Source organism: Durio zibethinus, chromosome 16 (genome assembly GCF_047325235.1).
Source record: "Durio zibethinus cultivar Kanyao isolate XHJ-2024 chromosome 16, ASM4732523v1, whole genome shotgun sequence".
In the NCBI taxonomy this organism is placed as follows: domain Eukaryota; kingdom Viridiplantae; phylum Streptophyta; class Magnoliopsida; order Malvales; family Malvaceae; genus Durio; species Durio zibethinus.
The window spans coordinates 23,189,856-23,250,945 of NC_143177.1; the positions used below are offsets into that span (position 1 = coordinate 23,189,856).

The following is a 61,090-nucleotide window of genomic DNA, read 5'->3' on the forward strand; positions in this document are numbered from 1 at the left end:
TTTAATAAAATTTAAATTCAAGTATCATTCAAACTAAATGACATAAATAATTTAATAATTTCAATAATATTTTAAAAGAAAAAAATAAGCAAAAATTTTTATCCCAATTTTTTAACTTTTACTTATTAAAAAATTAATTAATTTAATCAGTTCAATTATTAATTTTAAAAATCAAAAATCAATCGAATTAATCAATTTAATCGATTTAAAAGATCAATTATAATCAAAACCAAATAAACTGAATTGATTTAACCGAATTTATTCAGTATCGATCGATTTAATCGATTTAAACCGATTTTTACTCACCCTTAAATGAATTAGTTATTTTTCTCATTCTTTCAATCACATGTTTATGGGTAAAATAATTATATTATCTTTATATATATATCTAAATTTTTATTATTTTATGTATTTTTTTCACATTTCATTTCATTAATATTTTTAAAAATAATGAGTAATACTCAAAAAATTTAAATAATGTTTTTTACCACAAATTTAAACACATTTTTTCTGGCGAGTAATGCTAAACTAAACCTTCTTACTTCTGCTCTTTTTCGTGTAGCTTGCCTGTATTTGACTCCTTCAATTTGTTAATTACAATGCAAGGAATCACAGTTCTTTTTAACTAGGTTAATGGAGATTGAAATTGGACTCAAAGCTTTCAAAAACATGTTGGGCAACCAATCCATGGTACAAAACGATAAGTATTGGTTCTTATGCCAGTGCAAAATAAAGAAAATTTTTACTATTTATACAAATATTAGCAATGAAAAATATCAATCTGGCAAACTTTCAACAACAAACAGTCATTTTGCCTTTTTTTTTAATAAAAAATGCCATAATCCGAGATAAAAAAAGAGTTGCGTTACGAGTCATTCCCTCTGCTTGAAGAATTAACTTCTCTCTATCTTCTTTCAGTGTCTCATTCTGTTAATGAAATTATAGAAAAAAAGAATTATGCCATAAAAAATCATTTTTAATTTTCTCTTATTTTCTTTCTTCTAGATTTAATTTTCTCATCATCCAAACAGGTGCAATATCTTAAGTACTTAAACTTGAAATCTAAGAAATTTGCCTCAAGATCTTTCAGTTCCAAATAAGCTCTCCAGCAACTATAAGAATCGTCTCCTTCAAGAGTCGAACAATAATCTGAAAATTACAAAATCATCAAATTCAATAAATAATCTGAAAAAGAAAGAAAAAGTTATACAATTAAAGTTACGTACCAGCGAGCTCGTTCTCGGATTTCTCAATCAAGGGAGGCTCTTTGACGGCACGCTCGAATTTTGTTCTGCTATAAGGCTCGAGCTTTGGTATGTAGGTGTCGCTGCGCCAAGAACAGCGAATCGTCGAATCGAGTCTCGTTTTCGACGACGGTGATAATCCCGTAAGGTGGATATCCTTAGCCTCGACCAGGATAGGAAAAGACTACGTACGGAATCGGATTGACATAATCATCGTAACCAAACGGGCGCCAAATCACGGATCTTGTTTACTTGTTTCGCTGAGGAAGATGATTATGCGGCGATGCGGTTAAATACGGGACGGAGCCCGATAAGATCTAATGATATTTTATTAGCATAAATGGGTTTAAGATAATTTGTGTTGACTGTTTGAATAATTGGATGGCACACTTGACCGTTCGATTTGTTGTTTTGGATTTGATATTAAAATGAGAGTCGTTGGATTGCATGCTTCGGTTTTGCTCTTTTTCGGCTTTTTGGATTTCTTTTTTTGTAGATAAGTTGTTTTTTTTAATAATTTAATATTCAACAAGAAAAATTAAAAATATGATATTTTTGTTTTAATTTTTTAGAAAATATTTTTGCTCATAAATTTGGCTTACATTTTGAAAATGTAATTTATAAAAAATATGTTTGTTCAATGAATTTTTAATATTGAAAAAGTAATTTATAAATAAAAGCATTTTAAAAATGTTTATTATAAGTTATTTAATGAATTATATATAGTACAATTAGTTTTGAATAATAGTTTTTAAAATTTATGTATGAATTTTTATCTTATACATAGATATTTAAACTCTACAAACACATTTAAATTCATAACACATCTTAATTTGAATGTAAATAAAAAATTAACAAGTATAATAACATTAACACGAATGACATTATATATTTAAATTTTTTGTAAAATTTTAAAATTATGTAATTTATATATAATAAGGAATTTGTATTTAAATATTTATATTACAATAACGGACTATTTAACATTGTATAACGTACTTGTATTAATTTTTAAACTTTACAAATAAAATTAGAATATTTTTACATATTTTATAATTTATTAATTATTTTATTATTATTTAAATATATTTTAATAAAATATGTGACGAATTTTTAATCTTGTGATAAAATTTAAAACGAATTTATCAGCAATTGGATAAATTTCCTGCTAGTAATATACAACAATTTTTACATTTGCTATGCCCTCGCCATAATGCACTCCATATCCACTTAGGATTTAGGACAAATTAGCCATAGCATTTCCCATGTGGTAGCCAGAAATACGAAAATATTTGGAAATCAAAGCACAGAAAAAGGAAAAACCTGTCAAATTTCTTACGTGGCACGATCTTAGAGGGGCTGCAAGATCGTAACGTCCCACAGCACATTTCATTTTTCCACGCATTATGTTGCCGTCTGTCTATTAAGACCAAAATTATTAAAAAAAAAAAAAGCAAAAGAAAAATAATTTCAGATACTCTCGTTTTTCCCCTCTGTTATTTCTTGATTTTTGTTTACTAATTCGAAATGAAAGTATGAAACACCGCTGAAGCTAAGCTGATCGAAGAATATATATATAGAAAAAAAAATATTTAAGTAATTCTCTGTTTCGTTTCCGGCGATTGTTTTTCTTCGATGTTATGAAAGAATTCAAAATTTTGAAATTCTAGGAATTGAATTCCCGAATCGGAGGGAGAAAAAATCAGAAGAAAAAAAGGTGGAAAATGAAGCCGATGGAGACGATACAGGATCTGATCGACGAGGCGAAAGTACGGACGGTTTGGTGGGCCATGGCTATCTTTTCCGTCACTTACTTCTTGTCTCGTAAGTTAATTATAATGAAGATTCCAAAAATAATTATTTGCTATATGATCGTTTTTCTTTTAGATATTTAATTTTGGTTAATTCTTTGATTTTACTTCATTTGGATGCTTGGAATTGTTTTTTCTTGGAAGTTTAGACAATTCCCGTTTAATTGGAGCAGATTAACCATTGGATTTGAAATTTGTATCGATTGATTAATTTAGGGGTTTTTGCTTTTGTTAATTGATGCAGATACAAGTACATCAATGTGGATGAATTTACCTATTGCAATCCTTATGGTTTCTTTTCTGCGAATTATAACTAATGAGGTTGAGTTCAAATGGAAAGTTAAATCAATTCGTCCGCTAACTTATTTATCTCATTTGGAGAAGAAACAGTTGTCTGTGAATGATTCCCGTCTTTCTAGCTCACCGCCTCTGCCCAAGTGGAAACGGAAAACTGATTCTCCTAAGGTGGAGGCTGCTCTCAATGAGATTATTGATAAAATACTCAGGGATTTTGTTGTCGATTTGTGGTATTCGGAGATTACTCCAGATAGGGAGGCCCCTGAGTTGATTCGCACGGTGATTTTGGATGCTATTGGTGAAATATCTGGAAGGGTGAAAGAGATAAACCTTGTTGATTTGCTAACAAGGTAGGTTTTTGGTTTGAGAAGGTTTGTCAACTGTAAAAGTATTTGATGTTTTTAAAGCTCAAGGATTTCAAATGGTTGTCTAATGTTTCAGGGATATAGTTGATTTGATAGGAGATCACTTGGATCTTTTTAGAAGAAGCCAAGCTGCAATAGGTATTGATGTTATGGTAACATTGTCATCTGAGGAGAGGGATGAAAGATTGAAACACCATCTTATGGTTTCTGAAGAGCTTCATCCTGCATTGGTTTCACCAGAGAGTGAGTACAAGGTGTGAGTGGAGTGTTCTGATGAAAACACATTTTGCATTTTATGGTTTACTTTTGTTTAATAACTTTAATTCCTTGTACTCTTTTTTTTTTTTCAGGTTATTCAGCGGCTTATTGGTGGAGTTTTAGCAGTAGTATTGAGACCACGAGAAGCTCAATGTCCTTTGGTTCGAACAATCGCTCGTGAGATTGTAACTTGCTTGGTAGTGCAACCTCTTTTGAATTTGGCAAGCCCTGGGTAAGTTTTTGAGCGATTATTTCTTGTTTGTTTAATTTTAAGATAGCAAAAAACCTAATTAGTACATTGAAAATTACAGTTTCGTTTAGTTGAGTTAGCCTAAACTTATAGGTTAAGAATTTTGGTGCTTGATTTGGAAATGCATTCTTATTTAGTGTTTATTTGGTTCTTAAAAAGAGTGGAATGAGTAGAATACAGGCCATGCTACATGGAATGACATTTGTACGGAGTGGTTTCTTGATTAGAATCCTTCTCTTGAGCAATGTGGGTAAAAAATAGGTGGAGCATGTTTAAAAGGTTATTCATGATGAACATACAAGTACTTCATTTTTCCTGGGTGTACGCTTTTGTCCTTGCCTTATTCTACCTTTTTTCGCCCTATGTTTTGTTGTCAGGTATATCAATGAAGTGATTGAATATGTTCTACTTGTCATTAAAGATGAAATGAATAAGGTGGTGGCAGGTTTTGATCAGTCTTCAGTGGGAGTACATGGTGATGATTCTACCACATGCAAAATTTCATCCTTAAATAGTCAAGGAGCTGATTTGACTTTGGCTAGAATGGACGATCTGAAAGAAACATATTCAGATTGTAACAGATATGAGGACGAATCAATGCAGCCTCGACCAGCTGATTGGGCTCGAATATTAGAGGCAGCAACCCAGAGAAGAACTGAAGTTCTTGCTCCTGAAAATCTTGAAAACATGTGGACAAAAGGAAGAAACTACAAAAAGAAGGAGAACAAATATGTAAAAGCAGGATTTCAAGAATCTATTCCAAAGGGTTCTGCGACAAAGAGTGCTGTATTGATGGGGATATCTGGAAGTGAAATCTCTACCAACAAGATTGGAACTTCTACAGGAAGGGAAGAGAAAAATGTGATGCGGTTAATGCCTGGTTTAAGTCTTGACACTCAATTATTTGATGGAAACACGACAGGCACAAAGTTAGCTTCAGAGTTTAACAAGTCATCATCATTTGAAGGAGATCAGCTTGTTAACAAATTTAATGTTGCAAGTGAGCAAGCTGCTGATGGAAATAAAAGTAGGCTTAAGAGATCCAGTAGTACCTCTGATTTGAAAGTTGAACCTGATATAAAGAAGGCACTTACAGGAGATGTTCGAGGGCCTATTATGTTAGAGTTCTACAGCCCTGATTTTGGCATGCATAGTGAAGACTATAGCAGTAAGATTGCCTCAAATACAGTACTTCGCAATGAGGGGCCACATATTCCCAAGCTTAGGTGCCGGGTGAGCATTCCTGTCAATATTGCTGCAAGTTGTGCCAATTGAAATATGAACTACCAGCTGAATGCATATGTGACATGGGATATAGATTAAAACAGCTTCTTGAGCTTGGTGGCGTTGAATTGTTGTCATAGACATTTTCTATGATCTGTAATTGGATTTGATTTCCCTGTCTTCTACAGGTTATTGGAGCATACTTTGAGAAACTTGGATCAAAATCGTTTGCAGTTTATTCAATTGCTGTGACAGATGTGGAAAACAGAACTTGGTTTGTCAAGAGAAGGTTCTATCTCATCCATTTTTTTTTTTTTAAAAAAGCCATTTGTTTTAGGGCCTTTACTTAGTTGGATGTCCCTCTGATATTTTATAGTCTTAAAAGTTCAAACCACTATGAATTTTGAAAGCTCTGAAATTTTGATTTATTTTCTTCTTTTTCCTTAATCTGCAGATACAGTAATTTTGAACGGTTGCATCGGCATCTTAAAGAAATTCCTAATTATACTTTACATTTGCCTCCCAAAAGGATATTTTCATCAAGCACTGAGGACGCTTTTGTTCATCAACGCTGCATTCAGCTCGACAAATATCTGCAAGTAATTTACTTCCTAGTCTTTCTTTTTTGTAGGATGTTACATTTTTAAAACTTGTTGCTCCAACTAAGCTACCTTTTTGCAGGATCTATTGTCTATAGCCAATGTGGCAGAACAACATGAAGTGTGGGATTTTTTAAGTGTTTCCTCAAAGGTGTGTATCTTCTTGACATTGGCTGCTACTTTATTTTTGATGGGTAAGATGAATGACATCTGATTCTTCTTGTGATTGTCTTTTGCTTTTGAAGAATTACTCTTTTGGAAAATCTTCATCAGTGATGAGAACCCTTGCAGGTATGTTGTTTCTGTTCTTGGTTATTATGCCATGCTTGCTGTTTATGCATTTGGGCTCCAGCTGTCAGCTGCTGCCAACATAAGATTATGTTGCACATTTTGGTTGTACTACTTCAACACATCAAAATCTTCATGAAAAATAAAAAGGGTCTAGAAATGCTCCAAGTGGACATATACATGTTTAGGAATGCAATCATGTGCATTACCTTTCCATCCGTCATTACAGTTGTCTGGTAGATGAGGTTTAGCTTTATGACTGGTTCACCTTTTACACCTATATCAGCTTTGAGAGATTTACAGATCTTGTTACTTGCTTAAAATTCTTTGATCTCCTGATTTCTTATAAATCCTTCATCATCCTTTTTTAGTTACATTGTTTTCAGTACATTTGATTACGCTGACCTTTTTCTTTTGCTATGATCTTATTTTGTGGAATGCCTCACAGTTGGATTATTTCCATCCTTTTTCTCTGGCTTATTTTGTCAATTTGGAAAGAGGTCTGTCATGTCAACTTAGTTGTCTTATGGCCTGTTATCCTAGAGCTATAAATGGTGAAGGATCATATCCTGTGTCCAATTTGCTTAGAATCACAGGATCTTTTGGTTATTGGTTTTATTGTAACACTGTGGTTTAGGAATTGGTTTTAACTTGGCTTATTTCTTGCATATAATGACCATTTTTATTTCAGATTACTTCCTCACGTTTTCCAATTCTCTTGTTTATGAAAAGTCAATGTGGATGATGCTGTGGATGATATTGTACGCCAATTTAAAGGAGTATCAGATGGCTTAATGCGCAAAGTTGTTGGTTCATCTTCTCCCCCTAGTGAAGCCTCTTCTTCAGTCACTGGCAGGACCTTGTCATGGAATGCAGATGAGATGGCTAAAGACATTTCAAGGCAAAGTAACTTAGAAATTCTAAACAGTGCTTCTGATAATGAAGAAGGTGACAAAGATGGTGGCGATGGTCATGAGGATGATAGATCTGGTTCACAAGGTCATGGTTGGCATTCAGACAATGAATTGAACTCAAAGAGTTTGCTACCACGGGTGATAGAGTGTGGTGGACAGTCTGGTAATTTAGTTTCTGAGAAAAATAATTTGGCTGTGAAATCTGAATTGGTTGGCCAGGGTGGATTTCCTGCAGTAAAAGTTTCAGCAACCTCCAGCCATTTGGAGGATCCAGTTGGAATGCCTCCTGAGGTATTATGCTTCTAGCTCTGTATTCTAGTTCCTTTTGCTAATAAGATTTTAGTGTATTTTAGAAGGCATTGTTCGTCTTTCAACCAATACTTACTCTATGTTTTATTGTGAGCACACTCTTCTAAAGTGACAACTTTGCAAATATGTCAATAAAATTTGGGATTGCATTCTTAAGAATCTCAACCAAAAGTGAGCATCATTATTAGGAAATCAGTTTTCTTGGTTGGTTGCACGTATTCTCTAGCCGTTGCAGCCTTTTTCTTTGGTATCTGTCTGGCTGTGACCATCCCTATTATTAATGATCTTTTGATTGAATACTTTCAGTTTAGTTAGCTTACTCCATTTTAGGAAGAGCATTCTTTTTCTATTTTTGGAATTTTTTAATGTTTAGTAATTGATATTTGTGCAGTGGACACCACCTAATGTGAGCGTACCTTTGCTGAATCTAGTTGATAAGGTGTTTCAGCTTAAGAGAAGAGGCTGGCTAAGGTGAACTGATTTTGCCTTATTTCCATAATTGTGAATTAATTAATTGCTAAAATGTTGTATTCTACCATTCAGTAATTATAATTTGGAAAGATTCTCCTAAAATAATATTGTACCTTGTACTTTGGTGTTACTAACATTTGTTTACCTGTTGTTTTGATTAATTAGTAAATTATGTAGTCGCTTTAATCTATGTTGATTATTAAAGGGCATATTTGGTCATATATTCAAGTAGTTTAATTGCTGCTTCGTAGCATTGAGTGGTTGATATGGTGAGTTGATTACCTATTTTGGGACTAGCAAAAATTATCTCTGTTGTTCAATCTTTTATGACAGGTAGTTTTGTGGCTAGTGGCTACTGTGTTCAAAGTTCTGAAAAAGGTTGCATGAAGAAATACTAACCTAGCATGGGTTTAGAGGAATTAGAATATGGCATGGTTGTCTGAGTGATCAATTACTGCTTCAAGCCTTTTTCTTGTTTCCTTTTAGCTGGCAACTGTCTGGTTTTTCAGACTGTTTGATCCTGTTAAACTTTAATGGCATGTTATGGTGTTCTAAAATGACTTATTTCCAGAATAATTTGGCATAAACATGTGCATGTTTTTATTTATGCAGAAGACAGGTCTTTTGGATATCTAAGCAAATATTACAGCTAGTGATGGAGGATGCCATTGATGACTGGCTTTTGGGGCAGATTTATTGGCTTCGGAGGGAGGACACTGTTGCCCAAGGGATTCGATGGGTTCAAGATGTAAGGGCTGAACACATTAGAAACATTGTAATTTAACTTGGATTGTTAACTGGCACTGCATCTGGTGCTGTAAAAGTATGAGTTTTGTCATCAAGGGCTGCTGCTACTGGCATATAAACTTTTAGATGGCTTTTTGTTTCATAAAGAAATGAATTGGATTGGGCTAAAGATCAGTCTTTAACCTGAAATTAGTCTCTGAATGAGAGCTGTGACAGGTTGAGGCTCAGCTGTCAGCTATAGCCCAATCTTGAGATCAATGAGCCACTTTCAGTAGTTACCTAGTCAAAAGATTCTTGAAGAGCCATGCACAAGTGCTCTGTTTCTTCTAATTGTTTCCTCTTTTTTCTCCCAGATTCTGTGGCCAGGTGGTACATTCTTTACAAAAATAGGGAACATTCAGAGCAAATTTGATAATACTCATCCTAACCAGACAACTTCTCAGAACTTCAGCCAATTTTGTGGGAGTAATACCACTAAACCTGGGTCCTTTGAGCAACAACTTGAGGCTACTCGTAGAGCAAGTGACATAAAAAAAATGCTTTTTGGTAAGTATGTTGTGTTAATGATATCTTGTAATTATCAGATCAGATTGAAGATCTGCCATGACTTTTGTATCTGTGATTTACATGCTTGTAATTCATTTGATCATTGCTTCAATGATTACATTTCTAATTAAAATTTCTGAAGTCCTTTTTTTTGTTTATCAAGACAGTTTATGTTGTGAAATCATTGAACAAGTTTATTATTAAAATAGTTCATGATCAATTTATTTGTGTATGTGTGTGTGTATATATATATATATATATATATATATGTATTTTCCATGGAGCTAGGACTTCATTAATGGTGAAATTCACTAAAAGATTGACCTTTTTATCAGACGGAGCTCCAACAACCTTAGTTAGCTTGATCGGGCATAAGCAATACAGACGGTGTGCAAGAGACATTTATTATTTCACTCAGGTTTTGTTTTATTCTTCTGTCGCATGTACTATGAGTCTATAGCATTGATATTTTTCTCTTTCTTTCTTTTTGTTTTCAATAGTTTTAACTTTCTGATTGTATTTATGTATCATTATCCATTGCAGTCTACTATATGTGTGAAGCAACTTGCTTTTGCTATTTTAGAACTTCTACTCATATCAGTTTTCCCTGAACTGCGGGGTCTTGTGACGGATCTTCATGCCAAGAAACATACCAAAGTTGTCTAGGAAGTTGTGATTTCTGGTTCTGCTAAGAAAGCGGATTTGTTTCAATGATCTTTGAAAAAGGAAATTGCTTGGAGGTATCTGAAGCCAATGTAAGTCATCAAGTATCATTTATCTTGGTGACTTTGCCTGTGATATTCGCTATATGGAATCTTTTATTTGGGATTTAGGAAATAGGTTGTCTTCTTTTCACATTCTAAATGTACAGGAATGTAGATTTACGGTCCATTTGGGAGTCCGATTAGAGTGTTCCTATCACACTACGGGTTCGTTTTATGGCTGGACTCAATCGGGCTTTCAAATGGACCCTTAGTTTGTATAGAAATCAATTCTTGTTTATCCTTTTGCTTACTCTAATAGCAGCCAGCCATTCGGTAGGAATTTTGTGTTGATTTATATTGGGACATTAAGAAACAGAGTCAGTGAGATTCGTTATTCATTCTTAATCATGACGAGCGGTTTTGGAATTTTAAGTCTTTTCTAATTCTCTTAAGGTGAAAGTTTGTTTTTTATTGTTTAAACTTTGAACGCTCAGGATATGTGCTATTTGGGGAATGCTTTGATTGGTTCATACAAAATTTAAAGGGAAATTTTTTTGAAGGAATTTGAGAGAGCATTAATATACTAATAAATATTATTTTTAATGTAATTTTAATTTAAAATTTAAAATATTAGTATAAAATGTTTTTAATAGTAAACTTAATTTTCAATGAATTTAAATGGACTTAGTAAGTCAGTTCATTAGAGCCCAAACATAAGTTCTGAAAATCCACGTACTTGATTTTAGAAAAAAAAACTTAAGGCTTCTGATCTGAACCCCAATAAAAGGGAAAATCTATTGCCGGTTTTCATTTCATTTTCCCGCGTTCTACAATTTATTGGGATTTTTTAAAAAAAACTTTCACTTCATCCAGCGTTACGTGTAGCTCCCTTATAGGTGTTGCGCTTGCGCCACTCGAATAAATGTCTCTTCGTTTCTCGTTCCCATTCCACCAGGTCACCACCATTATAGGCATCTCTCAGGTCAGAGGCGACAGTGAAGAGCAATGGGACAGAAGAGAAGGAGGATCGCAGAGAAAGGAAAAGGAGAAGAGTACGAGAAGTGGAGAGAGCAAAGGATCAAAGAGAACAAGGGGAGAATGCAGAAGCTTGGCATTTTGGACCTCTCCCTAAAACTCAAGCCCAAGCCTCCTCCCCAAAAGATCCCAAGAAACCTTCCTTCTTCTGACGACAAAGCCCACAATTCTCTTCCCGTTTCCCAGCCCACCAGACGCTCTTCTAGGTGCCTCTTCTTCTTTTTCTGTTTTCCTGTTTTAAGTTTTTTTTTTTTTTTTTTTTTTAAATTAAATTAAATTAAATTATTTGTTGTTTTAAATGGAATTCAGGTTGAAGACATTGGCTCCCGTCAGCTATGTAGAAAACCGTAAACCCAAGTTTCCAGAAAACGATGAGGTTGAGATTCACTTAGAAGAAGGTCCGAAACCGGAGATATATACCGAAGAACACGAAATGCTTTTGGGTGATTGTGAAATGAGTTGGACTCTGCTTGTGGATGGCTATGGAAATGATGGGAAACGCATATATGATCCTGTCAAAGGAGAAACATGTCATCAATGCAGGTAATCCAATTCATATTTTTTTTCCATTTTCACCCCCTTTCCTCTATTTGTAAAAATGCCCTGTTCCATTTTTGCAGACAGAAAACTCTCGGCCACCGTACACATTGCAGCAAATGTAAGTTGGTCCAAGGCCAACTTTGTGGAGATTGCTTATACACGAGGTAATTGTTTTATTTTTCTACCATTTTACTAGTACTGTTTATTTCCTCAAAATATAATCAAATTTGGGTCTGTTTTTACAGGTATGGGGAGAATGTGATTGAAGCGAACCAAAATCACAATTGGATTTGTCCTGTTTGTCGTGGGATATGCAATTGCAGTCTTTGCCGCCAAGAAAAGGGGTGGAGACCAACTGGTGCTATCTACAGAAAGGTTGTATATAACACATTGAAACTTTGTTCCTTTGTTTAGATTATGTGCTCTGTCGTCTGAAGTTTAGTATTCTGAAGGGCTAATAAAGCCAAAAAAAAGATGTCATATGGAGGAATGTGTGTAGTTTTCTTACCAACTTGTGAATTGTGATAATGTTTCAGGTTAAAAGACTGGGTTTTAAGTCTGTTGCCCATTACCTCATCCAAACTTATCGTGGTCAAGTGAACATGGAAAGTTTGGTTTCTGCAGAACCCTCAGCAGGAGCAGGATCGCCACATTCTTTGCTGAATGAAGCTAAAGCTATTGAAAAGGACCTGATGGATCCACAAGGACTTTACGTGAGGCATGTGAAGATGGCCAGAGCAAGACGAGGAAAAGGAAGTGCAGGGCTTAGATTGCAATAATGATATTGATAGTGTTGATACTGATGACAGGTAAAACTAGAGGGAAGCATGATGAACAGAATAGAATTTTTATCAGGCTAGAGTATGAATCGCTGTGAAGATTGGGAGCTTTCTTTCTTTTGAGAGTAGTGGTTTCTTTTATGAGAAAAGGTTTTAGGAGGTTTGCCCATTTTGCTGATAACAATTTTGTGTATGCACGTTTCCTTTGTACCTTGTGGTTTCAAGAAAAGTTTTTCGACTACAATGTGATGGCCATGGTATTACAGTTTATCAGTCCTAAAGATTGTCAGCAATCCCATTTTCTGTTAGATTGCATAACCATATGACTTTTTTGGAAAGGTGGAACTCCTATTAATCCTGAACTTTTCAACCTTAAGCAGTGTCTTCATCTTTAGATAGTTGTTGGCTTAGCTTCAAGCAGCAAAACAAATTAAAGATCTGAAACTTGTTTAAAGAAAATTTTGTTTTGTCTTATCTACTATTACAGGTAACAAACTATAGCTGAATAAATTAATTTGATTTCAAGAATGGGTGATAAAATTTACTTGCTAGATGTCTGTAAACAAACAGGAACTTGATCCGTTTGGTACTGAATTTTTTCCAGCATAATTGATGTCATCTACTTCCATTGTAAGAGTTTTTCACTTTTTTGGTAGCATGAAACCTCCAATATTCTTTGAAACCATTCTGTGCATGATTCACAACAGTCAAATCAGTATCACTTTCTCGTCCAAAGCAACCTATATATATTGAATTGAACAGATAATTAACTAGGCCTATAGCTTTCAAGTTCTACATACAAGTATAAATTAAGGCCGCACACATCATGCATACTCTGCTGTGGAGTAAACCAATAGATAGGCTTAGAAAAGGTTGGTATTGGGGTGGGGGGGGGGGGGGGGGGGGGGGAACAGACCAAGCAATAGAATCAGGCAGATCTGAGCATAGGCCATGTAGAGTACTGGCAGAGGTTGTTCACTTCATACCATGAAGTAAGTGCGTCAAGGTTCTTGTCTGTACCAGAAAATGCTAACTGTAATTTGGGGTTGGTATTGCATAGTCTTGTTTGTTGAGGCAAAAAGCGGACTCCCCAGGACATGAATCACAACCAAAACTTTTCCAGTGTAAATTTGAAGAGTACCTTCATGGAATTCTAGAACCTTTGGAACAACAAAATACAAACTCATTGTTGTGATCCCAGCAGATCAATATTTAATGAGCTTACCAAAGTTAAACTAGTTATGGTGTTTTGGTCATCGGCAACCATTACTGGGAACGACCTGACCTGACTACCATGGATCCAACAGCTGCAAGCTGAATTTTTTTCACACATATTTTAGATTAACATTTTCATTGAAGTACATTGTAATTTTTCTCATAAGGAAACTAGATTATGATCGAGTATGAACAAGCAGCAAAAGGGTTAAAAACTGTAACTACTTCCCACTGTTCTTGCACTAGCAATTTAATAAACACAAAGGGTCGTCAAATGTCAGACCAAATCTATATAAATTAACCAAACTTACAATGAAAATAATAAAAAGTCAAATAAATTAATGATTCAAAAACTATAGAATTTATGTTCCAGCTAATGAAGGAAACAACACCAGAATTTACAAAGAACCAAAGACCAGAATCCAAAAGCATACCAGAATGTATGTATAAAACTGAATATGTTTTTCAAAGGCGCTAAAGATGGTCTTAAAACTCAAATGTAATAATTTTTTTTTTTAATATTGTGAATTAGAAAGAAAAAGAGAGATGTGTTGAAAGGGAGGAGCATATGGCAGGTCTCGCCACAGCAAGGTAGTAGCTGGAGTTGGAGGAAGTTGCTTCAGCTTAAGCACATTGCTCGACAGTTCATAAAACAGGATAATGGTACAGTGATGTGGCTGTTTCCTGAGATTTGTTACTCAGTAGCAATGGAGTGGAATGGATTGAGGCCTAGGCAGAGAAAGGTTGAGTGGCATAAGCTTATTTGGTTCCAGTACCATCGACCAAAACACTCCCTAATTGCATGGATGACTATTCTAAATCTGCTGCCACTAAGGGACAGATTGAAAGCATGGGGAATGGAGTTGGATGAACAATGCTACTTGTGCCAACGGGGAAGACAATCCAGGGATCACTTGTTTTTTGAATACGGGTTTAAAAAATTTGTAGGCCGAGGAATATTACAGAAATGCAGGATTAGAAGAGTGGGGGACTGGGATGCAGAATTACAATGGGCAGTTGTGGGATGAGGGAAAGCATTGATCTCGATCATCTCACGATTTTGCCCTACAAAAAATATCCCACAAGTTGAAGGAGTGTAAACTCTTATATCTCAAGATTAATTCTAGTACATAGTTGATGTGTGATTCATGACTCCTCTTTAAAACCATGACATCCTTCACTACTTAAATGGAGGCTCACCGTTTTCGGTGGCACATCGCTAATACTTTCAGAGTCAATTCTGATGCCAAATATCACGGTTCATACTAACTTGTGAGATAGTGTTCATTCTGATTTGTTGATCTCACGAAAGTCATCTCACAAGTTTAAAGAACGTGAACTCTTATATTTCAAAATCAATTCTATTACATAGTCGATGTGAGATTTATAATTTCTTTCTAAGATCATAACAAAAGGCCTGCATCTATTAGATATGAAGAAAAAGGAATTGCAGATTGTATTGGAAGGACGAAGAGATTATGGAGCAACTGATTGGTTGGGTCAAGGAAGCTTTCAAAAACCGACAAGATGGCCAGCATTCCATGGCTGCTGAACAGATGAACAAGGAATCATGCGCTGTTTAGAATATATTTCCTCCATTTCAAAATTTTTATAATGTATTGACTTTTATGAAATTAAAAAAAAAAAAAATTTAACATATTTAATATTAAAATTTAAATTTTTTTATAAAATTAAAATTTCATAATTTTTAATGTAAAAAAATTAAAATATAATTTTAAAATATAAAAAAAGAATTTTAGATGTTAAAAAAATAACTTATAATTTTGAAACATCCTAAAAAAAATGAACAAAAAAAAAAAAAAAAAGGGAGTAAATATTAATATACGAAATGTAATATAAATAGTAAAGGTTCATAGCTTGAATTGTAGAAAATAATTGTAAACGTGATTCAAAGTATTAGAATATTTATAGTACTGTACCAGAATTCTATTATTATTGGATAAATAAAATATTTAGAAAAAAGTTTAATAGATTGTGCTTGTTTTGGTGTAATATGGATGAGACAATTGATGGGGCCTTTGATATTCATGGGAAGAAACCTAGGACAAGCCAAACGATTCGGCAGGCCAGGTGGATCTTTGTCCCAGAAACGGTTAGCTGCTGGTTGGGCATGAAAAATGAAACAAAAGCCAAATCAAATATTAATTAATCAATTAATTCAACGTGTATAATTTCTTCTTCTTTTTTTTTTTTGGCTAATATGATTTTTTCTTAGTGAAAAATGGACAAGAAATTTAGTTGGTCTATGATTTATTTGAATATGTTTTCATTTTTTTTTACTATTTTTTATTGTTTTTAATCCCATTTGTACATATCAAGAATGCTGTCTATTTAAAATATTTAATAACCAAAAAAATATATTGATTTTTTTTTATTATGAATTTTTGACAAATAATTATGGATAATTTAAATATTTATATTGATTTACATGTAAAATTAATTTAACATATTTAATGTCACATTAATTCGATTATATTATTATTATCCTTCGTTAGTTTCTTGATTCTTTTTTATAAATCGAGTAAGTTAATTTTTTTTTTATTATTATTTTTATTTACGTATCAGAGTGGAAATGCAAAAAAAATTTTATATCTTTGTTTTTAATTTGCTTTCTTTTTTTTCTGTCTTTTCAAAAACACTCTCACAACGAAGCTCGACATCAACATTGTCTTTGCTACATTTTTAGTTTACTTTTTGCGTGGACCTAAAAAAGAAAAAAGAGGTTATTGGCAGAACTATATAAGCATAAGCTGTTCTGAAATAGTCAGAACACTAAAAAGTTAAAAAATTTGTAGAAATTGGATTCATTAATCGCTTACATATATCTTGAACAACTCAATCTATTGGGACCCGTTCCCAATCTGATGTTTCAGTTTAATTTTTCTCCTTAATGGAGTTCCTTTTTAACCCAAAGAAAATAGATTGATCCTTTTCTGCCATTATTATCTTACACATTGGGAGCCTGCCTGCAACTACAAATATTGAGCCTCGTTCATTGCGAGAGTAAGAATGTTTCAATCACCAAGACTCGGCAATGGAAATTAAGGAAGAAGAAATGGACATTACTGAGATATGGGAGACGGAACCACAAGTTCAAACTAGAAGGAATGGTAAGAGAAAATCAAGAGGAAAAAAAAAACCCCAGGCTCTTCTTCTAGGCAGCAGCGTCGAACAGGTGGTAAAAGTAAAGCAAAGCTTTGTAAAGTGGCTGAGGATTTCACCTCCAAGTTCCCTCCCGCGTTTCAAGAACAGAAACCTTCGAAGATGACTTTAACATACAGTGAAATCAACAAAGTTTCGTCAACCATCACTGTTGTGTTGTGTTGTCTGTCGTTAGAATGGTTAATTTTTAATTTTGACGATTAAAATTGTAACTTCAAATAAAAAAATCAATAAGGTTTTTTCCATGGGTGGGCATGGATTGTGACACCTCAAGAAATCAGAGTCCATATTTTATCATCCGAGAAGATGTAAGTCAAAACTAATTATAGAAGTTTGATTAACCTCTACTGTGACTGAATCCCCTTATTTGTCTCTTTAATTCTCATTAATTTTAGCTAATATGATTGGAATTTTGAACTCCAAAATGTGAAATTTATGTTCAAATGTTACAGTCATAAGGTGAAGTCAAGAATCTTATATCAATTATATATTAGAGTTGATAATAAGACATAAGGATTCACAAGTATCACGAGCCTAAGATAGAATCAAGAATCTCACATCGATTATGCACTAGAGTTAGTCATGAGATATAATGGTTCACATCAAATTTTTTTTGTAAGATATTTTTTGTGAGATAAAATCATAAAATTAAGAGGGGATCGAAGCAGACAATACTTCATAAGGGTGTGAATTATGGTCATGAAATATAATGATTCATATCACATTTTTCTTATGAAATATTTTTTATGAGATAAAATTATGAAGCCAAAAGAAGGTCGAAGCAGATAATACTTTACAGATTGATTTTTGCTTGAGTCGGATGATGAAAAATTATCACGTACGATTCCTTCGAAGGATGGATCTAAAAAAATTAACCTATCATAATAACAAAAAAACCTGACTTGAACGATCTTGTATTAATAACTAAATTAGCTAAAGGCATGGGTCATAATTATTATGGGGAACCTGCATGGCCCAATGATCTTTTATATATTTTTTTAGTAGTAATTCTTAGTACTATTATTTTAAACATAAGCTTAACGGTTCTAAAACTTTCAATGATTGGTGAACCCGTTTTTTATGAGATAAAATTATGAGGTCAAAAGAAAATCGAAACAGATAATATCTTACAAAAATATAAACCATAAAAGTTATCATGAGATCAAAAGAAGGTCAAAGCAAATAATATTTCACAAATGTGAGAATCATAACAATTAGACTAATCCAAAATACTAAATGAATCTATGTCTAGATCTTAGAGTTGCACGAATCTAAAGATCGAGTCTCGACCCATGATACAAAACCATCTCTACATGCATGATTGCAGCTATGCAACTGTCAAACATCTTTTACTTATGAAAAAATATCTTTATTTGCTTCATGCCATCTCTTAGAATAATTACATAGAATTAAGTTTCGAGTTTTTTTGTTTTTTTTCAAACAAAGTTTAATAGTTTGTTCTAATTGCCCTGTATCAAGATCATTATTGTTATGAATAAAAAGCAAACATTCCCTTTTCTTTGCCCAAATTATTGATGGCTTTACCCAAATTACATGTTATCATTGATTCCATGAAATAAATTTTCTTTTCATAATGTATGATATATATAGCAAAATATAAAATTATTGAGGAAAACCTATGCATACAAATTGATAGCTCATATTAACCACTCCTGTTGGTATTTTTTTATACAAATTATCCTCAATTTTTGGGCTTAATGATTAAAAAACTCTTAAAAAAAATTTTAATTTCAAATCAAGATTTTTTTTTTCCATGGGTTATGACCACTCTTGTTGGTATTTTTATTTCCATTAACATCACTTTTCAAAAACAAAATTAATGCCATCATTATCATAAACAGAAGCTGGGGACCAACAAATCAATTGGTCATTTTCTCAGCCTAATTATTGTTCTTTTATTTTATTTGACAAATATTAACTGGTTTATGACAAAATGTTACATATTTACATCAATGTAAATAGCATATGATGAAGAAATCAACCCAAATGATATGAAACCAATTATGAATTATCCAAATGGCTAAACAAAAGAGAAAAAAAAAAGGGTTTGATTTGGAAGAGCAGAAAAACCATGATGAACAAATTATTTGATTGGTGTTTGATGTAATTTTGTGTTAGATTTATTCAAAAGTTTTGTAAAAAAGAAAAAAGGTGGCTTCTTGCATTACTTCATTTGCTGCCATTACCCCTGACTTGATGCGTGTCCGAAGCCCTCTGACTCAATGCTCCTCCCTTCCTATCTTTGCTGACTCAACTCAACCCAGTCACCAGAATCAGTTCAACCAAACTCACCCTTGTTTTTGTTTACTGATTATGATCTCTTCAAATCCATGATAAATTTTCTTTTAACAATTTTTTTCTGTTTTAGAAAAACTTAATCTTCAACAACACATGTTTTTTTAAAGTTAGAGATATTTTGGCTTGTTTAATTTCAAAATTAAATCTTAATTCTCTCTTTCATATAAGAAAAATTAGGTATATAAAAAAAATAAAAAAATCAAGTAAAAATCATATTTCTCTTTAAAATTTTGGGTAATTGATGGGTTTTTGTTTATTTTAAACAATTTTCTTACTAAAAAATAGTACTTTTTTGTTTGATTGATTTTTCTTTTGTTAATTTGTAGTATTAGTATAATATAAATGCCCATCTTTTTCAATTTTGATATACAATTAATGTATAAATTTTATATTATAAATTTATATTTGAAATACAATTAATGTATAAATTTTATATACTGTCAGTGAATTGATCATGTTACTTTAATAATAAAGTAAATCAGATGATATTATCTCATTAATAAGTAAATTTTTTTAAAAAAATTAAATTTTTATATATTTATTTTATGGATTATTATTTATTCCTTAATGAAATGATATAATTTAATTTATCATTAATTTATAAAATTTATACACTAATAATATATCAAATACAAAATTAATAAATTATTTAATCATTATCAAAACTTTGGATATCATTGAAGTTGCATTCTACATAATTACCATTATTAAATTTTTTGTAAAATCCTAATTTTATTATATATATGTGGTAGAAGTAGATTAAAAATATGCTTTCATTACAATTTTCAAACTAAACATAAATTTTTTTATAAAAAGTATAATTTAAAAACAAAAAAATAAGTTTTAAATGATAAATTTTGAATTTTAAATTTTTTAAATATAATTTTTTAAAAATTATTATATAAATTAAATAAATTAAATCTCGAGTTTATACTTAAAAACTAGTATTAATTTTATTTTATCGAAGGATTGGCATAAAAAAAATGCTTAAAATTGAACCATGCTTTAAAATTTTTGCAAACGTCTACTAACTTCAGCTGTTGATGAGTTGGTGGGTCAGCACAAAAAAGAAAAGAAAATAAAAAATTACTACTAAGAAACAAGGGGGGAGTTGGCGGGACACACGGAGAGTACCTCAGATTAAGCTGGCGAAAAAGAACTCACTGAGTGAGTGAGTAGAGAGTGTGATCAAACTCGGTTCAATCTTTAGATCAAGTTGAGTTTTTTTTATTCTTTTTATTTTTTAAGCTTTAAAAGCAGTCTTTGACTGGAAGAAAAAACGTAGTGGGGAAGCAGAGGGAGAGGACACCCAGATCTGAAAGCTCTTTCTCTCTCTCTTTTGAGTTTTTCTTCTCTTCCTTTCTATCCCTAAGCACTCAACAAAAGTCTTATCATTTTATTCAGTGAGAGTGATGTATATAGATAAATAGATAGATAAAGAGTAGATATAGATAAATACATACATTAAACATATACCTTGAAAACTCAACTCTCCCTCAAACTCAGTATCATTATATGATCTGATCATTTTTACAAAATGCCACGCCCTTTTTTCCATAAGCTTATTCTCTCCTCTACCCTTCTAGACAAGAAACTGGTAAATCACTAAAATCCCACTTTCTTCTTCTTCTTCTTCTTCTTCTTCTGTTCATGCTTTTATTTGTTGCTTATGGGCAAAGTTTTGGCCTTGGAAAATTAGAGGATGAAGGAAATAAATTATGGGTATTTTTTTGTTATGTGTTTTTTCATTTTGGGTTTGTGGATTCTTTTCCTTTTCCTTTGTTTGTGGGTTGAAGTGTGCTTTTGAGACTTGGGATGAAATTTGAATGTTGAGACTTGCTAGAGTTTGTTTGGTTGATGGAATTGGAGGAAGACTAAGGAGATTTGAAAAGATAGTTTAAGGTTTTGGAAGTTCGTTTGATATGATTTTGAGTAAGTAATCCTAAAAGTTTGTTTGGCTAGTGGATGAACTGGGTAAAGTTGAAGGAAATGGAAGAAACACAAGATCTTAATTTTCATGTGAAGTCTTTTTTTTCAGAAAGGTGGCATATTGAAGCTGCGGAAATACTTTTGAAATCAATTAAAGTTGCATGCTATATTTTGCTTCATTTTAGTAATCCTATTGAGATATCTGAGTGTGTTAGTATTATAGTTGAAGACAGAAATCTACTTGTCCAGGTTCAATTTTGCAGGAAATACTCTGTCTTGAAACACTTGTAACCAAATGGAGTGAAATGCTTGTTGCTGAATGGTTATTACTTTTTTTGGCTCAAAATTTTCACTTATTTAAGGTGTTGTGATGATTCATTTTTATACATTTTCTTAGATAAAAAAAAAGTTGAATTGTGTAATTTTAATTAATTTTATATGTAACATTTTTATTAACCTTCCCATGATCTCCGTGCATGTGAGTGAAAGCTTATTAATTTTCACATTTGGACTGATCTGCTTCCTGTATGCATTGTTTAGTGTAACTATGACAATAAAATAAAGTTCTTTATTTCCCAGATTTTGTTGGATTGAATAGAAGACCTAGGGCTGATTCCCTCTTCTTTTTTTTTTTTGGGGGGGGGGGGGGGGGGGTGTTTTAAAAAGATGCATGTTTCTAATACATTTGATTTGTAGGAGAACCAGAAAATTAGAATTGCAACAGGACCTATTTAGAATCTTACATATTCTAGAAAGGATCCCATAAGACATGGCTTTGTTATTTACACAACTTTCAGATAAAGAAATAAACTTGTAAATGGTAATCTTGGCTTATATTACTTAAATTGGGAGTCTGTTGCCTATCATCATACTTCGCCATCTCTTTTTTTGACATTTCTCTTTGGGTTATACTGCCAGTGAGTTTCATCAAATAGGCATCAAATGATATGGCTAGTACGTAATGGTGCTTTATGAACAAGACCAGAAAGTTCATCTGTATCATTTACACCGAATTTAGATTTCAATCTGTTACCTTTTTTTTCTCTGTTTGGTCATAGGAAAAGTATATATGGATTTGGTTTTTAATTATGATTATACATGTCCTGTTTATTCGTGATGATGGATATTCTTTTCTTTGATATGATTCATACTTCTCATTAGGATGCTAGTATTACTTTAGGTAAGAGGATGGAGTAGTAGTTTCATTCAGCTAAGATGAAGTTTAATGTCACAATGTTATGAAAGTTGATCTGCAAATTATGCTCTAAAATAATTTAAATATTCATCAGATAAATATGCCTAACTTTATTTGGGGTGTCTGCAGAGGATCCCTGATAACTTTGTTCAGAAGTTCAGGGATGAACTTTCTATTGCTGCTGCTCTCACTGTTCCTGATGGTCATGTTTGGCGTGTAGGAATAAAGAAAGCTGACAACAAGGTTTGGTTTCAGGAGGGTTGGCAGGAATTTGTGGAACGCTACTATATCCGTGTTTGCTACTTTTTGGTTTTCAGATATGAAGGAAATTCCGCTTTCAGTGTTAGTATATTTAATTTGTATAACTCTGAAATAAACTATCATTCTAATGCTTTCGGTGGTACTCAATACAATCATGGAAAACAATATCCATTTGAAGAACTTGAAGATGATGAATGCATCTCTCCAGCACTGCAGAATTTATTTGGTGGGTCCAAAGTTAAAAACTGCATAAACTGGAATCGTGAAGTCAACCTTCACACAGCAAAGGTGGTGAATAATCAACCTATTCGAGGTATGGCTCTTCATTTAATGCATTTGAACTTAAAAAAATTCTGCTAATGAAGTGAAATTGCATTCTTCAGGTGCAGAGATGCCAAAACCAAAAAAGCCTGGGGGGAAAAAGCGGAAGTGTAACCCTAGTAAGTCCTTTTAACTGAGTTATTTGTTTGTTTTGCGGTATGGAAGGATTTGGAATTTGTCACCAGTTGTCCACTGAAATTTAGATGAGCAGGATTCATCTGTTGGACATGAAGATGATGTGGAAATGCACTTTAGTTTTTATGAAAGTGCTTCAGCCAGAAAGAGAACTGTGACAACTGAAGAAAGAGAAAGGGCAATTAATGCAGCCAAAGCATTTGAGCCGACTAACCCTTTCTGCAGGGTTGTCTTGCGACCATCATATCTATACAGGGGATGTATTATGGTGAGCATCGTATATGATGTGCTGTACATGTCTTTTTGGTTTCACCCTATAGCACGCCTCAGTGCACATTTTAATTTTTTCTCTTGCAGTACTTACCATCCTGCTTTGCTGAGAAACATCTAAGTGGGGTTTCAGGATCGATTAAGCTTCAGCTTCCTGATGGAAAACAGTGGCCTGTGCGATGTCTTTATAGAAGAGGCAGAGCTAAGTTCAGTCAGGGATGGTATGAATTTACATTGGAGAATAATTTGGGGGAAGGAGATGTCTGTGTCTTTGAGCTGCTCAGATCAAGGGAATTTGTGCTCAAAGTAACTGTATTTCGTGTAATGGAAAGCACAGGACTAATGCGCCAGTCTATTGATTGAAACTTGTTCTACAAAAATGCCAGCTGAGTTAAACCAGCTAGAGTATAGTGGCTGGTAATTTCAGGAATGTCAAACTCCGTTAAGTAACTCATTATTTTCTGATGACACGTATCTTGTCTGGGTCCTTCGTAAGAAATTTTTACTGCTGTGCCATTTTGATGTCCATAAGCTTTAATGGTACTTTTAGTTGCTTAGGAGAGTGGATACAAAAATTTTATGGCTTTGACTAGGTCTGTAAATAGATTGTCCAATGAAGTCGACGTTGAATTGGATTTGGAAAATGGATCTTAGACTTGGTTATGGTCCTATTTGATTGGTTTGAATTTTTCGTTCACCGCTTGGCTTGAATTCCTCTTGCTGCTTTCATGCTGTAGTCTTATATATTGCCCCTTGTTTTTCTCATAATAGCGATAGTTGTCATTGATATGCGTTTGCATGTTAAAAGATGTTTACCATACACAATGAGAGCAAACTTTCATTGCGTTTCTTTTTATACTGCCTATAATTCAACATAGGAGCAGGGGTTGATAGTGGAAAAGCCAATCAGAATAGCAATAATGATATGGGGTTTAAGTTCTCTTATAATTTTCAATTTTTGTAGAACAAGTTTCAATCCATATGATCTCTTCTCGACTCTCGTCTAACCACTCATCTGCAAAACATGCGGAAAAGACAAGAGTTAGCCTCTGCATTTCTACTTTCTATACGAATTACAGCAGAAGAGAAGGACAAGGTTTACAAAGTTCAAGTTGAATTGTTCACAAAAATCAAATCCAAAACTTGATTCAGTAATAGATACTGATTTGAATCCTTTCTTTCACAGGTTATTGAGCACCAACTTTACATAAAACATTAATTTTTTATACTTGAGCATAAGTTCATTGATCCAAGTTCATAAAATCCTATCTTTTTATAAACTGAAACCCAGAAGAAAGAAAAAAGCAAAAGAAAAAAAGTCATCAAATCTGTATTTAGTTGATGAGAATATTTTACAGAAATGGCTTGAAAATTCAATGGTTCATTCTTTTGGTGTATAATTGTCAGCTCTAAACTAGGTTCATGACTCATGGGAAGATCAATCAATAAAATCTCAAATGTGCAGAGCATCCAGTGCGATTTTTGTATGTGTTTTTTGCCTGCACCCTCTCCTCCTTATTAATAACTAGTTTTTTTTTTTTCTTTTTCTTTTCTACTTGGCCGTACTTAGCAAACTTTATCCTACGTACTAAAAATTGTTCCAGTGTACCACACAGATTAATGTGCAGTACCCAAATCCCACTAGATTTTAATGTATCTGATTGTGGCTTCAGTTGTGGTTGAACCCTACGATAGGGTAGGTTTTGGAGTAGGCAGTTCGCAACCCCCCAAAAACAAATCTTATTGCATGGAAAGTATCAAAGAAATGCAAAAATTCTTGATCAATGTCTGTCTGATGCTCAAACAAATCCCAGCTAATCCAAAGAAAGCAATGTCACAGCCAGTGGGTTCATCTTTGCCTGAGAAGAAATCCTGCATCTTCTACAATTTAGCGGCGATCTCCATTCTTCAAGACAAGAAGCTACTTCTCTTTCTTCCCACTTTCCTCTCTGTTTGTTTGGTCTCTGGGAAAGTTTACAACTTCCGCAAACTTTCTGTTCCTTTTTTATTCCCCTTTTTTTGTTGCTTTGGCAAGGTGTTGACTTGTTTGCATGAAAGGTTTTGTTGTTTTGTTTGGTTAATAAGAAATGGTAAGGCTTGTTTAGTTGGTAGGGAAGTTGAAGAGCAGAAATTTGAGGTTTTTGCATCAAAATTGAACCCATTTTGGTCTATACATTTCCAAGTTTCAAGAATGGCTTGGATAATCTAGTCTTTCCTCTATGAGACTCCAATTAAATTAAGAAAAAGAGAAAAACACTTGAAAATTGCTTGCTGGAAAAACTGATTCGAAAAGATTGAACCATTCATATTTCTACTTTCCCTTTCTTTTTTTTTTTTTTTTAAATTTCTTTGGGTGTGTGGGGTTGGGTGACTTGGGTCCTGTTGGATTCATTTGTTTTTTTTGGTATATTCTCTTTTGTGCTTTAAATTGGCATAATTTGGGTATGGACTGCAGACGCACTTTTGCTTGCTTCATTGCTGTTTGTGCCTGGGGATAAAATTATGTAATCATAAGAGAGAAGGTAGTTAAGGGTAAAAATAAAATAATATTTTTTACGTTTGTATTTTAATGTTTAAATCAAAAATTGATCATAAAAAAAACAGAGAGAATATGAAAGAAAACAAAATTATTAAATAATATCTGAATAATTTTATTTATAAATATAAATAAAAAATTTATTTGATAAATTAATGATATGATCAAACTGTCATATCATTGTATATGTTAAATGATTTAATATGTCAAATTGATTTAAAAATAAAATATATTTTTAATTATTTATCTATAATTTTTAATGAAAAAAAAATATTTTACTTTTTAGACTTAAAAATACCCCTAACAATTGTCTTATTTATATTGTATTGAACTCTTCATTTAGTTGGACTCCCGGTAATCTTTTTTAAATTTCTTTTAGCCTTGAATGTCTTGTAGTATAAAAAAATTAAAAAAAAAGTCCACAATGACTGTAGTTTTCCTCTTTGTTTTATATTTTGGCCTTGGACCCCAACATGGCATGGGATTTTTTTTTTTTTTCCTGCAGAAATCTGTTCTTTAGGTATTGTCCATCAATAATTTTTATTTCTTCAACCAATGCAAGTGGCTTGCAAGTTATGATTATTGCAATGCCCCAATGATTTATTTATCATCAATGACTGTTGCAAGCATGGTATGGCTCAAATTATATCTTTCCCACATACAAGTCCTTTCCTTTTATTTTCACTTCATAAACTATAGGACAAGTTACCATAGGCGCTTTATGTTTTTCAGCTGCAATATTCCAACCATAAAAACCATCTTGTGTTGATTCTTCAGCGGTAAAAGTGAATGATGGATCAACAATATGGTCTCTCCTTGATTCTGCAAACTTCCCCTTCTTGTCTAGTGTAATCTATGTTGAAACAGACTCTGACTCAATGATAATGACGGCCCAATTGGGAGCAAAGACAAGAACCTGACACTAGCTAGGAACAAGAAGGCTGAGGACACACCAAGAACTTTTAATTGGTCTATAGGAATTGAGCTGTGGACTTGAGGATTTATTCTTTTGGTGAACATTTGGAAGATACATATCTAATATGATCGGTAAAAAAATTCACCTGGGTTTATCTCATTTTGTGGAGGGTGAAGATCATCTAAATGAAAACTACTATAGATTTATAAATAAAGGGCTGATTCAATTAGTAAAATCGTTTTTTTTATGCAAGTGATTTTGGATTTGAATTTAATTGATAATTTTTTATTAGAGTCATTTTGAATGAGTAATTATAATAATTATTTTTTAAATTATCAGATATAATATATTTTATCTTAATTTAAAAAATTAAATAATTTATTTATCTTTAAAATTTAAAAAAGTTACTGTAGATTTGATGCACTTGTCTTCTATTTGAAAAAAATGTTTTCAAATACAATCAATCAGAAAAAATAAATCGTATTTAAATAAATAGATTATTCTAAAATTAACGAATAATTTGCAAAAAATTCTTGTTCTAGCTAATTAAGTTTATCCAAAAACACCTCTAATTAGTCGAAAATATTTTATTTATAATTTTTTATTATAATAAAAAATTATATAAAAATTAATCATTTATAAATATAAAATTGATATAATTTTAAATTATAATTAATGAATTGTATTGCTTCCCATCGGTCAAGAGTGAAGGGTTTCAGTCTCATCCATTGAGTCCAAACAAGTGGGCCTAGCATCAAAGGCCATCATCTACGTTATGGTTGCGACGCAATTGCTTGCTTGCTGCATGTTTTCTACGTTCTTAAAAGTTTCTTACACAAATTTTTCTCGGTGGGCGCATAAAGCTCGATGATGTCAAAAGCCTGTCTGACGAAGGGATCGTGTGAAAGATTAGTTTACCTTGTAGTATAATTAATTAATTAAAATTTAAAATTATATAATTGATTATAATTTTATATAGATTCTATATTTATAAATAATTTAATTTTATATAATTTTATATAGATTTTATACTTATAAATATAATTTTATATAGTATTGTTTTATGTTTGTTTCTCTTATTACTCTGTAGCAGATTTTCTTTTTCTTTTTGCTCTTTGGTTGAAGAATAAAATTTTATTTTTCTGACCAAAGAAGCCTTTAGTTATCATCAGTCTATCTAAACAACCCTTTATATCTTTTCACTAAAAATAAAGATCAAATATGTAAAAAATTTAGACTTTTACCCATCAATGAAAAAGAGATAAAATCATAAAACGAGGTTCTATAGTTGAGATTATAAAGATGAAATATTTAACTTATAAAGTTTAGGTTTGATAATTGCTGTTTGTAATTTTTTTATTGATAATTTGTAAGTTTAATATAAGTCGTTAATAAAATCTGCGGTATACTTTTGATCTTAGAATGAATGATTTTTCTTCACCAAATTTTTGTTATAAAAAAAGTTATAAAATTAATTCAAGATTTGTTTGATTATTTTTTGGTATTCACCTTTTTATTTATTTCTTGTTTTTTATATTTTTTACCTTTTTTACCAAAAAAAATAAACCAAAGCGGAATTGAAGTATAATCCGACCGAATTAATTATTGCAAACCAGTAGACAACAAGACAAGTGTTGACCTAAATAATTGAGACAGGCAAATTGAAACTAAAACAAAACATTTTCGACCAAATTGGTAACATAATCTAAGCCACACCATATAGGTGTAATTGCTCTACCTCAATCCAAATATCCTGACCCATTAACCTCATAATTTTCCTTCTCACTTCAATTCTGTAAGGAACTGCAGCTTCCAAATCTTTATCCTTATACACAACAACTTTATCATAGATTTTGAGGTTTTTGGCATAGACAAATTCGAGCCATCCCTTAGAAAAAACAGGCTTTGCATAAATCCCATCTCTGCAAATGCATCGAAAAGTCCATAATTCTCCGTTGGTGTCCTTAACTTGCAAATCAGCATATCGATGATCTCCATTGAGGAAGGGAAACAAACACAAAGTATTGGCTGGGACTGACAATCTTCTCTCGATATCAGTTTGAGCTAGTAACTTTGAGAAAAGCTTCATTCTAGAATTAAACTTACCTCGGCCTGAATATATGCACTTATTTATATATGACAAGATCAGCTACATGTTTTTGTTTTTCCTGGAAACTGTCTGATAGTCATAGAAATGTTGAGTCTGGGCATTCCAAGTTTCAACTTTTCTTTTCTTCTCAGAAACTTTCACTTGCATATGCCTATGTATTTACCAAATTTTTGTAGTTGTGGAATATTTCAGCTCAGTTTCTATATTATGTTTCCAAAATTTCCTTCACATTTTCGTGTTTCCATTGGATCTTGTTCTAGACTTTTTCTTTTTGTTCCGTGTTCCACAGGGAAAAGCTTGGCAAGATTGGGACAATTTCTAAGCAGTCGGCGCTCGTAGGGTTCAACCCTAAAAAATGTATACATATATATATATATATATATATAAAATAAATTAAATTCATCCATTCAACCAAGCATGCTATTATTTATTTTTTCTTAGCCTTTAATTTACTTTTATGCATTGTATTTTAAAAAGAATTAAAATCACATTATTATTTATCTATTTATTTTATCAGTCAATCACTACCTAAAAATTAAATCTTTAAAATTTGTTATAAGAATATTTAAATCATAATCATGTCAATTTAATAAAATTCAAATTAATTTTTTTGCTTCTTCATAAGACTCTTTTTTGAAATATTAGCTTCTTCATCAGAATTTAAATCTACAATCAAATACTAAACATATTATTTTTATAGTTTTAATCAACTACAACTTCTCTTTGTATAATCTTTTTTAATTTTACTTTTAATCTTTTTCCTTCGTTATCATACAATTTTTTTCAATACAAAAATTAGACTAAAACCACTTTATAAAAGTTTAAAAAACATCATAACTTCTAAACTCAAAGTTTTAACTTTATTCTTTTAATGGTATATTTTGTTTTTACTTATTTTGATGAAAAATATATTATTTAACAATTGATTTATTTATATTTTATTTAAAAAAAGGTCGTTCTTAATTTTCAGTTAAATTATTTATTTGATGTATTATATTCTTTTGTACATTTAATTCTAAATTGATAAAATTTATAAATAAATTTTTTAGTTTTTTTTATATACATTTATATTAATAATATAATAAGATAAATAAATGAAAAAATTAAAGTTAATATAATATTAATTGATTTCTTCAAAATTAAATATTAAAATCTGTTACTATTTATAAGATTAAGTTATTTCAGATGAAGGCAAAATAAAAAATTTCTATGTATTCTTATCAAATAAGGATCTGGATCCTCTTTGGTATAAAATCTTTCCCCTTGAGGTCATTGGAAAAGTTACATATATTTGCTCTTTTTTGGGCATAATCTATTAAGTTTCATAAGCGATAATTACATTGATCATTGGTAACATCGGCCGATTTTGAGTATTTCAGGTCATTTTGATTGGTTTCAAAGAATTAAATGGCTTTGGCCGGTGTAAATATATATGAGGAATATGTTATAGTAATTTATAATGTTGTTATTTTAAATATTTGAAACTTTCATTAAGTTCTTTTGATTATTTGAAACAATTGATATCGAAATATATCATTTTTTTAAAATAACTAAGAAAAACAAATCACACCCGAATTTCGATTATTACAAAGAATAATAATTTTCCTACAAATTATGGGCTGTAATTAATTGAAATTATAAGTCAATATGACACAAAAAAATTATCATCCATGCTTCTTTCATGCCAGAGGTTGTTGATCAAGAACAATTATTCCATGGAAGCCCAGATATCCTCACCCAGCAATCTGATTTTTCTCTTCACTTCAATTTTCAACTGCTTGCACGTAGAATCATCGTCCATGGATTTCTGGTAAAGAAAAACCATATCACCAACTCTAACATCTTTACCGCAAATAAATTTAAGCCAACCGACGGAAACAATAGCTGATTCGATGCCCTGATCACTTGGCTGAATAATGAAGCATGGAAAACTCCAAGCTTTTCCAATCTTATCAATTACATTGATATCAAAAAAATAACCTTTGAAAGGGAGGACATCGAAAGAATCAGTAGGGAGCAGTAAGCTCTCGTCGATGTCACTTTTCGTCAACAGCTTTGAGACCAACATTGTCATGCTAGCGGCAACTCTGCAATAACAAATAAAAGAAAGATCTTCTGAAATTTGCCGCTGTGCTGATCGATTCTTCGGTTGCTCTTTCTCACTTCAGCAGTTGATTGATTCTTATATATATATATAGATAAACAAGCGCGTTCCTTTGACTCTTTCATAAGCATTAATAATATTTTCCGTGCTGAGTCGAATGAAGTTTCAACGGCGGTTCCAAGAAAGAACTAGACAAACCACCATTATCAGCTTAATATTGTTAAAGTCCTATGATTTTTTTTCTTGAAACTTTACACCCCCTATTATATCCTTTAACTTCCACCCGCCTCTTCTTTCAAGAATCAGATTTTTTACACCTTCGCATGAACAAATATATATATATATAATTAATTAATTAATTAATGTCTTAATTTTAGTTCTATCTCTAAATATCTTTAAATTTATTTTTTTATCTCATATTGCAGTTTTTGTAAAATAAAATTCACTAGTAATAAATACATTAATTATACATTGCATGGTCAAAAAATAATTAGTATTACGCAATAATTTGTCTTAATATTCAACTGTTTTCTTCTCAATCTTTACATTATGTTTAACTTAATTTTTTTTATACAAGAAGTCTTGTTTGGTGTTGATATAATATCTTGTTGGACTTTCAGAACTCTTTTGCATGAATGAAGCCTTTTGATTACATTTTAATAAATTCTTATTTTTTCTGAGAGAAAAATTTGTTGTAAATATATTTAATTCACACACAAAATAATGCTCATAATCATCATCCAAATTCCCAATTATACCAACAAATTACCGGATTTAATTTTCGTTCTCTATCTCTATAATACTCTTGAGTGTGCAGAAAATTGAGATCAACAACATGAAAAGAAAGAGGAAATAATGAGATATGAGAAGGAAACACTATAGATTCATTGAGGCAAAATGGAAGATCCAACTCAATTAATTATAGTAGGAGCAAAACTGCAGGCTGGCCATTTGTTATAATTAACATTGTTTTATTATTTTCAAAGACATGTTCGGTCCCTTAATATATATTTGGCACCGAATTTAGTCCTCTTTCAAGTGGCTACTTTCTTTCAAGTGGGATTGTTTGGGTTGTGCATGTTGGGGACTTGAGGGACCCCTGTGGACTGTGGTTACTTGCTTTTCTTAAATCAAGGTAATTACACACCTTAAGATAAAAAAAAATTAGAACTCCAAAAAATTTTCAAGCAGAAATTCTTTTAAACACTTGGTGAAAAATGTTTCTTTGATCATAGGACACAACACGTTGATGAACGTAGCATTTCACCGACGGATAAGCACAACTCTTTACTTAATGAACAAATACAACATTTCACATGATAAACAATCATAATTTTTTAATTGGAAAGTTAAATTGATTTTGTCTCATAAAAAAAAAAGATTTTTGTTGTCTAAACCAAAATTGTTTGGCACCGATTATATGTAAGTGTGGATACTATGTCCAAATGAAATTGGCACGGCAATTGGCCAAAGAGAAGAAAGAAGAGGGAAGTTGTTTGATCATTGGGTTAATATGCAGTAAAATCAAGTTTGTTAAATTTCCAAAGGTGCAAAATCTCAGTTTAAAATTAACAAGAGTTTGCCGACAGTCACATGGTCTATTGGCCAACAATACGGTAATCTATGTTAGAAAAATAAATAAGAAAATAAAAATAATAAAAAAAATTTTGACTTTGAGACGTAAAGAACACTTTCTTAAAAGTAATTATATCTTTGAGATATGATAAAGCCTCAAAACTCCCCAAGTTAAAGTAATAAAAATAGTTATATTGAAAAAGTTATTTATAATGAATGAACAGATATAAACTTCTATTCAAATGGTTATAACATTTTGTATAATCATAATATTTATGAATAATAATATATTTATATTCAAATAGTTATTATCATTTGTTATATAATACTTGTTTCTATTCAAACATAAATATTTAAAATATGAATAAAATTAACAAAAAAATTAATTTTATTCATTAATAATTAAATTTTTTTATCAAATGTGGAATACACTATATTCTAAACTACTAATAATCTCCTACAAGTTTGAAATGTTAATGCTTAATTTTTAACTTTTCACATAAATAAATATTATGAATACAATAAAGCATATCTTGATTTAAACTTTTCAATTAACGTATATACCTTAGAATTCTAATGAAATTGATGGTGTTCATAAATTAAATTTCAACTCATAATGTTAGAATTGAAGATATAACACATATTGTACTTATTTATTTTCTATCAAAGGTTTATAACCACTTTAACATTATTATATCCATATGCTTATCTTATTCATAAATATTTATAAAAGGAACCCCAATTCTTTTTATTGAAGCAACAATACTTTTATATTCATATAGATAAAGTTTTCATTATATCTTCATTACTTTAGACATTTAAAATTTCATTAAAAGTATAAAAACTCATCATTCCCATACAATGGATCACACTAATTTATAAAAGTTGAATAGATTTTACTAGTACTTAACAGACACATAAGAATAATTTATTTTTACTCATTAAACTTTGTAATTAGAGATTACTAATTCAAAATTTGATTTTCATTATTGTTGTCTAATAATAAGGGTTTAAATCCATTATATTTGTAATACTACTGATAAAATATCTTAGAATTTAATTTTCTTTTATGGTAATTACCTTTATTTGAGATTAAATCTCTAACATAGTCACTTTAGACTAAGATGTTCAAAAATTTCATTTTGCATATCATTTATATTTTTTAGACATTATTACCTTATTCTTATCATTTTAAGAATTAGTCGGTATTGGTTATGGCTATAACTTTATATTCATATATTTCAATCATTCTATTTCTATATTTTTATATATTTTTAATAGAATTATACTTTTAGTGCAATTGGATAAAATCAATGAATAAACAAAATCATTTTAGTCCTTTTAAGATATGAAAAGACCTTTTTTTTATGGTTTTACTTAATAAGTATACTAAAATTATTAGTTGTATAATTTGCTCATAAAATTATACTCAAATCTTACAACACTATGATGGTATTTTTTTTTTTTATTTTGATTCTTATCACCCCCCACCATGTGCAAAATATGCATTCTTTTATTAAAGAATGTCCTATTTAATTATCAAGATATTATGTATACTTAATCAAGTTGTCATTTCTTTTATCTTTTCACTATTTAGTGGTTTTTTTTTTTTTTAAGTAGAAGGCCTCTAAATTTACCCTTTGTAAAAGATAACTAGTAAATATTTTATATCTTAATATTTTTTTTTTCATAAAAGTTTCAAAACTTTTATATTTTTAACTCAATATGAAAGTATACGTCAATAAGTATGATGTAAAACATAATCATCCTCAAAATTATTTTTTTTAGTAAACTCATACTTTTTATAATCTTCTTTTAAGACTTTCATACAAACTCATAGATGTTTATAAAATTATTTTATCATAGACACTAAAACCATATCCACCATGATTCATGTCAATAAATAGAGTAAAAATTTTATGTATAACCACACAATACTATAATTCTTTTGTCCAAATTATAAAATACATGAAAATTTTTCACCCAACAAATAAAAAGCGTTTTAACCAGTTAGAAATAATTATATAACTTCTCCAATTGAATTGAAGTTATCTTAGATAATATGTTTATTTTTTATCAAAATAATATTATATAAATCAAATAATATGAATAATGCATTATTCTCTTGTTAATAAAATGCAATCATTGGATATGATTTTATGATAAGAACATATATGCTTGTTTTTGAAAAGATTTATAAATTCATAATTTTTTTATATCTTAAAATATTCTAAAAAATTTTATCATTTTGATTTGATAACCATGGTCTTACCAAAATATAACAAGGCTATAAAAGATTCATAATTAAAGCTAGCAAGTACTTCATGTCCATTTTTTGCTCATGACCATTCAATGCCATGATAAAAAAAATTCACATATAACATATCATAAAATCATTAATCATAAATTAAATAATTTAATTCAAAATCAAAAAATTAAAAGAATAGTCAATAAATAAAACAAAATTCAATGAGACTCAAGTTTTGTAATGAATTATTAATTATCAACTCTTTTAGTACAATACAAAAACTAGAAAGATAATAATAAGAAACTTGTATTTTATTTCACCAAAAAACTATTTGGATAATTGAAACTTTTCATGCTTGTTTTAAAAGTCGATTTTGCCAACTTTGTCAATTTTTTTTCCTTGTATCTTCCACACATAAAATATTAATTGCATAATTACCTTTAAATTATTAAAAAAATAAATAAGAGAATAAAAATAATAAAAAAAATTTGGCTTTAAAGCGTGAAAAATACTTTTTTAATGACAATTATATCTTTAGAATATAACAAAGTCTCAAAACTCTCTAAGCAAAAATAATAAAAATAGTTATACTAAAAGATCTAATTATAATGAATGAATAGATAAATTTTTATTCAAATGATTATAATATTTTATATAATTATGACTTTTATAAATAATAATCTATTTATATTCAAATAATTATGACTATTAATCATATAATAATTATTTCTGTTCAAATATAGTTATTTAAAATATTAATAAAGTTAATACAAAAATTAATTTTATTTATCAATAACTAATTATTTCAATTTAATGTAGAATGCACCATATTTTAAATTAACAATAATTTATTAGTAGAGTATTAAATTATTAGTTTCAATTCAAATCCTGACTTTTTTTTTTTTGGAAATCTTGACAAGTTCAATTACTGAAAAAAATAACAGGAGTTTTACCTTGAATCATATTAACTTATTAGTTTCAGTTCAAATCCTGACAAGTTTTTTTTTTTTTGGCCAAAAAATCCCGACAAGTTCAATTACTGAAAAAAATAACAAGAGTTTTACCTTGAATCAAATTAAGGGTCGTACAACACAGAGTAAAGAATGCAAAGGAAAGCCATCATACGGCCTAACAGCAATCAGGGAATTTCAGCCAAATATCCTGTTTCAATAATCTGAATTTTCTCTTCACTTCAATTTTGAGAGTAGCTTTATCAATGTCTATCTTGTGAAAAATGAACTTATCGTTGGGTTTAAGTCAGATTCTTTCGTTGAACAAATTCAAGCCAACCCACGGAAAGAACCCTGTCGTCTGTCATCTCATCATTCTGTCGAACAGCGTAGCAAATTAAACACTCAAATACTGCAGCTCCCTTTAATTGCTCTTACATGGCTAGCTGCGCAATCTCAAATTAACTCGTATGTTTGATCAGCAAACTCACAGCATAGCCAGAAATTTATATAGAGAGAGTTCAGAATCCTTCGTCTGCAATTTCCTAACTGAAATGAAAGAACCAGATTACACCTGCTGCCATCCTCTCTAGATCCCAACCAGGGATTTAAATAGCGGTCGCGGTCACGTTTTTGGTTGCGTAGCATTTGTCGCGTTTTCGGATATAACGGAGATAATTGCGGTCACTGCGGTCATCACGGTCGTGAAATTTTTTTTTTTTGCACAATTTATTATAAAATGTAATAATTATAATTATAATTATAAAAACTCTTATTCAATGATTTTAAAAATAGTTTATGACACTCTATGTTTTTTATTTTCTAAAAAAATTATTCACGATTTTATTTAGATTATAAAAAGCATTCATATTTGATTTATCCATAAAATTTTTTTTGGCCAAGTTCATATTCAATATTAATTCTAGACAAATCAAATATTAACAAAACATAATATGTTAAATACCAAGCATTTAATTTAATAAAATTACAAACTTAAAAATATAATAATTTCAAATTCCATCAACTACAATTATTGATACATATTTCAAATTTACCACATGGTAGAATGACGAGGAGGATCAGATTCTCTATCTTTACTTTGAGAGCCAAGTTGACTCTATCTCCATCCCTGAGACCTTTGTTCTTGATACATTTGAGGTGGAGGATATATTTGAGGATGATACATTTGTGGTGGAGGGTACATTTGTGGTAACTGATACATTTGAGGTGAAGGATATATTTGAGGAGGTGGAGGATACATTTGAGGTGGATAATAACCATATGGAGGTGGATAACCATGAGGAGGTTGAAAATTATGTTGTTCTGGTTAATAGTAATGTCTTTGAGTACTAGCAGATGATTCACTATACTCAAAGTTACTAGAATTTGATCTCTCACCTGAAGATGAAGAACCTCTAGAAATTTCATAGTGGTGCTTCTTTGCTTTTCTTTTTGATCGAGTTGTACGTGCACTTTGACCCTCACTAGATTCAGCAAATGGATTTCCTCCGTATTCTGCCATATTAATAAAAAGTCCACCAGTAGCAGCAAGCCCAAATTCTCCTCCAAGTGGGCTGTAAGGTCGATTTGCATCCATATTATCACCAAAATTCACACCATCACCATCACCATCTCCATCACCATCATCATCTGGACTTAAACCACCACCATCATCACTCTGACTTGGTGTTGGACTTGAACTTGAATGAGATACATTCCTTTCTTGAGATTGACGTGATCGTTCAACATTCATTTCATTATCAGAATTATCTGCAGGTAACCAATCAGAGTTTTGACCATCTAATAGAGGATTTTCTTTCTCTTGCAGCCATTCTGTTAGTGGATCATCATCTTCAAAAATATGGTCAAGGCTAATAGGATTAAAACTATTATTTATTTCATCAATGCTCATTCTTTTTTGATGTCTCATCCTCAACCTCATGTTATAATAGGTATATACAAGTTTTTGGAGTCTTGCAAACTTCAATCTGTTTCTTACTTTGGTGTGAATATAGCTAAATGTGCTCCAATTACGTTCACAATTTGATGCAGATGTTGTTTGACTAAGCACTTTGATTGCTAGTTTTTGTAATTCAGGAACACAAGTGCCATATATCATCCACCACTCAGCTGTATAAAATTATTTAAATTAAATTTCAATGGGCTATACAATTAAATAATATAAATAAATTATAATTATTTAACTTACTATTTACCTGGATTCATTTGCTTCCAAGCTCTTTGTACTTGTGGACTACCAAAAGTTTCATGCTTGTCTCGAAATAATAACAACTACATCATTGAAAATACAATAATAAATGAATAAATAAAAAATAATTTAATTTTTAATACATAAAACAAATGTTAAAGTTATAAAATAGTATTAAATACTAACCTGATTAATCATTCTGATTTGAGTATCTATCGAAGGTTCTAATCTTTCAATAACTGCTTTTATACCTTCTAATGTTTCCTTAAATACATTTGCAGAATGTTCCACTCCAAATTGAAATTGTGGATTTAGATAGTAACCTAAACATAATTTATAACAATATTATATTAAAAGAATAAAAAATAAATATATAAGCAATTTAAGTATAAAAAATAAACATATTTTTTAAATACCATCTATATTCTTGGTTTACTTACCAGCTGAATGCAAGTCAGAGTGCATGAAACTCCATCTATTGTCAATAATCTTTTCATATTCAGCAGAATAACGACAAGTTTGTTGAATTGCTTGTTTAGCTCTATCCACAGCCTCGTAAATAAAGCCCATTGTTGGTTTTTCATCACCATCCACAAGGCGCAACACTTTTACCAAAGGCTCATAAACTTTTATTATATCACCTGCTTTTTTCCAAAAATCTTTTCCCAAAATGATTTTTTTGACTTCATAAGCAGGTCCTGATTTTTGTTGTCCCCATTTTGAATCTTTAAATTCCTATATATTCATCAATAAATTTTTAGAGTAATATATTTTAAATTAATATTTTAAAACAATAATATTATAAAAAGATGCTAGATTTAAATAATTGTACTAATTACTAAGTACTAACCTTTGAATTGAACATCTCTCTCAAATTTTGTTTTTGCCTTATTATTTCTTCTAATTGTATGAAATGAGTGGCAAATCGGGTAAGAGCAGGACGAAGTATTTGCTTCCCTTGTGTATATTTCTTCATCAAATTAACAGTTTAAATGTGATTGTATAAAAAACAAGTCACTTTCTTTGCATCATCCAAAACCTTTGCCACATTTTTTTTCCTCCCAATATCTTCAAGGCACAAGTCCAAACAATGAGCTGAACATGCTGTCCAATACAAATATTTTCTCTTCTCCATTAGTCTTTTTCCTGCGGCCTTAAGTGCTGCCTCATTATCAGTGACTATTTGAACAATGTATTTTTCTCCAATTTCTTCCACAACTTCATCTAATAATCTGTAGTAAAAGTTTGTATCTCTACTACGAACACTTGAAACATCTATAGATTTCCAAAAAATAGTCCCTTTACTACAGTAAACAAGAAAATTAATGATATGCATTTGATTCAAACTATTGGTCCAACCATCACACATCAAAGTGACACCCAATTCATTCCAATAAGCTTTTAATCCATTAACCTATTCATGAACTTGTTGATACTCAGACTCTAAATACATATCTGAGACCTCATAAGGTGTTGGAAGTCTTACATGTTGGCCAACTTCTGCTGCCACAGAAATCAAATTATGCAACCATGGGGAATTTGCTAATTGAAAAGGAAGTCGATCATATATCAAAAATTTTGATACTGATTCACCCATTTTTCTTCTTAATGTCTTTAGAAATGAATCACTTACTTTTGGTTGTCTTGAACTTTTACTTCTAACCAATTCAGAAACAGCTCCCCTTAATGAAAATTCAGACTCATTTGGAGTTCTTGTTCTTTCTTCAAAATATTCAGCAACTGAACCATGAGAGCTTCGTCTTTCTTCATATATGTTACTCCAACCACTAGTTCTTTGTCTGAATTCTTGTCTTCTGTGCCACTCATGTTGTGATTGGATACTATCTCGCACGGCTTGTCTAGTAGCAATGTCTTCATCAATAAATCCTTCATAATCATCTTCCCCTCTTAACTGTGATAAAAATTCATTTTTTCTTCTTTTGTTGTCAGCCTTTTTTGATTTACTTTCTTGAAGGAGTTTCATCATGCTTTCTCTTACTATACCTATTAATAATATAGTTTTAAAAAAAAGAAAAAATTAGTTGCACATGCTTATGTAATTTTATAATTTTTATTAAGAAATTAACAATAATATTTTCAAAGAAATTAAAAAAACATAACATACTAGTAACGTTGGGGCATGGTGCAACATTGCCAGTTTTATGAGCAATGTGTTCTTTGAAACGTGTTATTCCTCCTTTTACAACTTTACCACAAAGTTTACATGAAACATTTCCTCTTGTATTTGGCACAGGTGTTCCAAAATGCCAACCTATATCATCACTTGGCGCGCCCTCTACTCCTTTACTCGGAAACTCTTCACGTGGTGGCATACTTACTATTTTGTATAAAAACAAAATAAACTTATATTTAGAAATATTAATATTACTTATTACATCATTAAAAATTGATTTTAGGCTAAATTTTTTAATTTTTAGTTTTTAATCTTAAGAATATTATTAAATAACTTAATCTTTTAGATGCACTAATTGATATTAATTTTTTTATCACAAATAACTTCAAATAATTATATAATAAATACAATCTTCAATAATTACACAAAAATAATAAGAATTAATCTAATATTAAAAGAATTGACAATGATATAAATATCAAAACAACAAAAAAAATTATTAAATTTCATATACAAAATTATAAATTAATATCTAACACAATCAAAATATAATATTTAATTTTAATTAATTTTTATCTAACTTATATAAAATATTTATCAATAATTTTCATCTACAATCTCTATGTATATCATATTAAATTATTAATCTTTTATTTTTTTTAATTATAAATCTTCAATCCCTCTAATTAGATTTTATCTAAAAAAAATTTCAAAAATTAAAAGTTTTCAAACTTATATTTTAATAAAATTTTCAAACCTATATTTTTTATTTTTTAGTTTTTAATCTTAATAAGAATAATAGATCATAAAATGCTAAATTTGTTAAGTAACTTAATTTTTTTGATACAATAATTGATATAAAATTTTTTTTATCACAAACAACTTTTAATAATTATATAATAAACACAATCTTCAATAATTACACAAAAATAACAAGAATTAATATAATATCAAAAGAATTGACAATAATATAAATATCAAAACAACAAAAAAAAATTAAAATTCATATGCAAAATTATAAATTAATATATAACACAATCAAAATATAATATTTAATTTTAATTATTTTTCATCTAACTTATACAAAAAATTTTATCAAAATTTTCATTTAAAATATCTATATATTATATTAATTATAAATTTTCAAAACCACTAATTAAATTTTATCTAAAAATTTTTTAAAAATTAATTACAAAATTAAATAAAAAAATTCAATCCCACCTTCCATACACCCTACCACACTCAATCCCTCCCCACCCCATCAATCCCTCTCCACCTTCCCTCCCAACATCCTACCACACCCAATCCCTCCCCACCTTCCTCCCAACACCCTACCACACCCAATCCACACCCAATCCCTCCCCACCTTCCCCCCCCCCAACGCCCCACCACACCCAATCCTCCCACCCCCCTCCAATCTCTCCACGTGCCTAAATATATCAATCTGTTTGACTCTTTCTAACAACCCGAGCCGAGACCATTCTAGAAACATTTCATTTTACTATTCATCATCTTATTCGTCTTTACTTTCTCTGGCTTTCCAGAAAAAATTTTTTTTTTTTTTTCGTCTCTCATTTTCTCTCACATCCCTTTATCACTATCACTTGCTGACTTACCTAGTATCTACAGATCTCGTTCATCTTTCAAACTCTCACAAGACACAACAGATCGATCATTTTACAGAAATTTTACAAAAAAAAAAAGGTAATTTAACTTTCTTTTCTTACCTTGTTTGATCTTGATTCTTGAATGTTGATCGAAAACTTGAGGTTGATTTGAATTTGAATGCCGAAAATGCCGTTTGAATGGTTGAAACTTGAAACTCTGTTTTCTAGCTCGTTTTACAATATTTTTTGATGATAAAGATCTGAGATTGTGAGCTTTATTTTTTGATTTGGCTTTTACTTTTACTTTTACAGGTTTGTTGTTTTATTTTGCAGGCGTAAAATTTTATTTTTTTGTTAAAACTATTAGATCAGTGAGTAGAAAAACGGAATAGCGACAATAACGGTCCGTTATTGCCGCTATTGTCCGTTACGCCGTTATTTTGCGGCCGTTATTCTCCGTTTTTGATGGGAATGAATTTTTCAACCGTTTTCTATACATTAACGGTGGCGGAAGGCAGCGCTACCGTAATTTTGCGGCCGCTATTCCGCTATCAACCCGTTTTTTGAATCCTTGATCCCAACAGCTTCGCTAATCATAAAACTCCAAATGATCCGTAGATATACGCTAGTGATCAATACATAAACTCTACACCAACAATAGGCAGGTTGATCAGCAAGAATTAATGTATCAAAACCTAATACCAGATAAGGGTAAACAAAGGAAAACCAATCACAATGGATTTGCTAATCATGAATGAAAGCCTGAAACCAAATAGTTCTAATTTGTAACAACACCACGTACATCATATTTTATGTATATTACATCGAGCGAGGTCAACAATAACCTAACAAATGCACCATGTATATATCACAGATAAATTGAAACTTGGAGATCAACAGGAATCTGGCTGTAGAGTACTGGACGGTGGACACAATATGCAAACTAGTAAAATACTCTAGAATGATGAAAGCTAGGACCATCAAAATTGCACTAAAAACGAAGACCTTTTAATAACTATAGGTGGGGAATGGAAATTATACCGTTCTTCACTTCAAATTTTGATTGTATTGTCGCCAAATCAAGCTCTAGAGATCAGCCCAATGTTCTTGACTGAGTAACTTTATGTTTCTCTGTACCCGGATCCCAAGCTGTTCCCCGTTTTCACGCACATGGAAAATCACTTTGTCTCCCACTCTGAGATCCTTATGTTTCACAAAGTCAATCCATCCCCTAGTGAGGACAGGCTGTGGCTGACCGTCATTCTTCCTAGTGTGGCGGCGAAAGGTCCAGACCTTCCTATTCTTGTCAATGACTTGAAAATCCAGTGACTGAGTCCCTTCCTCGAGTCTGAAATAATGTTCCCTCATTGCAACAGTTAGAAATGAGAGCCTAACCTTTACATCAGTTGAGGTTAATATCTTCGAGCAAAGCTCCGGTACTATTGGTTCACCCTGACTCGACTGCATTTGACAAGGTTAAAGTGAACCGAGTTCTCAGGGATTGCGAATGACATGTTAAATTGATTAATAATTTACAGGTGTTCGACGGTGGGCCTTTCCATTTCAATGCAGTTTCAAGAAAATGTACAGACCCACAATCAGAAATAGAACATTAAATTTAGAAGAAGTTTCACAGTTAATTATTGGATAATACAAACCATGCACGTGCTTTGAGATCCTTGCCTTTGTGGGATTGCTTGGGTTTTGCATGTTGAGGACTCGAGGGACCCCTGTAGACTGTGGTTACTTGCTGTTATTAAATCAAGGTAATTACATACCTTAAGAAAAAAAAATTAAGCCTCAAAAAAATTTTCTTCAAAATTAATTGTTAAAATCTGTCACTATTTATAAGATTAAGTTATTTCAGCTGAAGGCAAACTTGAAATTTTTTTTGTATTCTTATCGAATAAGGATCTCGATCCTCTTCACTATAAAATCTCTCCCCTTGAGGTCATTGGAAAAGTTACATATATTTTACTCTTTTCAATGTTCTTTTACACTTACTTTCTCAAACCCAAATGTTGAAACAATTAATATCAAAATATATCATTTAAAAAATAACTAAAAAAAAAAAATCACACCCGAGTTTTGATTATTACAAAGAATAATAATTCTCCTACAAATTATGGTATGTAATTAATTGAAATTATAAGTCAATACAAAAAGAAATAATCGTCCATGCTTCTTTCATGCAAGAGGTGGTTGATCAAGAACAATTATTCCACGGAAGCCCAGATATCCTGACCCAGCAATCTGATTTTTCTCTTCACTTCAATTTTCAACTGCATGCACATAGAATCATCGTCCATGGATTTCTGGTGAAGAAAAACCATATCGCCAACTCTAACATCTTTACCGCAAAGAAGTTTAAGCCAACTGACGGAAACAATAGCTGATTCGATGCCCTGATCACTTGGTTGAATAATGAAGGATGGAAAACTCCAAGCTTTTCCAGTCTTATCAATTACATTGATATAAAAAAAATGACCTTCGAAAGGGAGGACATCGAAAGAATCAGTAGGGAGCAGTAAGCTCTTGTCGATATCGCTTTTCGTCAACAGCTTTGAGACCAACATTGTCATGCTAGCTGCAACTCTGCAATAACAAATAAAAGAAAGATCTTCTGAAATTTGCCGCTGTGCTGATCGATTCTTCGGTTGCTCTTTCTCACTTCAGCAGTTGATTGATTCTTATATATATATATATATAGATAAACAAGCGCGTTCCTTTGACTCTTTCATAAGCATTAATAATATTTTCTCTGCAGAGTCGAATGAAGTTTCAATGGGGGTTCCAGGAAAGAACTAGACAGACACCATTATCAGCTTAATATTGTTAAAGTCCTATGATTCTTTTCTTGAAACGTTACACCCCCTATTATATCCTTTGACATCCACCCTCCTCTTCTTTCAAGAATCAAATTTTTTACACCTTGGCATGAACAAATATATATATATATATAAATATATATAAATATAAATATATATGTATATATATAATTAATTAATTAATGCCTTAATTTTAGTTCTATCTCTAAATATTCTTGAATTTATTTTTTTATCTCATATTGCAGTTTTTTTTTAAATAAAATTCACTAGTAATAAATACATTAATTATACATTGCATGGTCAAAAAATAATTAGTATTAGGCAATAATTTGTCTTAATAGTCAGTTGTTTTCTTCTCAATCTTTACATTATGTTTAACTTAATTTTTTTTTTATACAAGAATATCCACAATTATGGGAAAGTGGCCCGTATTTTTTTTTTCTTATTTAGTTTGCATGAAGTCTTGTTTGGTGTTGATATAATATCTTGTTGGATTTTCAGAACTCTTTTGCATGAATGAAGCCTTTTGATTACATTTTAATAAATTCTCATTTTTCTGAGAGAAAAATTTGTTGCAAATATATTTAATCCCCACACAAAATAATGCTCATAATCGTCATCCAAATTCCTAATTGTACCAACAAATTACGTGATTTAATTTTTGTTCTCTAACTTTATAATACTCATTAGTGTGCAGAAAATTGAGATAAAAAACATGAAAAGAAAGAGGAAATAATGAGATATGAGATGGAAACACTATAGATTCATTGAGGCAAAATGGAAGATCCAGCTCAATTAATTATAGTAGGAGCAAAACTGCTGGCTGGCCATTTGTTAAAATTAACATTGTTTTATTAGTTTCAAAGACATGTTCGGTCCCATAATGTATATTTGGCACCGAATTTGTTCTTCTTTCATAAGTGGCTCCTTTATTAAAAAATGGCACAACCTGTCCTTAATTTCGGAGTTGCCAAACAATCTGATCTTTCTATGCAGTTCGAAGTTGAATTGCATCCTAGTATCTTCTACACCTGCGAATTCTCCGAGGAGAGCAACCTCGTCGTCAGGTCGGATGCCTTTTACTCGAGTAAAGTCGTGCCAATTTATAGAAACAACCATTCACATGTCTGTATTTTGCTGAATGAAAGATGGGAAAGTATAGGCTTCTCCATTCCTGTCATGAACGTACAAAACAACTCACCTTCTTCTTAATTAAAGATACGAGGAACAGGGAATAATAGGCATTGCTCCACGTCGTTACTGGTCAGACGCTTTGAGATCCTTGCCTTTGTGGGATTGTTTGGGTTTTGCATGTTGAGGACTTGAGGGACCCTGTGGACTGTGGTTACTTGCTTTTCTTAATAAAGGTAATTACACACCTTAAGATAAAAAAAAGTTATGCCTCAAAAAAATTTCAGCCACAAAAATTTTCAGGCAGAAAATTTTTTAAAAATTTATGTTTTATATATTGTCAGCATACAGATTTTATACATTGTGAATGAATTAGATTATGCTATTTAATCAGTGAGTAAATATCAACCCTCAAAATAAATAAAAAAATTAAATTTTTTTAAAAAATATAAATATTAATAAAGTATTATAATCTGATTTACTTTATTAATGATATAGTATCATCCAAATACTGAGTGGAAAAATGTTACTTTGATCATAGGACACAACACTTGACAAATGAATGAAACATTTCACTAACGAATAAGCATAACTCTTTACTTAATAAACAAATACAAATTTTCACTTGATAAACAATCATAATTTTTTTAGTTGGAAAAGTAAATTGTTTTGTCTCATAAAAAAATAATTTTCGTTGTTCGAACCAAAATTGTTTGGCACCGATTCTAAATGAAATTGGCACAGCAATTGACCAAAGAGAAGAAAGAAGAGGGAAGTTTATTTGGTCATGGGTTAATTTGCAGTAAAATCAAGTTTGTTAAATTTTTAAAGGTGCAAAATGACAGTTTAAAATTAACAAGAGTTTGTCGATAGTCACATGATTTAGTGACCAACACACTACCAAAAAATTATTTAATATTGACAGATTTTTATCGATAAAAATTTTTGTTAATAATTATCAATAAATTACTAATGATTTACCGACGGATTATAAAAAAATTATTATAGATTTACTGACGGAAAAAATCCATTGATATTCCATAAGTGATGTTATCGTGAAAAATTAACAAATTGGCTCAACATTTACGGAAAAAAAAATCGCTAATAATCTGTTAATAAAACTTTTATTGAAGGTTTGCCAACGGATTTTTTCCGGTCATAAAAAAATTAATTTAATATAAAAATAAATTGAATGAAAAAAGTTTTAGATTATTAACGAATCCATCGATAATCCGTTAGTACAAGTCAAAAAATTTTTGAATTACCAGCGAAGTCAATAATCCATCGTTGAAAAGCTCTAAAAATCAAATGCCCTTCCCTTTTCTTCCTCCCCGATCTGCAAAATCCGTAAAGTTTCTTACACTGCTCCTTTCTCCTCTTGGTCTCCCCTCTCCTGCCACCGTTCTTGCCGTCCGTGAAGCTGTAGCCGGCCTGTGAAGCCTTGCCGCCTGTAAAGCCGCACCGTTCTCCCTCCTGGTTCTGTTTCTCTAGTGGAGCTGTTGAATCAAAATTTTCAACAAGCTCTTCTGATGATCTTGCTAAACAAGTTCACTATTTAGATTTCAATGTTATCATGTGTGCATTGAGAATGAAGTCTTATAATACACAGGGGCTGGACTTATTGAGATTTAACAAAGGCTCCAAGAAAAGAAAATAATCATAAATCTATCAAATAAAAAATCTTTAAAAACAAAACCCTCCTATCAATATCATTCTGCTTTTTTTTTTTTTTTGGCTAAAAATTAAAATAGGGAAATCCTTAGGAAGGTAAGCGGAAGAGCAATGGGAAGCGTACCTGCTCAAATTCCGACGAGCTTTGGACACGAGCACAAGGCTTGCCTTCGTTACCGTCTCGTCAAAACCTACGATCAAAGTATTTTTCTGTTCTATGTTAGGGTTTCTTCTTTCTTTTAAATTACTGTTTTTTGGCTTTTTAAATTACGATATAGAGAACTAGGATGTGCAAACTGAGAACTAGGATGTGCAAACTGACACTCACTGAGTATTAAATTACTAGTTTCAGTTCAAATCCTGGCAAGTTTTTTTTGACCAAAAGATCCTGACGAGTTCAATTACAAAAAAAAACAGTTTTACTTTGAATCATATTAAATTATTAGTTTCAGTTCAAATCCTGACAAGTTTTTTTTGACTGAAAAATCCGGAAAAGTTCAATTACTGAGAAAAATAACAAAAGTTCTACCTTGAATCAAATCAAGGGTCGTACAGCACGGTAAAGAATGCAAAAGAGAGCCATCACACGGCCTAACAGAAGTCAGGGAATTTCAGCCGAATATCCTGGCTGAATAATCTGAATTTTCTCTTCACTTCAATTCTTAGAGTAGCTTTATCAATGTCTATCTCCTCGTGAAAACTGACCTTATCGTTGGGTTTAAGTCAGATTCTTTCGTTGAGAAAATCAAGCCAAACCTTGGACAGAACCCTGTCATCTGTCATCTCATCATTCTGTCAAACGTTGCAGCAAATTAAACACTCAAAAACTGCAGCTCCCTTTTTGCTCATACATGGCTAGCTGCGCAATCTCAAATTAACACGTATGTTTGATAAGCAAACTCACAGCATGGCCAGAAATTTATATATAGAGAGTTCAGAATCCTTCGTCTGCAATTTCCTAACTGAAATGAAAGAATCAGACTACACCTGCCTCCATCCTCTCTATATCCCAACAGCTTCGCTAATCATAAAACTCCAAATGATCCGTAGATATACGCTGGCTAGTGATCAATACATAAACTCTACACCAACCATAAGCGGGTTGATCAGCGAGAATTAATGTATCAAAACCTAATACCAGATACATCATATTTTATGTATATTACAACAAATACATCATATTTTATGTATATTACATCGAGCGAGGTCAACAATAACCCGACAAATACACCATGTATATATTACAGATAAATTGAAAGTTGGAGATCAACAAGAATCTGGCTATAGAGTACTGGACAGTGGACACAATAAATATTACAACAAATATTTTATGTAACAACACCAAATACATCATATTTTATGTATATTACATTGAGCGAGGTCAACAATAACCTGACAAATACACCATGTTTATATTACAGATAAACTGAAACTAGGAGATCAGCAAGAATCCGGCTATAGAGTACTGGACAGTGGACTCAATAAGCAAACAAGTAAAATACTATAGAACGATGAAAGCTAGGACCATCACCATTGCACTAAAAACGAAGACCTTTTAATAACTATAGGTGGGGAATGGAAATTATGCCATGCTTCACTTCAAATTTGATCGTATTGTCGCCAAATCAAGCTTTAGAGATCAACCCGATGTTCTTGACGGAGTAACTTTATGTTTCTCTGTACCCGGATCCCGAGCAGTTCTCCGTTTTCATGCACCTGGAAAATCACCTTGTCTCCCACTCTGAGATCCTTATGTTTCACAAAGTCAATCCATCCTCTAGTGAGGACAGGCTTTGGGTGACCGTCATTCTTCCTAGTGTAGAGGCGAAAGGCCCAGACCTTCCTATTCTTGTCCATGACTTGAAAATCCGGTGACCGAGTCCCATCCTCGAGTCTGAAATAATGTTCCCTCATTGCAGCAGTTGGAAATGAGAACCTAACCTTTACATCAGTTGAGGTTAATATCTTCGAGCAAAGCTCCGGTACTATCGGTTCACCCGGAGTCGACTGCATTTGACAAGGTTAAAGTGAACCGAGTTCTCAGAGTTTGCCAATGACATGTTAAATTTATTAATAATTTATAGGTGCTCGACAGCAGGCCTTCCCATTTCAATGCAGTTTCAAGAAAATGTACAGACCCACAATCAGAAATAGAACATAAAGTTTCGAAGAAGTTTCAAAGTTAATTATAGGATAATACAAACCATGCACGTGCTTTCAGATCCTTCCCTTTGTGGGATTGCTTGGGTTTTGCATGTTGAGGACTTGAGGGACCCCTGTGGACTGTGGTTACTTGCTTTTATTAAATCAAGGTAATTACACACCTTAAGATTAAAAAAAAAATTAAGCCTCAAAAAAAATTTTAAGTAGAAATTTTTTTAAGAGTTTATATAGTGCATAAACTCTATACATTGTCAAAAAATCAAATTATGTTTAGGGCCGGATCCAAGATTTACGGCTAGTGAGGGCAAATGATTAGGTATATTTATTTACAAAGTATTGTAACTTAAAATGACTATCATTAAAATATAGTGTCAAATATTTTTAATTAGAAATATAAAATAATAACAATATTTTTTAAAAATTATAAAATATTAAAAATATCATTTTTATATAAAAATTCTTAGTTGTGTCATGTTAAAAAAGAATATTAACACTTATATAAATAAACATAAATATGACAATTGAATAAACAAATTAAAGATTTAAACATATACACAAATATATTTATTAAATTGATATAATACCATACTATTAATAAGTTTATCGATCAAGTCAGATTAAACACGACATTACATAACATGTGTTGTAACCCATTAAAAAGTCATTCTTACAAAATCAATAAGTATAGTAAAGAGATAAATTTTATATTTATATTTTGAATCATTAACACATCCAATTACTTTTTTATTTTGTTAATACATTCATATACATTTCAATATTATAAAAGATGCATACTTATTTTATTTTATTTTATTTTACATTTAGTGGGGGTAAAAAACAAAAAATTAACAATTGAGTTTATTTCTAACAATGCTACTTGTTATTTTAAAATTTGAGTGGGGGTAAAATACAAAAATAATTTATATTTGGATCTTTTACTAATAAAAATATTCAAATTTCAAGATTTTAGTGGGGCAGCTCCCACCCTAAATTCATTCTTGATTATATTACCTCATTAATAAGCAAATATTAATTCTTAAAATAAATATCTAAAAATTAATATTTAAAAAAAAAAAACTTACTTATTAATGAAGTGGTATCACCTAATTCACTTTATTAAAAAGATGATATCATCCAAATACTTGGTGAAAAAATGTTTCTTTGATCATAGGAGACAACACTTGACAAATGAACAAAACATTTCACTGACGAACAAGCATAACTCTTTACTTAATGAACAAATGCAACATTTCACTTGATAATCAATCATAATTTTTTTAATTGGAAAATTAAATTGATTTGGTCTAATTAAAAAAATATTTTAGTTATCCGAGCCAAAATTGTTTGGCACCGATTATAGATATGTGTGGAAACCCTGTCCAAATGGAATTGGCACAGCAACTGGCCAAAGAGAAGAAAGAAGAGAAGTTGTTTGGTCATTGGGTTAATTTGCAGTAAAATCAAGTTTGTTAAATTGCCAAAGGTACAAACTCTTAGTTTAAAATTAACAAGAGTTTGACAATAGTCACATGATCTATTGGCCAACAATTACGTGATCTATTCATGGAGTATTGAATTATTTGTTTCAGTTCAAATCCTGACAAGTTTTTTTTTGGCCAAAAAATCCTGACAAGTTCAATTATTGAAAAAAATAGCAGGAGTTTTACCTTGAATCAAATTAAGGGTAGTTCAACCCAGATTAAAGAATGCAAAGGAGAGCCATCACATGGCCTAACAGCAGTCAGGGAATTTCAGCCAAATATCCTTGCTGAATAATCTGAATTTTCTCTTCACTTCAATTTTTAGAGTAGCTTTATCATTGTCTATCTCTTCGTGAAAAATGACCTCATCGTTGTGTTTAAGTCAGATTCTTTCGTTGAGCAAATTCAAGCCAACCCACGGACAGAACCCTGCCGTCTGTGATCTCATTATTCTGGCGAACGGTGCAGCAAATTAAACACTCAAAAACTACAGCTCCCTTTTTGCTCATACATGGCTAGCTGTGCAATCTCAAATTAACACGTAAGTTTTATCAGCAAACTCACAGCATGGCCAGAAATTTATATAGAGAGAGTTCAGAATCCTTCGTCTGCAATTTCCTAATAACTGATATAAAAGAATCAGACTGCAGCTGCCACCGTCCTCTCAATATCCCAACAGATTCGGGAATCAGAAAACTTCATATGATCCGTACATATATGTTAGTGATCAATACATAAACTCTATACCAACCATAAGCAGGTTGATCAGCAAGAATCAATGTATCAAAACCTAATACCAGATAAGGGTATATAAACGAAAACCAATCACAATTGATTGGCTAATCATGAACGAAAGCCTGAAACTAAATAGTTTTAATTTGTAACAGCACCAAATACATCATATTTTATGTATAATACATAGAGCAAGGTCAACAATAACCTGACAAATACACCATGTATATATCACAGATAAATTGAAGCTTGGAGATCAACAAGAATCTGGCTGTAGAGTACTGGACGGTGGACACAATAAGCAAACTAGTAAAATATTATAGAATGATGAAAGCTAGGACCATCATAATTGCACTAAAAACGAAGATCTTTTAATATCTATAGGTGGGGAATGGAAATTATACCATTCTTCACTTCAAATTTTGACCGTATTGTCGCCAAATCAAGCTCTAGAGATCAGCCCAATATTCTTGACCGAGTAACTTTATGTTTCTCTGTACCCGGATCCCGAGCTGATCCCCATTTTCATGCGCATGGAAAATCACCTTGTCTCCCACTCTGAGATCCTTATGTTTCACAAAGTCAATCCATCCTTTAGTGAGGACAGGCTTTGGGTGACCGTCATTCTTCCTAGTGTAGAGGCGAAAGGTCCAGAACTTCCTATTCTTGTCCATGACTTGAAAATCCAGTGACTGAGTCCCTTCCTCGAGTCTGAAATAATGTTCCCTCATTGCAGCAGTTGGAAATGAGAGCCTAACCTTCACATCAGTTGAGGTTAATATCTTCGAGCAAAGCTCCGGTACTACTAGTTCACCCTGAGTCGACTGCATTTGACAGGCTTATAGCGAACCGAGTTCTCAGAGTTTGCCAATGACATGTTAAACTTATTAACAATTTATAGGTGCTCGACAGCGGGCTTCCCATTTCAATGCAGTTCTAAGAAAATGTACAAACCTTTTTCAAGTGTAGTCACAATCACCAAATAGAACATTAAATTCCCAAGAAGCTTCAAAGTTAATTATTGGATAACACAAACCATGCATGTGCTTGCTGGCTGGTTGGATCTAGATGGATTGATGGAGAGATCTTTTGCATTTCTATTTTCAATCCCGTTGATTCTAGTAATTAATACTTGATAGGTTGTTTATACCAGTCTCCCTTTATCAAAGTATTGTGAACCAGACAGGGTTTATTATTATTGGCCCAGAATAGATAAGATAAGATATGAAATGCCATCCGAGGTTTCTAACTAGAAGCCGGCCTGAAAATAATGTTCTATAGAAACAATTAGAGGATCCCCAGATCCTGGAATACGACATGAACATGATTTTTCAATGTACTTTCCATTTTCTTTTAGAATTCATACTCCCCTTTTTCTAGTCCGTGCATCCTTTTAACTAATTTCATCGGCAATATACCAACAGTACCAATCAATAGCATTATACATAACAGATTTTGTTTCTCTTTTTAATCATCCCTCTCTCAATTTGATATATATTTTATCCATATTTCATAGTCACAGACGAAACCAGACAATGACTAAAGAGAAAGTCAAACGCACATTAGTTTTGGTGGGCCCAATTAATGTTTTAGAATTGGATTTTAACCCTTACCACCAAATAAAAAAAATAAATAAAAGAATGGGGTAAAAATTGTTTTTTGGAGTGATGACCTGTTCACATGTTTCTCTAATTAAAACAAAATTTTATAGATGTCAATATATTTTTAGTTATGATTGTCATTAACATATACTAATTATTTTTAATTAAAAAAATTATCATTTCGACTTGAAAAAACCCTTCACAAATTGTAGTATACAATTCATTCATACGGCTTAGATCAAAACATGTAATAAGTTTAAACAAAAATTTAGATTAAGCTTACAAATTATCCAAACAACAAGATTATCAATTAGATATGATAATTTAAAACATAATATGATAATACAATATAAATACGATATAAAAATAAAATACGAAAATGATACAATTTAAAATTTTAATAATAAATATATATAAATTTAATAAAATTAAAAAAAAATATTTCATATTTTTATATCGACACAAATTATAATACGTTATTTTTATATAAAATTTAATATAAATATATAAATTTTACAAATTATAATACGTTATTTTTATATAAAATTTAATATAAATATATAAATTTTAATATTTTATATAATATAAATATACGAATCATTAAATCAACGACTGACAATAAAACTCATATTTCAATTTAATTAGCCAAGTATTCAATGTTTATTTATACTTAACCAAAGGTATTCTGACAAATAATGTTTTAAATGATAACAAAGGACAAAGGCATATCTAATTCTATAAAACAAGCGTTATTGGATTATGCATTGGAATGTCAGACAGCGTACGGAATGTGGACGAAAATCATGTTAACAACATAATATTGACAAAGAAAGTATCCCCCGAGCCAACCAATCAAAGAAACAGCATCAAAAGTCGACAATGAAATAATAATCAAAATCAGAGCCGTCAATTGTTTGGTTCTGGGCGAAACGTTGGGAAACATTTTTTTATGGAAAAAATATAAAAATATTTATCAGTACTACTATATAATAAACAAAACAATAGTATACTATTTGGTAATTTCCTATAGAAAGCAATACTATTTTTTATAGATAAAGTTAACTAAGATTGTGATGCTTTCAATAAAACAGAAACAGCAGCCCAAAAAAATTCCATGATGACTGTAGTTTTCCTCTTTGTTTTATATTTTGGCCTTGAACCCCATCATGGCATGGGATTTTTTTTTTCCTGTAGAAATCTGTTCTTTAGGTATTGTCCATCAATAATTTTTCTTTATTCAACCAATGCAAGCGGCTTGCAAGTTATGATTATTGCAATGCCCCAATGATTTATTTATCATCAATGACTGTTGCATGCATGGTATGGCTCAAATTAAATCTTTCCCAAATATGAGTCCTTTCCTTTAATTTTCACTTCATAAACTATAGGACAAGTTACCCTAGGTGCTTTTTGTTTTTCACTTGCAATATTCTAACACAAAAACTATGTTGTGTTGTTTCTTCAGCAGTAAAAGTGAATGATGAACCAATAATATGGTCTCTCCTTGATTCCGCAAACTTTCCCCTCTTTTCTAGTGTAATCTATGTTGAAACAGACTCAGACTTGATGATAATGGACAGCCCAATTGGGAGCAAAGACGAGGATTAGAAGCTAGCTAGAAAGAAATAGAGGTATTTATTTGACTGATTCGATTAATTTTAAATTTAATTATTTAAAATTGAATTAATTACATTATTTTTTATATTTTTGTTAATTAAATTGAATTTTTTATTTTAAAAATTAATTAACCAAAATTAATTCTATCTGTTTAGTTACTTTTTTTAGATTAATCGAATAATAAAATATATTAAATTAAATGAAATTTTAAATTTTTTATATTTAAAATAAATTAAATAAAATTATTTAACAAAAATATTCAAATAGTGTTAAAAACTTTAATAACTTTGAAGTGAAATGGGCAAAATTTATATGCTTTTTGCTTTATGGATAGGTTCTATTATATTTTGGTTAATTTGATTTTTAAATTAAATTAATTAAAAATTAAAAAATTTTTAAAATTATTTTTTATATTCGATCAAAATTAATTTGATAATTAACTAATTAATCAAATTAAATCAATTTGATTAATTAATTTGATTAAAACTAAAATTTGAACGTCCTAAAAACAAAAAGGCTAAGGACATACGAAGAATTTTTAATTGGTCTCTAGGAATTGAGCTGTGGACTTGAGGATTTATTCTTTTCGGTCAACATTTGGAAGGTACATATCTAATATGATTGGTAAAATTATTCACTTGGGTTTATCTTGGTTGGTTGAGGGTGAAGATCATCCAAATGAAAATTACTCTAGATTTATCAACAAAAAGTTGATTCAATTAGTAAAGTCGTTTTTCTCAACGTGAACGATCGAGTTTGAGTTTAATTGTATTCAGATAAATAGATTATTCTAAAATTAACCAATAATTTGCAAAAAATTCTTGTCCTAGCTAATTAAGTTTATCCAAATAAACCTCTAATTAGTCGAGAATATTTTATTTATAATTTTTGGTTATAATTTTATAATTATTTAATTATAATGAAAAATTATATAAAAATTAATTATTTATAAATGCAAATTTTATATAATTTTAAATTTTAATTAATTAATTGTATTGCTTCCCATCAGTCAAGAGTGAACGGTTTCAGTCTCATCCATAGAGTCCAAACAAGTGCGCCTAGCATCAAAGGCCATCATCTACGTTTTGGTTGCGACGCAACTGCTTGCTTGCTGCATGTTTTCTACGTTCTTAAAGGTTTCTTACACAAATTTGTCTCAGTGGGCGCATAAATCTCGATGATGTCAAAAGCCTGTCTGACGAAGGAATCGCGTGAAAGATTAGTTTACCTTGTAGTATAATTAATTAATTTAAATTTAAATTTTTATATAATCTATTATAATTTTATATAGACTCTACTTATAAATAATATAATTTTTATAATTTTATATAGATTCTATACTTATAAATATAAAAACCTCTAATTAATTATAAAAACCTCTAATTAATCGAGAATATTTTATTTATAGTTTTTATTATAATTTTATAATTATTTAATTATAATAAAAAATTATATAAAAATTAATCATTTATAAATCTTGTGTCTAATAAGGCTATTCTGGTACATACAAGAATTTTATTTCTGCCGTGGAATGTTAAAGTTATTTTGATAGCATTAAAGTAAAACTCTTGAAAAAGAGAAAAATTTGAGCTTGGGTAGGTTGGTTGCATCATGAAAATTTGTGGTAAAGGTTGGGTGGAATCTTGGGTGAAATCTGATTTTTATGTGGTTTAATTTGAGTAAGTTTAAAGGAATAGTTTTTTTTTCTTATGATAGATGACATAATAGTCAAACTTTTCTGATGGTTCACATGGGAATGGTTTTTCTTTCTGAGGATAGATGATATAATAGTTAAATTTTTTTGAAGGTTCACCTCTTTTAGTGTAAAATGATAATGGAGTTCCGAATCTTTGAATTTTTCACTCTTGTAACCTTCACCACAGCACATATAAAAGACAAAGATAACCTCATTCTAAACATGCTCACAAGATCTCCTTCAAACACCTTGCAGTTTATCCCAGTTATTTATATGATGGCCTCTTTACCTTTACTTTTACCCTCCTTTGATTTTATTCCTCAAACGGTAACCAATCCTTTTCTCTACCCTTACTTATGGTTTCTAACCATTGATCTAGATCAAAATCTTCAAAAGGGTTTTGGGATTCTTCCTATTCCATTTGTGGTAGAACTTCAGGAGGTTTTCAGTGAGGATTCCATTCTATTAGTCCTGCATGGTTAAGTTCAAATCTGATAATTTCAGAAAGAAGTTGTTGGGCATTAAAAAAATTAGAGTTGTCTATATTCACCAATATTGTCTCATAAGTTTTTTAGAGTTTCAACTAGAATAACCCCCTATAATTGAAAAATAGATTCACAGATTTCGAAAAAAACAATCAGTTGATTCAAAATAAAAAAGAGTTACAAAATAACCACTTTCTCAACCTTCAAAACCAAACTCAACAATCACAAAAACTGTCTCTCAATTTACAACAATTTTTTATGTACAAAAAACTCACAGATTAAAAAAAATCAAAGAATAATTTTTCAAATTAAAATGCTATTCTCTCAATCCAAAAGATTAATTAATTGTATTGCTTCCCATCAGTCCAGAGTGAAGGGTTTCAGTCTCATCCATTGAGTCCAAACAAGTGGGCGTAGCATCAAAGTCCGTCATCTACGTTTTGGTTGCTACGCAATTGCTTGCTTGCTGCACGTTTTCTACGTTCTTGAAGGTTTCTTACACAAATTTTTCTCGGTGGGCGCATAAATCTCGATGATGTCAAAAGCCTGTCTGACGAAGTGACCGCGTGAAAGATTAGTTTACCTTGTCGAATTATTAATTAATTAAAAATAAAAAATTATATAATTTTATATAATTTAATATAGATTCTATACTTATAAATATAATTTTATATAGTATTGTTTTATGTTTGTTTCTCTTGTTACTCTGTAGCGGATTTTCTTTTTCTTTTGGCTCTTTGTTTGAAGAATAAAATTTTATTTTTCTGACCAAAGAAACTTTAGTTATCATCAGTCTATCTAAACAACCCTTTATATCAATTCACTAAAAATAAAGATCAAATATGTAAAAAATTTAGACTTTTACCCATCAACGAAAAAGAGATAAAATCATAAAATGAGGTTCTATAGTTGAGATTTTAAGGATGAAATATTTAACTTATAAAATTTAGGTTTCATTATTGCTGTTTGTAATTTTTTTTATCGATGATTTGTTAGTTTAATGTAAGACTTTAATAAAATCTGAAGTATACTTTTGATTTTGGAATGAATGATCTCTCTTCACCAATTTTTTTTTTTAAAGAAATGTTATAAAATTATTCAAGATTTGTTTGATTATCTTTTGTTATTCACCTTTTTTATTTATTTCTTATTTTTATATTATTTATTTTTTTTACCAAAAAAAAAAAAAAATCAACCAAAGCGGAATTGAAGTATAATCCGACCGAAGTAATTATTACAAACGAGTAGAAAACAACACAAGTGTTGACCTAAATAATTGAAACAGGCAAATTGAAACTAAAACAAAAAATTTTCGACCAAATTGGCAACATAATCTAAGCCACACCATATAGGTGTAATTGCTCTACCTCAATCCAAATATCCTGACCCATTAGCCTCATAATTTTCCTTCTCACTTCAATTCTGTAAGGAACTGCAGCTTCCAAATCTTTGTCCTTATACACAACAACTTTATCATAGATTTTGAGGTTTTTGGCATAGACAAATTCGAGCCATCCCTTAGAAAAAACAGGCTTTGCATAAATCCCATCTCTGCAAATGCATCGAAAAGTCCATAATTCTCCGTTGGTGTCCTTAACTTGCAAATCAGCATATCGATGATCTCCATTGAGGAAGGGAAACAAACATAAAATATTGGTTGGGACTGACAATCTTCTCTCGATATCAGTTTGAGTTAGTAACTTTGAGAAAAGCTTCATTCTAGAATTAAACTTACCTCGGCCTGAATATATGCACTTATTTATATATGACAATTTCGGCTACATGTTTTTTTTTTTCCTGGAAACTGTCTGATAGTCATAGAAATGTTTAGGCTGGGCATTCCAAGTTTCAACTTTTCTTTTCTTTTCAGAGACCTTCACTTGCAAATGCCTATGTATTTACCAAATTCTTGTAGTTGTGGAATGTTTTCAGCTCAGTTTCTATATTTTTTTTCCAAAATTTCCTTCACATTTTCGTGTTTCCATTGGAGCTTGCCCTAGACTATTTCTTTTTCTTTTTCCTCGGTGTTCCACGGGGAAAAGCTTGGCAAGATTGGGACAATTTCTAAGCCGTGGAGGCTCCTAATACAAGTCAGAAGGATTACCAAATTCAAATATATATACATATATATATATATAATTAAATTCATCCATTCAACCAAGCATGCTATTATTTATTTTTTTCTTAGCCTTTAATTTACTTTTATGCATTGTATTTTAAAAAGAATTAAAATCACATTATTATTTATCTATTTATTTTATCAGTCAATCACTACCTAAAAATTAAATCTTTAAAATTTGTTATAAGAATATTTAAATCATAATCATGTCAATTTAATAAAATTCAAATTAATTTTTTTGCTTCTTCATAAGACTCTTTTTTGAAATATTAGCTTCTTCATAAGACTTTAAGTCTACAATCAAATGCCAAACATACCTTTCTTTTTTTTTTTAATTAACTACAACTTCTCTCTATATAATCTTCACTTTTAATTTTATTTTTAATCTTTTTCATCCTTTGTCATACAATTTTTTTCAATACAAAACTTAGATTAAAACCACTTTAAAAAAGTTTAAAAAACATCATAACTTTTAAACTCAAAGTTTTAACTTTATTCTTTTAATGGTATATTTTATTTTTCCTTATTTTGATGAAAAATATATTATTTAACAATTGATTTATTTATTTTATTTTTAAAAAAAGTCGTTCTCAATTTTTAGTAAAATTATTTATTTGATGTATTATATTCTTTTGTACATTTAATTCTAAATTGATAAAAATTTATAATTTTATAAATTTTTTAGTACATTTTTTGTATATATATTTATATTAATAATAAAATAAGATAAATTAATGAAAAAACTAAAGTTAATATAATATTAATTTATTTCTTCAAAATTAAATATTAAAATCTGTGACTATTTATAAGATTAAGTTATTTCTGAAGGCAAACTTGAAAATTTCTATGTATTCTTATTGAATAAGGATCTCGATCCTCTTTGCTATAAAATCTTTCCCCTTGAGGTCATTGGATAAGTTACGCATATTAGGATTTTTTTTTTTTTGGGGGGGGGGGGGGGGGGGGGGGGCAGCATAATCTATTAAGTTTCATAAGAGATAATTGTATTGACCATGGGTAACATCGGCCGACTTTGAGTATGTCAGGTCATTTTGGTTGGTTTCAACGAATTAAATGGTTTTGGCCAGTGTAAATATATATGAGGAATATTTTATAGTAATTTCTAATGTTGTTAATTTAAATATTTGAAACTTTCATCAAATTCTTTTAATTATTTGAAACAATTGATATCGAAATATATCATTTTTTTAAATAACTAAAAAGAACAAATCAGACCCGAATTTCATTTATTACAAAGAATAATAATTCTCCTACAAATTATGGTCTGTAATTAATTGACATTACAAGTCAATATGACAAAAAAAAATTATCCATGCATCTTTCATGCTAGAGGTGGTTGATCAAGAACAATTATTCCACGCAAGCCCAGATATCCTCACCCAGCAATCTGATTTTTCTCTTCACTTCAATTTTCAACTGCATGCACGTAGAATCATCGTCCATGGATTTCTGGTGAAGAAAAACCATATCACCAACTCTAACATCTTTATCGCAAAGAAATTTAAGCCAACCGACGGAAACAATAGCTGATTCGATGCCCTGATCACTTTGCTGAATAATGACGCATGGAAAACTCCAAGCTTTTCCAGTCTTATCAATTACATTGATATAAAAAAAATGACCTTCGAAAGGGAGGACATCGAAAGAATAAGTAGGAAGCTGTAAGCTCTTCTCGATGTCGCTTTTCGTCAACAGCTTTGAGACCAACATTGTCATGCTAGCTGCAACTCTGCAATAACAAATAAAACAAAGAGTTTCTGAAATTTGCCGCTGTGCTGATCGATTCTTCAGTTGCTCTTTCTCACTTCAGCGGTTGATTGATTCTTATATATATATATATATATATATATATAGATATATAGATAAACAAGCGCGTTCCTTTGACTCTTTCATAAGCATTAATAATATTTTCTGTGCAGAGACGAATGAAGTTTCAATGGCGGTTCC

The 61,090-nt window shown here is 30.8% G+C and overlaps 7 protein-coding genes across 12 annotated transcripts; 3 read left to right on the plus strand and 4 right to left on the minus strand.

The window, feature by feature from the left end:
• The first annotated feature begins 2,650 nt into the window (after window positions 1-2,650).
• Window positions 2,651-10,453, plus strand: LOC111296480 (uncharacterized). Of its 3 annotated transcripts, XM_022890809.2 has the most exons (15): window positions 2,651-3,068; window positions 3,300-3,702; window positions 3,794-3,971; window positions 4,068-4,207; window positions 4,603-5,458; window positions 5,638-5,738; window positions 5,904-6,048; window positions 6,131-6,199; window positions 6,294-6,339; window positions 7,069-7,541; window positions 7,951-8,030; window positions 8,643-8,778; window positions 9,131-9,323; window positions 9,659-9,741; window positions 9,867-10,453. In XM_022890809.2, the coding sequence occupies exons 1-15, from the start codon at window positions 2,969-2,971 to the stop codon at window positions 9,987-9,989; spliced, it is 3,126 nt and encodes a 1,041-aa protein (XP_022746544.2). In that variant the 5' UTR covers window positions 2,651-2,968; the 3' UTR covers window positions 9,990-10,453. The 3 variants fall into 3 exon arrangements, 2 of the variants coding, with proteins under 2 accessions (XP_022746544.2, XP_089601636.1); XM_089745510.1 differs by lacking the exon at window positions 9,867-10,453 and having other exon boundaries at window positions 9,612-9,744; XR_016328752.1 differs by lacking the exons at window positions 7,951-8,030; window positions 9,659-9,741; window positions 9,867-10,453 and having other exon boundaries at window positions 9,131-9,270.
• Window positions 9,941-12,757, plus strand: LOC111296508 (uncharacterized). Its single transcript, XM_022890861.2, has 6 exons — window positions 9,941-10,078; window positions 10,983-11,268; window positions 11,372-11,605; window positions 11,683-11,766; window positions 11,848-11,977; window positions 12,139-12,757. Exons 2-6 carry the CDS (start codon window positions 11,033-11,035, stop codon window positions 12,379-12,381), a joined length of 927 nt encoding a protein of 308 aa, XP_022746596.2. The 5' UTR covers window positions 9,941-10,078; window positions 10,983-11,032; the 3' UTR covers window positions 12,382-12,757.
• A 7,515-nt stretch (window positions 12,758-20,272) lies between these two features.
• LOC111298716 (B3 domain-containing transcription factor VRN1-like) lies at window positions 20,273-23,906 on the plus strand. 4 transcript variants are annotated; one of them, XM_022893445.2, is made up of 6 exons: window positions 20,344-20,695; window positions 22,352-22,564; window positions 22,700-22,796; window positions 22,849-22,923; window positions 23,008-23,207; window positions 23,297-23,906. In XM_022893445.2, the coding sequence occupies exons 1-6, from the start codon at window positions 20,636-20,638 to the stop codon at window positions 23,570-23,572; spliced, it is 921 nt and encodes a 306-aa protein (XP_022749180.1). In that variant the 5' UTR covers window positions 20,344-20,635; the 3' UTR covers window positions 23,573-23,906. The 4 variants fall into 4 exon arrangements, with proteins under 4 accessions (XP_022749177.1, XP_022749180.1, XP_089601637.1 ...); XM_089745511.1 differs by having other exon boundaries at window positions 22,867-22,923; XM_022893442.2 differs by having other exon boundaries at window positions 20,273-20,695; window positions 22,352-22,796.
• A 15,413-nt stretch (window positions 23,907-39,319) lies between these two features.
• On the minus strand, window positions 39,320-39,984 carry LOC149514448 (uncharacterized). The gene is made up of 2 exons (XM_089745024.1): window positions 39,491-39,984; window positions 39,320-39,357 (listed from the first exon to the last, which is right to left on the minus strand). The coding sequence occupies exons 1-2, from the start codon at window positions 39,842-39,844 to the stop codon at window positions 39,340-39,342; spliced, it is 372 nt and encodes a 123-aa protein (XP_089601150.1). The 5' UTR covers window positions 39,845-39,984; the 3' UTR covers window positions 39,320-39,339.
• Window positions 39,985-42,516: 2,532 nt separating this feature from the next.
• On the minus strand, window positions 42,517-43,298 carry LOC149514449 (B3 domain-containing transcription factor NGA4-like). Its single transcript, XM_089745025.1, has one exon. It carries the CDS (start codon window positions 43,063-43,065, stop codon window positions 42,685-42,687), a length of 381 nt encoding a protein of 126 aa, XP_089601151.1. The 5' UTR covers window positions 43,066-43,298; the 3' UTR covers window positions 42,517-42,684.
• A 5,523-nt stretch (window positions 43,299-48,821) lies between these two features.
• On the minus strand, window positions 48,822-49,250 carry LOC149514450 (B3 domain-containing transcription factor NGA4-like). Its single transcript, XM_089745026.1, has one exon. The coding sequence runs from the start codon at window positions 49,239-49,241 to the stop codon at window positions 48,861-48,863; it is 381 nt and encodes a 126-aa protein (XP_089601152.1). The 5' UTR covers window positions 49,242-49,250; the 3' UTR covers window positions 48,822-48,860.
• A 2,803-nt stretch (window positions 49,251-52,053) lies between these two features.
• Window positions 52,054-52,434, minus strand: LOC149514451 (B3 domain-containing transcription factor NGA4-like). Its single transcript, XM_089745027.1, has 2 exons — window positions 52,413-52,434; window positions 52,054-52,343 (listed from the first exon to the last, which is right to left on the minus strand). The coding sequence occupies exons 1-2, from the start codon at window positions 52,432-52,434 to the stop codon at window positions 52,054-52,056; spliced, it is 312 nt and encodes a 103-aa protein (XP_089601153.1).
• Window positions 52,435-61,090: the final 8,656 nt, after the last annotated feature.

Coding starts and splice junctions, on each gene's coding strand:
- LOC111296480 (XM_022890809.2), top strand. CDS start 2,969: ATGAAGCCGATGGAGACGATACAGGATCTGATCGACGAGGCGAAAGTA. Junction 6,340..7,068: donor AGTGATGAGAACCCTTGCAG/GTATGTTGTTTC, acceptor GTTTATGAAAAG/TCAATGTGGATGATGCTGTG. Junction 9,742..9,866: donor ACATTTATTATTTCACTCAG/GTTTTGTTTTAT, acceptor TATCCATTGCAG/TCTACTATATGTGTGAAGCA.
- LOC111296508 (XM_022890861.2), top strand. CDS start 11,033: ATGGGACAGAAGAGAAGGAGGATCGCAGAGAAAGGAAAAGGAGAAGAG. Junction 11,606..11,682: donor GAAACATGTCATCAATGCAG/GTAATCCAATTC, acceptor CCATTTTTGCAG/ACAGAAAACTCTCGGCCACC. Junction 11,767..11,847: donor GGAGATTGCTTATACACGAG/GTAATTGTTTTA, acceptor CTGTTTTTACAG/GTATGGGGAGAATGTGATTG.
- LOC111298716 (XM_022893442.2), top strand. CDS start 20,636: ATGCCACGCCCTTTTTTCCATAAGCTTATTCTCTCCTCTACCCTTCTA. Junction 20,696..22,351: donor CCCTTCTAGACAAGAAACTG/GTAAATCACTAA, acceptor GGGTGTCTGCAG/AGGATCCCTGATAACTTTGT. Junction 22,797..22,848: donor GAATAATCAACCTATTCGAG/GTATGGCTCTTC, acceptor CTGCTAATGAAG/TGAAATTGCATTCTTCAGGT.
- LOC149514448 (XM_089745024.1), bottom strand. CDS start 39,844: ATGATGAAACTCCTTCAAGAAAGTAAATCAAAAAAGGCTGACAACAAA.
- LOC149514449 (XM_089745025.1), bottom strand. CDS start 43,065: ATGCAGTCGAGTCAGGGTGAACCAATAGTACCGGAGCTTTGCTCGAAG.
- LOC149514450 (XM_089745026.1), bottom strand. CDS start 49,241: ATGCAGTCGACTCCGGGTGAACCGATAGTACCGGAGCTTTGCTCGAAG.
- LOC149514451 (XM_089745027.1), bottom strand. CDS start 52,434: ATGCAGTCGACTCAGGGTGAAC. Junction 52,344..52,412: donor GCAGTCGACTCAGGGTGAAC/TAGTAGTACCGG, acceptor TCTCATTTCCAA/CTGCTGCAATGAGGGAACAT.